General features: G+C 42.7%; 2 protein-coding genes and 1 long non-coding RNA gene across 4 annotated transcripts in view; 2 read left to right on the forward strand and 1 right to left on the reverse strand.

The window, feature by feature from the left end:
- Positions 1-768: 768 nt before the first annotated feature.
- On the reverse strand, positions 769-39,118 carry Crlf3 (cytokine receptor like factor 3). 2 transcript variants are annotated; one of them, XM_059271313.1, is made up of 8 exons: positions 38,923-39,118; positions 20,677-20,884; positions 17,013-17,100; positions 15,952-16,129; positions 11,604-11,826; positions 9,912-10,044; positions 3,200-3,312; positions 769-2,430 (listed from the first exon to the last, which is right to left on the reverse strand). In XM_059271313.1, exons 1-8 carry the CDS (start codon positions 39,049-39,051, stop codon positions 2,177-2,179), a joined length of 1,326 nt encoding a protein of 441 aa, XP_059127296.1. In that variant the 5' UTR covers positions 39,052-39,118; the 3' UTR covers positions 769-2,176. The 2 variants fall into 2 exon arrangements, with proteins under 2 accessions (XP_059127296.1, XP_059127297.1); XM_059271314.1 differs by lacking the exon at positions 3,200-3,312 and having other exon boundaries at positions 2,241-2,430.
- Positions 6,299-24,174, forward strand: LOC131917476 (uncharacterized). The gene is made up of 2 exons (XR_009380675.1): positions 6,299-6,437; positions 23,643-24,174. It is a non-coding gene; the product is annotated as an uncharacterized LOC131917476 (long non-coding RNA).
- Positions 39,119-47,759: 8,641 nt separating the features above from the next.
- Positions 47,760-71,745, forward strand: part of Atad5 (ATPase family AAA domain containing 5) — a 55,181-nt gene continuing 31,195 nt past the window's right edge. Inside the window, exons 1-6 of the mRNA XM_059271315.1 lie at positions 47,760-48,158; positions 55,041-56,935; positions 59,230-59,338; positions 61,456-61,617; positions 63,178-63,304; positions 65,618-65,699. Coding sequence (XP_059127298.1) covers positions 48,093-48,158; positions 55,041-56,935; positions 59,230-59,338; positions 61,456-61,617; positions 63,178-63,304; positions 65,618-65,699 — 2,441 coding nt within the window. The 5' untranslated portion in view covers positions 47,760-48,092. The remainder of the gene's footprint in view (positions 48,159-55,040; positions 56,936-59,229; positions 59,339-61,455; positions 61,618-63,177; positions 63,305-65,617; positions 65,700-71,745) is intronic.

Consider the following 71,745-nt stretch of genomic DNA (forward strand, 5'->3'; position numbering starts at 1 on the left):
CCAATAGCCACATAACAAGTCTGGTATTACAAATATAGGTGCACATCTGCATATATACACAGATACACACACACTTATAAATAAATCTTTAAAAAAGGAAAAAGATCAAGAAAACATCTACTTCAACTTGTTTGATTAAATACAAATTCTTTAACTAGTATTCAAGACTTGCAATCTGGCTGCAGCAGCTTTGTCCAGACTCTCGGCCACCTGCAGTCAGCCTCCAGACCCTCACCCAGGCCTCTCCTGTTGGCTCCAGACACTGCCACTCCTCTTCAAGAGCTGCTCTCCAAGCACCTCGGGAGGGAGTCTGTCCGTCTCCCTCCATCTGCCCCACTGTTGTGATCATCAGCTGGCACCTTCCCATTAGTACCCAGTGGGGTGGCGCACGCCTTTAATCCCAGCACTCGGGAGGCAGAGTCAGGCAGATCGCTGTGAGTCCGAGGCCAGCCTGGGCTACAGAGTGAGATCCAGGACAATCCATACACATTAACACACATTTCAGAATTCTGGAGATGAAGATGTCTGGAGAAAGTGACTCATCTCCATTCATTCAATCCACATTTATGGTGCATGTGGTCCACGCAAGAACTATGCAGGTGTGAGATGCACAGAACACAAGCATGTATAAACAGCCGTTTACAAGAGAAGAAAATGCCTGCAGCCACAATGAACCTTTGTAAAATTTTTTAATTAAAAGCATATTAAAATTGGATTCATTATACACACACACACACAAAAAAAAAAAACCCCACAAAACACACACCGTTAACTTTTGATTTTTTATTTTGTTTCAGAAGGCTGGATAAAGGCACCTACACTCTAGAACTTCTTATTAACATGAGAAAAGGCACTTACTTATACAAAACAAGGGAAGAAGGAAAGGTCATGATTGTCAAAAAGGGAACATAATTCCCCAAATAAATTATCTTACAAAAATATCACACTTGTATTTCCACTTTTTTACTACTGGTAAAAACAAAAGAAAAAATTCACATTAAAACTTCTCTGTATGCTGGTATAACAAGACCACATTTTTTACATATTAAGTCAAATAAATATTTTACACAAATTTAAGTTTTTAAAAAAATAGGTCAAGTATTTACCCTATATTTCTTTGGTCCATTAAAAGACCATTTCTCAACCTGATGTTACACTGGACTATCCGCTCTGCATGGGCCCATGTGCATCGCTGAGGCGGGGTGCACATGGGTGCATGCTGTGCACATAAAAACTGGCTAACACTGCTGTGTACTTCTGTAAGTGGCTTCACCTTGCAGAATATAGATCCTCCGTCCGATCCTTCTTTTTTTTGGGGGGGGGGGGGGTTGAGACAGGGTTTCTCTGTGTAGTTTTGGCACCTTTCCTGGATCTCGCTCTGTAGACCAGGCTGGCCTCGAACTCACAGAGATCCACCTGGCTCTGCCTCCCGAGTGCGGGATGAAAGGCGTGCACCACCACCGCCCGGCTCCCTCCATCCTACTTTGCCTCGCACTGCCAGGGAAGAGGGAGGACGCTAACACTGGCTGTCACAGCGCTTGCTCAGGCACTGTGAAAATGCAGAATCCACTAAGCTTTCCAGACCCAGAGACAACTGAACACAGTAACAGTCAGCACACTCAAGGGGTGGGGAAGAGAGGAGCTACAAGATGACAGTATTCCAGAGCCCTGGTCTCTAGCGGTCTTCTTCTGTTGTTTCTTACGGACTTCGAGCTTGAAGATTTAATCATGTGACATTTTTATGTTCTAACGACCAGCTTTAGGAAGAACAGTGGAAAAGTATGCACTTTTAAAGCTAGTTTGATATTTATGCTAAAAATAAAAATGAACTATGGTTTTGTCCACCTCATTCAGCTTACTTCTTACTGAAATATTACTTTTTTTGGGGGGGGGGGTTGAGACAGGGTTTCTCTGTGTAGCCCTGGCTGTCTTGGATCTTGCTCTGTAGACCAGGCTGGTCTTGAACTCACAGAGATCCACCTGCCTCTGCCTCCTGATGCTGGGATTAAAGGCGTGCACCACTACCACAGGCCCCTTACTGAACTATTACAATGCAAACCCAGCCATGCTCTCTATTTCTGGTGGTCCCAGAGGTAAGTTCACCTTTTTAAAGTCAGACAACACTAAACTAGGCTGAGGACAGAAACGCTCACACCAAAGCCGAGCCCCCACGATGCTAGAACACCAGCACCTTCCACCCCGGGTAGAAGAAGGAGCATCCGAAGTACAGAGAGCCACAGGCCTGGTCAAGCAGCCAGTCAAACACCACCTCCCTGTTACTGGAGCTGATGGTCACTCGGAGTTTCACGTTTCCGCCTTCACTGTTAGCAGTTCCGAGAGTCACAGCTTCAATGTCAAACGTGACAGTGGATCCAGAGGTAACTGCAGGCAACTGATTCGTCATTTCTTTTCCATTGACAAAAACTGCACCTGAAACGTTAAGAGACATTCACCTGTGAGCAATGACTGAGAGAATCAAAACTGACTCCTACTTCAGAAAAGGAAACACTCCAGAAAATCGGGTATTAATAATGAATTAAAATAGTTTAACCCCCATTCCCACAGCCAGAGGACAACTGTGGAGTTGGTTTTCTCTTTACACCTTTATGTGGGTCCAGGATCAAACTCAGGTTTTTGGATTTGCACGGCAAGTGCTATATCTACTGAGCCAACTCATGAGCCCTAACTAGTGTGTGTGTGTGTGGTGTGTATGTGTGTGGTGTGTGTATGTGTGGTGTGTGTGTGTGGTGTGTGTATGTGTGGTGTGTGTGGTGTGTATGTATGTCTGTGTGTGTGTGTGTGTGTGTGTGTGTGTGTGTGTGGTGTGTATGTGTGCTGTGTGTGTGTGTGTGGTGTGTGTATGTGTGCTGTGTGTGTGTGGTGTGTGTATGTGTGGTGTGTGTGGTGTGTATGTATGTCTCTGTGTGTGTGTGGTGTGTGTGTGTGTATATGTATGTGTGTGGTGTGTATGTATGTCTGTGTGTGTGTGTGTGGTGTGTGTGTGTGTGTTGTGTGTTTATATGTGTGTGTGTATGTGATATGTGTGTGGTGTGTGTGTGGTTTGTGTGTGTGTGTTCTCATAGCAGGGCAGGACTGTTGGCTGTTTCGCTCCATTGTGGGCTTGCATGGTGCCTTCTGTACCAGTAAGGGAGTCCTTGGGGAGGTGACTTTCATCGCGGTCACAGTCAGAGTGTCTCACCGTTTGTGCTGACGCACACAGCTTGATCCCGCTGCAGAGAGTCGTAGCCATTCTGCTTCTCTGCACACACTCCTATGCTGTCCCTCCTGTCGGGCTGTCCCACAGTCTCAACTCTACAATTGAGGTAAAAAGGTCATTTCATCTGTCTCTTGTTGAAATGTAACATGAGACTGGCAAGACAGTTCAGTGGTTAGGAGCTCTTGCAGGGAATGGGAGTTCAGTACCCAGCACCTACACCAGGTAACTCACAGCCACATGCAGCTCCAGTTTCAAAGGATCCAATACCTCCTAGTCTCTACAGGCTTTTGCACACACGTAACAGACACACACACAGACACACACACAGACACAGACACACACACTAAATCTTAAAAGCTAGTTCCAGGACAGCCAGGGTTACACAAAGAAACCCTGTCTCAACAACAACTAAGAAGTCAGGCAGTGAGTGATCTATGGTCACTTCCTGGCTTCTCTTCCCCACTGTAACAGTGTGTGGGGCGAGTTCCTCTGGGTGACATTCCCATGTCTGTAATAAGAGTCCACTTCTTCAGTCGCTGCTGTACCTCTAGGGAATCGCTGTAGCAAAACACTAAATTCCAGCCCAGTTCCACTCTCCCTGGGACTATGGAATGTCTCTCCACAGAGCACATGGAGGAACAGACAAGATTCAAAGATCCTAGTTAAAAACAAATTAACTTCATTTCTGTTTTGTGTTGAGATAAGGTCTTACATAGGTAGCCTAACTGACCTTGAACTCATGATCCTCCTGCCCCTGCCTCTCTGGTGCTGGGAGGAATTATCATGTGTGCTGTGCCTGACTCAAACACTAATTTTTAAAAAATAGTATTTTTTATTTATTCTTTGAGAACTTTATGCAAGAATAAAATATATTTAATCATAACCATCTTTCTTCCTGCCTCTAGCTCCTTCCAACACTATACTCCAACATGTTCCCCTCTCAACTTCCTATTTTTCTTTTGCTTTCAAATATCCCAGAGTCCAATGGGTGCTGCCTGTCACCTGGGTGTGGGACCACCCACTGGAGCAAGGGACACCCTAATATAGAAAATACCTTCTGTAGCAGCAGCTTCTCCACTGCGCTCTTGTAGGTAGTACTGAATCATGCTGGCAGTTTTGGTATTTTCTCTGGTTCTGGAGATCGAGCTCGGAGTCTTCTGTATGCTAACTGCCCACTGTCCCACTGAGTGTACCCCCAGTCCTAGACTACTTTTTGAATATAAGAAGCTAACACATATATCTGGTAATGGCAGAAAATGAGCTCTGAACAAAAAAAAAAAAAAAAAAATCTCCTTGCGATCTCCTTCATTCAGAAGGGATAATAATGTTAACACTAATAAAAAGAAAACAGGGTGAGGATGTAGCTCAGTGGCAGAGGCCTTGCCCTGAATATGTTAGGTCCTGGGTTTGATCCCCAGTACTGCAAAAAGAAAAAAGCCAGGCAAGGTTAGTGCAGTAACCGACAACCCCCGCCCCCACAAACATAGGGTCTCTCCGTGGAGCTGGAGCTGTCCTGGAACTCACTCTGTAGACCAGGCTAGCCTCGAACTCAGAGATTCTCTTGCCTCTGCCTCTCCAGTGCTGGGATTAAAGATGTGGTCGGTTGGTGCATTCTTGTGATCCCAGCGCTTAGGAGGAGAGTTTGAGGCCAGCCTGGGCTACATAAAAAACTATGTCTCAGAAAATCAAGGGCTTGTGAGAAGGTTCAGTGCGTGAAAATGCTTGCCTTAGAGTCTGACAGCTGAGTCTGATGCACAGAATTTACGTTGTGGGAGCAGAGAACCCACTCCTGAAAGTTGTACCTATAACCTTCACAGGCATGCCGCCATGGCATGAGTGCACCCACACACACACACACACACACACACACACACACACACACACACACACACACACACATCAAACATATGTACTTACATCCATACACACACTTGTGCACACACAGTAATAAATAAAACAAGCCAGGTATGGTGACACACACTTGTAATCCTAACACCAAACAGGATTGCTGAAAGTTTGAAGCCAGCCTGGGATACAGTGAGTTCCACTCAGACCAACCTCGGCTATAAAATAAGACCCTTACTGAGGGGTGTGGAGGATGGAGGATCTACTACAAGCAAACACTGAATCAAATTCACTCACCCCAAAGCTATTAGCCTCTGGATGTGGTAGTACTTGTCACAATACTAGCACTCTGGAGACAGAGGAGAGGGGACTGCTGCCAAGTTCAAGGCCAGCCTGGGCACATAATCGATTCTAAACTAGGGTACCATAGTGAGAACCTGTCTCAAAACACATATGAATGGCCTGGGGGGCATGGGTTAAAAACTGCAATGGATGTGAAAGGGCCCAACCCTCTGTGGTGGCATACTCATGGTCTCTGCAATAGGGAGTTAGGGAGGATCAGAAGTTTAAGGCCATTCTTGGCTATATAGTGAGCTTGAGGCCAGACTGGGATACATAAGACCCTGTCTCAAAAACAACAAAACAAACTAAAAAACAGGTGACAGAAAAGATAATAAGGGGCTGGAGAGACGGCTCAGGGGTTAAGAGCACATGCTACTCTTGCAAAGGACTGAGTACAATTTCTAGTGCCCACAAGAGGCAGCTCACAACTGCCTGTAACTCCAGCTTATAGGATCCAACATCTGTGGCCTCCAAGGGCACCTCCAGTCACATGGCATATGTACACACAGGCATACCTAATTCAAAAGTAGACAGATAACGCTGTTGCCAGGAGAAGGTAAAGAAGCAAAGAAAACAGGAACGTTCAGTAAGGAAACCGAGAGGCCTGGAGAAGGGCTGGCAGCAGACTCAGGCACCAAGGCAGTCAGACTCTAGAAACAACTCAGCATTCAGCCAGGGACAAGGTCTCACCGGCTTCAGACGCTCTACCAAGCACAACTAACCTATGGCCCATAGCCCACATGCAGCGGAGGACAGTTGTGAATTCAGCCCAATGAAAAATTGTACACTTCCTTAAAATATTTTTATTTAAATTTTGTTGTGATCTCCTCCTCCCCTCTGCCCTAACAGCAGTGCTCAGTTCCCAAGTCCACACTTTCTAGATGATAACACCAAGTCACAATGCCAAAAGGCTGGCCACACCCGCAAGCCCTCCAGAAACCACAGCAAAGACCAACTGGCTCAACAACAGAGCAGTGCCTGCCAGAGTACAGCGCCCTTCTAAAGAGAGGTCCTTAAGACGATCTTCATGAAGGTACACTCAACTGCCCCTCCCATCCACCTTCCAGTTTAACAAGGGGTTTAAAAAACTCTTAGTTCACACCCAAGGGGAAAAGGACAAAAATGCAGTCTGGCTAACTGAGCGAAATGGAGTTTCAGGTACTCACTCAGCCCAGAGGGCCCAGGGAAGCTTCTCTGCAAGAGGACAGAGAAGCAAAGTTTGACTGAGACCAGTAAGCAGTGGAGTCAGATCACTCTGGATCATTGCAATTACGAAATCCATCAATCAAATATTGCTCTGTATCCCCAGAGCGGGAATTTAAAACATCAGACAGCGTTAATATGAAGCATATGGAGAGGAAAGAGGTCCTGAACTGGAAAGGAGGGATGGGCAGCTCTGTGGAAGAACAGATGTACTACCTGCCTGAGGCCTGAGCTCAGCTATAGCACAAGCACCAACATCAGAGTGAGGAGGCAGCAGCAGCGGGAAGACTGGAGACGTCCACGTTAGTGAGACTCACACTCCCTTCCTCCCAAAAGACAAGGAGATGTGACCACACATGCCTGAGATCACCATTTCTCTGGGTGTGGTAATGCATGTCTACCCACATTCAGCAGGGTGAGGCAGGAATTCACAGATTCTGGAGACAGGTTCCCTGGATTTCAATTCCAGCTTTGGTACTTACGGCTGTGAGACACTGAATAATTATCTTCTCTGTGCCTCGATTTCCTCACTCCAAAAATGGTTAACTACACTTATTAGGTTATCCTAAGATGAAACGTGGCTTACTGTGTAGCTCACTTGGCAGAGAGCTTGCCTTGCATTCACAAAGCCCTGGGTTCAGTCCTCAGCATGAATAAGGCAGCAGAGTAGCACACAGCGCTTACCCCAGCTCTTGGGAAGTAGAAGCAATAGGATCAGAAGTTCAAGGTTATTCTCAGCTACATAGCCTAGGGTACATGAAACCATATGAAACATCTAGAAAGTGTGTACTTGGGTACACGAAACACACCTTGGCACAGGGTAAGTACCATTTGGATAGCAACTGCAATTATTTATTTATCATCATTCTTATCTGAGTTCTGTGGCCTGCATCTATCAAGTCTCAGAGGTCTGTTATGTTCATAAGTACCTAGTTTTCAGGAATTTCACTAATGAAAGTATTTTTTGTACACAAAGACATAATCACAGGAGTCTATTTCAGTACAGAAAATTCACTATGTGGGGCATAAGTAGATTTTGGGTTTCAGGTTCTGCCATAATGAGCTACAGAATACCCCTTCCTGCTCTTGACGGGCACAGTGTCAGAGGGTTGGTCCCCGGCTGGCACTGTCAGGAATGGGTGAAAATCCTGTCACCATATATGCTGGCATAGGCCCCAAAGAAACGGAGCCGACCTGTCACAGACTCAAACACCGGAAGAGGAGCCGGACAACCCCCTTCTCTCCGTGAGCCCATTATCTCAAGGGTTATTATGGAAATGGAAAGCTAGCACAGACTCACTTTTCTCCTCTCGGCATTTTTCTGGTGACTCAATCATTCTTTCTTTATGACTTAATGGGCGAGAGGAGGTGTCCGAAGCAAGACAAAGCATCAACAAGCATATCCTGACAGTGGAGGTCAGTTCAAATGACTTGGCTGGAGGGGACTCAGCAACACTGGCTCAGACAGACTTCCAGATGTTCTCCCTGCCTTACACCAGACACCAGAAACAGAAAAAAATCCCGTCATCTGAGCTGGTGAAATGGCTCAGGAAATAAAGACTCTGGTCACCAAGCTGGAGGACCTGATCTGAACCCCAGGACTTACATGTGGAAAGTGAGAACTGACTCTTGCACGTGTGTGTGCCCCAACACACACACTCACACACACACACACACAGTAATTAAAAGCATTTTTAAAGAAATAAGAATAGGTGCTGGGAGATGGCTCAGTGGTTAAGAGCACTGGTTGCTCTTCTAGAGGACTCAGGTTTAATTCCCAGCACCCACATGGCCCCTTACAACTATCTGGAACCCCAGTTCCAGGTTTTTGGGTTTGTTTTTTGTTAGTTTGTTTTTTGAGATAGAATTTCTTTGCATATCCTTGGCTGTCCTGGAACTCTGTAGACCAGGCTGGCCTTGATCTTAAGAGATCCGCCTGCCTCTGCCTCCCAAGTGCTGGGACCAAATGTGCCACCACTTCCTGGCAACAAATCTTAAGGAAGGAAGGAATGAGGGAAGGAGGGAGAGAAGGAGTAAATTAATGAAATAATCTTGAAAAACATTTGATAATCTTTAAACTTAGAGGAGAGTTTGCTACACTGAGCTAATCATGGGAAAAAGCAGGCACACACTCAATCACTCAACTCAGAACTGGGCTTTGCCAAAAATAAATAAACAAAACATTTGAGCTTTGGCTTTCTATGAAGAACCATTTAGCAGTATGACCACAGAACACAGTGCTCCGCTAACAAGAGGGAAGTGTTTCCCTACAGAGAAGCAGGCAGGAAAAGGACAATGACTGGCGGTGGGAGGGGCCTGCCTTCAGCTGTGTTTTAGTTATACACACGGTGTGTTCACAGGAGTAAGATTCTTCCAGAGACTTACTGACTAACGGACCTGCTCTGCTGCTAAGGCCGTTCTTGAGTTCCTGCATCTCTGAGTTCTGGTGTTACAGGTTTGCGTCACGATGCCCCATGCCTCTGATTTTCTTTTTTTTTTTTTTTTTTTTTTTTTTCTTTTCGAGACAGGGTTTCTCTGTGTAGCTTTGCGCCTTTCCTGGAACTTGCTTTGGAGACCAGGCTGGCCTCGAACTCACAAAGATCCGCCTGCCTCTGCCTCCCGAGTGCTGGGATTAAAGGCGTGCGCCACCACCGCCCGGCTGCCTCTGATTTTCAAAACACTTTTATGAGGTATTCTATTTACCCCTACTTACTAAGAGCAAAGAGACAAACATCAAGTCCCGAGCATTTTATATACACCATCCATTAGTCTTCCCAATTACCCCATGGACACAGACGCGAAAACTGAAACAGGAAAAACTGAAAGCCTTGTCAAAAACCCGGTGTGGTGGTGGTGCACTCCTTTACTGCCAGCATTTGGCAGACAGAGGTGTGGTGGTGCACTCCTTTACTGCCAGCATTTGGCAGACAGAGGTGTGGTGGTGCACTCCTTTACTGCCAGCATTTGGGAGACAGAGGCGGACAGATTTCACTGAGTTTGAGCCAGCCTGGTCTTTGAGTTCTGGCCAAGTGAGACCCGGTTTTAACCAAACCAAACCAAACCAAACCCTTGCCAAACTGTCACCCTCTGAAAGGGGGACACGTCAAATTCACACTCCTGCACACCCCCCAGTCCCTTACTCTGCTGGAGGCATAAGGGAGACACGTCAAATTCACACTCCTGCACACCCCCCAGTCCCTTACACTGCTGGAGGCATAAGGGAGACACGTCAAATTCACACTCCTGCACACCCCCCAGTCCCTTACACTGCTGGAGGCATGGCAGCCAGGCTCAGTCTACTTGCCTGAAGGTCAGTGTCTGTCCACAGAAGTAGGTCGGAGCACTGGAGTAAAGAACGCCCGAGGACTCAGCATCATTTCGCAGAGCTATATTCCTTCGACTACTCAGACTGTACCCTTCAAAGCCAGTTGTCCACTCTTTAAAAGGGAAGACATTAAAAACTATTACAATCTTTTCAAGAGTATACTGAATACAGACATATTAAACAGAATTGAGTTAAAAGTAATTACTTAGAGGGATCCTGACTGAGTTTAATAAGAGTTAGTAACAAGGTATTGGGGTTTAGAGCCACAAATTACAAAAAAGATTTTGGTAAATTCCTATACTTATTGAAAAAAATCAAATGATGATCATTTTTTATCTTAAAAAAAATCATGTTCAAATTTAATACTTTGAGGTTACCACAACCTGATTAAATAAATAATAGAGCATGTATTCACGTATAAGGATCTGAGTTCAATCGACAGCAGCATATTAAAAATGAATAAGCAGGGGCTGGAGAGATGGCTCAGAGGTTAAGAGCACTTACTGCTCTTCCAGAGGTCCTGAGTTCAATTCCCAGCAACCACATGATGGCTCACAACCATCTGTAATGAGATCTGGTGCCCTCTTCTGGCCTGCAGACATACATGCTGTATACTAAATAAATAAATCTTTAAAAAAAAAAAAATGAATAAGCAAAGCCTTTATTCCCAGAACTCTGGAGGCAGAGGCACGCCTCTGAGTTCGTGGCCAGCCTGGTCTATAACATGAGTTCTGGGACAGCCAAGGCTGCAAGAGACCCTGTCTCAACAACAACATAACAACAACAACATGAATAAACAAAACAGCTGGAGGGATGGCTCAGGGGTGAAGACCACTTTCAGAGGATCAAAGTTTGGTTCAGTCAGCTCATTGTTGCCTGTAACTCATGGCTCCCACGGGCACCAGAAAACATGTGAACACATACTCACACATGTACATAAATAAATAAATAATAAATCAAATCTTAAATTAAAAAAAAAAAAGGAAAACAAAACTATTAAGTGTATCTAGGTAACCAGGTATGTGGCACATGGCTCTAGTCCAGCTGCCTGGGAAGCTGAAATAGGACTTGATTTCAAGGTCATCCCGGTCAACACAACAAGACCCTAACTCTTCCAGGAAAAGGAGAAAAAGATTATGTCTTTTAAAACAGCAGTGGAGGACGCAGACCAATTTCAACTTTATAAGACTTTTATGAGGGTTTAGAAAAAATCAGAACCAGCTAGGCGGTGGTGGCACACACTTTTAATACCAGCAGTCAGGAGGCAGAGGCAGATGGATCTCTGAGTTCAAGGCCAACCTGGTTTACATAGTGAGCTCCATGACAGCCAGGGCTACACAGAGAAACCTTGTCTTGAGAGAGAAAAAAAAAGAAAGAAAGAAAGAAAGGAAGGAAGGAAGGAAGAAAGAAAAGGAAAGAGAGAGGAAGAAAGAAATCAGTGTCCTAGGCACTGCTTTCAATGTGTGGTTTTAGGTGATGCTCAAATTTAAATTCCAAAGACAAGAGCTGAAGAAAACAATTTACATGGAGTGATCTGAGTACAGGCAGGTTCCCGTTCTTCTCTCAATTCAAGCTTAGCCTTAGGAAAGTGGTTACGTGTGCACCCCTCTCAGCACAGGAGGTAAACTTCCCACACCCATTGAGCTTCAGGTGTGACAAGTAAGAGCATACCATGAGGCACCAGAGTGGAGTGACCTGTCTGGGGAACACTCCAAGGACTCCACTCCTGCCGGCCGTCTCCTCGGGCGCAGACTCTGAACTGATAATCAACATTGGGGTCTATGTGCAACACTATGAATTCAGTTTCAGAACCTACATACACGTCTTCAAAATGATTGGCAGTGGATTTACGGAACTGGAGCCTGTAATCTTGGGCTGTGAAGTCATCGTCCACCTGTGGAGAAAGATTTTTTAAGTTAGCTAAAAACCATGGAACAAATGGGGCAATATGGAACACTATGGGGAGGGAAGGGGAGGCAACATGTTTTCCTTTTGTTTTTCCTGAGATAGGGTCTCACTATATGTAGCCCAAGCTGGCCTTGAACTCATGGTAATCCTCCTGCTTCAGCTTCCTGAGAACTAAGATTATAGGTATGCAGTATCATATCCAGTTGCTTCTCCTTTTCTCCTTCTTCTGTTTCTTGCTGCTTGTTTGTCTGTTTTGGAAAGCACGTCTTACTCATCACCCAGACTGGCCTTGAGTTCACTCACCACCCTTCTGCCTTGCCATCCCAAATGCTATATTACCAGGCCTGGCTCCTTCCTTCCATTTGTGTGTGTATATATGTGTGTGTGTGTGTGTGTGTGTGTGTGTGTGTGTGTGTGTGTGTGTACACATATATGCATACCACAAAGCACATGTAAAGGTCAGAGAACAACTTGTGGGAATCAGTTCTTTCCTACTATGTGGGCTCCAGAAATTGAACTCAGCTTGTCAGACTTCAAAACAATTGCCTTTATCTGCTTAGCCATCTTACCAGCCTGCCTTTCTTTCTCTCTCTCTCTCTTTTTTTTTTTTTTTTTGTTTTTCGAGACAGGGTTTCTCTGTGTAGCTTTGCGCCTTTCCTGGAACTCACTTGGTAGCCCAGGCTGGCCTCGAACTCACAGAGATCCGCCTGGCTCTGCCTCCCGAGTGCTGGGATTAAAGGTGTGCGCCACCACCGCCCGGCTTCTTTTTTTTTTTATTGATTACCCACTCTGAAGCTAGGGGTGGTAACACTGCTTCTAATCACAGTACCTGGAAAAGTAAACAAAAGATTCAGTAGTTTGTGGGAGCCCGTTCTCGGGTTCCTCGTGGCTTTACCCAGCAGGTCCGCATAGAGGATGATTAGGACCATGGGCCTGAGTGCAGGTGTCTGAGATGGTCTGCACTTGGCTGTGCTGGGGGGGGGGGGGGGGAGGTCTTTTGCTCCACCCCTTGGCGTCTCTATAAAAACCCTGGGGCAGAGACAGTCGGGGCCCGTTGGAATAGGTTCCAGGCCCTCTCGAGGCTATCCTTTATTTTCTATCTGTTTATCTCCACAATCTAAATCCTTCTATCTAATATTTCCTGCTGCTCGCACTCAAAAAAACTCTGGGGAACTGTGGGGGTGGTGGGTAAACGCCCCACAGTAGTTAAAGTCCAACCTTAACTACATAGCAAGTTCAAGGCTAGCCTGGACTACATGAGATTCTGTCTCACAAATAGCTCAGCAGGAGGGTAGGTGACACAAAGCCTGGGAGATTCGAGTTCAATCCCCAAAACCCGCATTGTAGATGAGAGACAACTCCTGCATGAGGTCCTCCAACCTCCAGGCGCTTGACATGTTGTGCACGGGTACACACACACACACACACACACACACACACACACACAGTGCAATTAAAAAAGAAAAAGGGGCTGGAGAGATGGCTCAGCGGTTAGGAGCACGGAGTTTAGTTCCCAGCAATCACACAGTGGCTCACACCCATCTGTAGTGGGGTCTAACACTCTCTTCTGGCATAAAGGTGTACATGCAGATAGAGCACTTATTTGTTTACATAATAAATAAACCTTAAAAAATAAAAAAAAAGATGAGGAAAGAATAGCTCAACAGAGAGGCACATGGTTATAATCCCAGAACTTGGAAGGACAAGGCAGGGGGATCACACATCTGGGATTAGACTAGACCACACCAAACTATTTAGTTTATTATTTATTCTACGTGTAAGTACTAGGATTCATCAGGTGGTGGTGGTGCACACCTTGAATCCCAGCACTCAGGAGGCAGAGGCAGGTGGACCTCTGTGAGTTCCGAGGCCAGCCTACTCTACAGAGTGAGTTCCAGGACAGCCAGGACTGTTTTTTTGTTTTTTTGAGACAGGGTTTCTCTGTGTAGTTTTGGTGCCTGTCCCGGAATCTTGGTCTGTAGACCGGGCTGCCCTCGAACTCAAGAGATCCGCCTGCCTCTACCTCCTGAGTGCTGAGATTAAAGGTATGCACCACCGCCGCCCAGCTTGTTTTTGTTTTTCAATGTACATTGATGTTTTGTCTGCCTGCATGTCTGTATGAGGGTACCAGATCCCCTGGAACTGGAGTTACAGACAGTTATGAGCTGCCATGTGCGTGCTGGGAATTGAACATATATCCTCTGGAAGAACAGCCAGTGCTCTTAACCACTGAGCCATATCTCCGGCGCCCAGCCAGGGCTGCTACACAGAGAAATCTTGTCTCGAAAAACGGGGGAAAAAAAAAAGTACCAGGGCTCAAACCCAGTACCTTGAACAGGCAAGCACTCTACCACTGAGTCATAGTCTCAGCTCCACAGCACGTCCTAGGCCAACCTGGGCAATAAGGCAATCTCAAGCTTAAAATAAAATTTTGAAAAGGAAAAATGCAAAAAATATGAATAAAGAAATATGAATAGCCAAATATGGAAATACAATGTAAAACCATAATGAGGTAGTACGGCTGGAGAATTTCTCTCCAGCTCCCACCAAGTCCCGGCAGTCCAACAGCCCACTTATAAAATAAACATGCAGACGCTTTTATCATTTAAACTGTTTGGCCTAATAGATCAGGCTTCTGGCTATCTAGTTCTTACATCTTAAATTAATCCATTTCTATAAATCTATACCTTGCCACGTGGCTCGTGGCTTACCAGCATCTTCACATGCTGCTTGTCAAGGCGGTGGCTGGCAGTCTCTCCCTCCACCTTCCTGTTCTCTTAATTCTCCTCCCTGTTAGTCCCGCCTATACTTCCAGCTTGGCCACTGGCCAATCAGTGTTTTATTTATTGACCAATCAGAGCAATTTGACATACAGACCATCCCACAGCAAGGTAGCATTTGGGCAAAAACATAAGTCTAACAATCTTAAATACTGGTGAAAATGAAGAATAGTTCTCTCTTTTCAACATGTGGATCCCTGGGATCTCATCAGGCTTGGTGGCAAGTGCCTTTACCTACCAAATTATGTTGCTGGCCCTGAATAATATATCAACAGCCAAGATATGATGGCTAATCAGGACATGGTTTCTAAGTAAACTATATATATATATATATATATATATATATAAAAACAGAATTCTGGACAATACTAAATGTAAGGGAACTACAGAAACATTGGTTTCATCATTTTTTGTTTTGTTTTGAGACAGAGTTTCACTATGTAGTCCTGGCTGGCCTCAAACTCACAGAGATCCACCTGCGTCTACCTCGAGTGCTGGGGTTAAAAGTGTGCACCTCCATAACAAGCCTATACTTTTGAAATCTTATTTCAGAGTTATTCAATGTTAAACAAAAATACTAAGATGCTGAAAATGCACTATTACCATTTGGCTTTTGAAGAAATAAGAATGGGAGAAATCCTTAATTCGTTGAGTTACATTGGAAGTATGTGCTGTGCCGTGGCACTGATGTTTTAAGAAGTCCTTCCAAGGGCCTGATGATTGCTTGGTGGTAGAGCAGGTTTGACTGCCAGCACCACAAAACAAAATGAAATCTGAGCTTTTTATTTGATACTGGAAGAACTACCTCAATTCACAGTCCCTGTGATTTTAATTATAAAAAAAGCTCTGGTAGCTCACATCTTTAATTCCAGCATTTGGGAAGCAGAGGCAGGCAGATCTCTCTGAGTTCGAGGCCAGCCTGGTCTACAGAGCAAGTTCCAGGACAGCCAGGACTGTTACACAGAGAAATCTTGCTTAAAATAAAAAGTAAATAAAGGGGCTTGGAGAGATGGCTCAGTGGTTAAGAGCACTGACTGCTCTTCCAGAGGTCCTGAGTTCAATTTCCAGCAACCACATAGTGGCTCACAACCATCTATAATGAGATCTGGTGCCCTCTTCTGGCCTGCAGGGACACATGCAGGCAGAACACTGTATACATAATAAATAAATACATCTTAATAAAATAAAATAAAAATTAAAAAAAAGAAAGTGTTTCTTTGGCTGACAGTATGAGGATTCAGCCTTTAAAAAAAAAGTAAATAAATAAATATTAAAAGCTCCCCCATCACAAACCCATACTGTTGAGGCCATTTCTGCAATTTGGTACATACCTTACACCATCGCACTATGATGCCTCCAGGTTTCTCTATTAATTCTTCAATCTGCACTGGTGGGCGGGAAGCTACTGTTCCATGCTTAAAAACGTGGTCTTTCACTATGTTGAGAATGGAATCATCCAGCTGAGCCGACAAACAGGGCACATCAACTAGCAAAGGCACTTCTGGTAAGCTAAGGAAAAAAGTCCATTTGTTTAAGACATGTTGAACTCTGGAGATGACAATGCAAGGACTATCTCAGATGGTCATATGCTAGAAGAAGCCTAGAGACCTCAGCAAAGAAATCTCTAGAAGCTGGAGGCTTTTTTGAGGGGTTTTCATCTTTACATTACATAAAGATTCTCTTCCCAAATAAGTATAAGTAAGACAAAAAACTGTAAACTGTGTAGTGGCATGTGCCTATAATCCCATCACTCAAGAGGCTAAGAAAGGAGAATCATAAGCCAGAGGTCAGCCTGAGCTGCATACACAGTGACACCCTTCCTTAAAAAAAAAAAAAAAAAAATTGATAAAATCATAACTGTTGAGTTCATATCAAAAAATCTCATTTACTGAAATAAGATTTGGATTCAATAAGACATTTGGAATATCTTTTTTTTTTTTTTTTTTTTGTGCAGAGACCACGACAATCCTCTACATATTGCTCCAATTTCATTATGAGTGCTGCTTTGAAGGCAGGCAGGAGAATTTTTAGAATTTAACAATTCTATTAACTACTGGAATTGAAAAAGATCTATAGTAACACTATGTCAAATATTTCCCCTGCAGCCATTTGACAATAGCAGTAATGATAATGGGCAGTAAAATCTTGAAACACGGGATTCTCTATTTCCTGTAATCAGGATTTTTTTCCCCCAAGACAGGTTTCTCTGTGTTACAGCTCTGGTTATCCTGGAACTCACTCTGTAGCCCAGGCTGGCCTCAAACTCACAGAGATCTGCCTGCCTCTGCCTCTCCAGTGCTGGGATTAGAATTTTTAACGCGGACTTAGGAGGTGGTAGAGTGAAGGTCAGGAGGAAGGCAACTTTAAGTCTAAAAGGGACAATCTCTTTTACCTGTCCAACTGAATGTGTGCGGCCTTTTTGGTAAAGTTCCACAATTTATCATTCTGTTCTTCTATACCACCAAGAATGGCGATCTCACCTACAATTGAGGGTAAGAAAACTAGCTCAGTAAAAAAGTCACATTTTAAGGTCATTATTACACAGTAACCAATACAAAACATGCCTAGCTTTGTTGCAAGTTAATTCCTAAGTGACACACAATCAAACTCTCAAAATGACTTGGCAAGTCAGAGAGAACAGAGACCGAAGTTCTGTTCTCTAACTGCAACTCTAGCTCAACAACCAACTTTACACAGAGCAGAAGGCAAGGGACATTTCCTCATTCCTCTTATCAGTTCTTTAAGGTTTTTTTGTTTTGTTTTGTTTTTTACATTAATTTACTGGGGGAGATATGTGCACATGTGGAAGTCAGGGGACAGCTATTTTTGTTTTTGTTTTTTAGCATCATGTGAGTTTCAGGGACTTACCTCAGGCTGTCAGCCTTGGTACCAAGCTCCTTTACCCACTGAGCCACCTGGCCAGCACTTTTTTTTTTTTTTTTTGGTCACCTGAATCTCGCTATGTAGATCAGGCTGGCCTCAAACTCATAAGCTCCTTCTGCCTCAAACTCCTGAGTGCTGGGATTCCGGGGGTGAGCCACCACACTCCTGGTTCTTCTCTATCAGTACTAACAGGAACTAAGTATTATCCCAAGAGCAGCAAAAGGACACAGGATCTTAAACAGCCAAATGATGGCAGCTGAGGTGGTACATGCCTATTATCTTAGCACTCGTGAGGCTGAGGTTTGAGACAAGCCTGTGCTACATAATGAGATCCTGTCTCAAAAAAGAGTAGAATGGTGCAGTCAGATTCCCCTGAAAACACACTATACATTGGATCAGAAATTACTCCACAGGCTGGGCGGTGGTGGCGCAGGTCTTCGATGTCAGCCCTTGGGAGGCAGAGGCAGCCTGGTCTACAGAGTGAGTTCCAGGACAGCCAGAGCTGTAACAGAGAAACCCTGTCTTGAAAGGAAAATAATAATAATAATAATAATAATAACAAAAAAAATTACTCAATAGAACAATAAGAAGGAAATGCTTTATACAGGGCATGAAAATGACCAACCTCTATATACTTTGAAATGATGGCGGATAGTGTTACATTACCCAAGTGCACACTGGTTTCTAAAGGTTTTTTTTGTTTTGTTTTTAACTATGATTACGTTTATTTATTTATTTATTCATTTTGTGTGTGTGTGTTTGTATGTGTGTGGACATTCATACCATGTCACACATGTACAAGTCAGAGGACAACTTACAGGAGTTGGTCCTCTCCCTCCATCACATGGTTTCAAGATCAAACTCGTCATTAGGCTTGGCAACAAGTACCTTTACTCAACGACCCATCTCGCCAGCCCTAACTCAAGTTTTCTAAGAGAATATGACCTAAAAAAAACACCATAGGGCCAGGTGGTGGTGAAGCACGCCTTTAATCCCAGCACTCGGTAGGCAGAGCCAGGTAGATCTGTGAGTTTGAGGCCAGTCTGGTCTACAGAGCAAGATCCAGGACAGGCTCCAAAACTACACAGAGAAACCCTGTCTCAAAATCAAACAAACAAACAAAAATATATAGACATATTGAACGATGCCTCAAAAGTCTCTAACACTTGGGAGGTAGAGGCAGGATGATCAAAAGTGCAAGGTCATCCTTAGCTAATAGGAAGTTCAAAGCCAGACTTGGTTATGAGGCCCTGTCTTTAATAAAGATCCCTGAGCTGAAGAGATGGATCAGGGATTAAGAGCACTTGTTCTTACATAGAACCCAGGTATGTTTCCCAGCACCCACATGGTGGTTCACAACCATCTGTAACTCCACTTTCAGAGAATCTGGCCTCCACAGGCACAGAGCATGCATGTGGTACACATACACATAAATGCGGGCAAATACTTATAAAAAATAAAATGAATAAACTTAATTAAAAAAACACACACAGAGAGAGAAGTTTTTATCTCTTCTATAGGGGGAAGGGGGAAGTCTGAAATTAAAAATGTTTCTGAAGTATAAAAAAATTCAAGCATTAAGTGCTATGACAAACAAGTATGTGCCTGAAAGGACTATTTTCAAAATGAAAGCACAGCCCTCAATGCTATGGGTGTGCACACTGCAGCCCTGTGCTGACCTGCTTCTGGGTCTGTTTCCAAATTCAAAGCCTCAAGGGGAAGACATTCTGTGGTTCTGCTAAAAAGAATTTTCTCAAAAGCACTATTATGTCAGTAAAAAATAAACATGCCTCACTGAGGATTACAATTAGCTACACAGCAACTGTGAGGCCCGGGCCAATCCGTTACATAACTCTCACTTGAAACGATCTTTGACATTCACTCCGCTCCTGATGTTACTTCTGCTTAGAACCACAGCCGCCTCTTTCCCCTCTGCTTGATGAATTTCTTCAAGCCTCTTCGAACTCCCACAGAAGGCTGTCCTAAACTTCCCCAGACAGACTCCTTTGTTCTTCAGCAAGATTTTAGATCTTATTCAGCATGACTCCCACTGAATTACAACCCCCAAAGAACAGAACTGTTATCTTTTTATTTAATAGACCTAACGAACGGGCTGCCCCGGAAGTAAGAAGGCCAACCTCAAGGAAGGAGATAGAGATGAACCACCTAAGACTTAAACAACAAAACCTGCCTACAAACTGGACTCTAAAAATGGCTGAGCAGTGGTGGTGCACTCCTTTAATCCCAGCACTTGGGAGGCAAAAACAGGAGGATCTACGTGAATTGGAGGCCATCCTGGTCTACAGAGTGAGTTCCAAGACAGCCAGGGCTATGCAGTGAAACTCTGTCTCATCCCCCCACCCCCACCCCGACACGCCCCCGCCCAAAAAAAAGAACTAAAAATGAAGTTAGGTATTATGGCTTAGCCCAGCAAACCCAGTACCCACGCTGCTTCATCAGGAGGATTGCTGATAATTGATTCATGGCAGTCTGGACAATAATGAGATTCTGTCTCAAAAATATGAAACAAAACAGTAAAACAAAGTTGTGAAAATAAATGTGAATTTGCATGCTGAGTAGGTGACTGAAAATACAATGCATGAGCTGATAAGGTGGTTCAGTGGGTAGAGGCACTTGCCACCAAGCCTGCCCACATAAGCTCTATCCCTGGGATACATATGGTAGAAGCTGACCCCAACTTTGTTGGCTTTCCTCTGAGAATGTAATTTTTAAAATGTAATGCATAACCCCTTCCAAAAAATTGTGAATTAAATACCATAATCACAGAAGCTTCTGAAACAATCACTCTTTGTTTTATTTATTTATTTTTGGTTTCTCTGTGTAGCTTTGCGCCTTTCCTGGATCTCTCTCTGTAGACCAGGCTGGCCTTGAACTCACAAAGATCCGCCTGGCTCTGCCTCCCAAGTGCTGGGACTAAAGGCGTGCGCCACCACCACCCTACACTCTTTGTTTTATAAATGACCCCAATCAATACTTTGATTATACTTAGACTAGGGTCTTTCATAGCATATCTACGGTCCTGTATTATAAACTGGCTCAAGGCAGAAACATCCCAAGGGACCCTTCAGATGGCAAGAAGCCTGCTAGTATCCTAAGAAATCAGCCAGGCATCAGTCTGAATGTAAGGATTTAACAGGTTCCCTGATCCCCACCTTCTCGGACCAGGTCATCTGCGGTGTTAACTCCATGCTCTATGAGCTTCTGGCAGTCATCTAACGGTTTGATGGTCTCCTGTTCAATGGTGTCCACCTCTTGCAAAAGAGTCACCAATCGCTCATCCAACAGCTTCCCAAGGGTTCCTTTTAAGTCACTGAAATGTTGTTTGAGGACATCTCTTGTCTGTGAAGCACTCTCCTTTATCTAAAAAGAACATTAAAAACTTAAATTTAGGATCTTTAGGAAAAGTTAAAGAATAAGCACCATTCATAATTTCCTAATGTACCAAACAACTACCATGTTCCACTCACTGAAAAACCATGGCATGCTGCGACTGAACCTAGGGCCTCACACATGCTAGACAAGCACTCTACTGCTGAAGTATTATACATCCAGTGCTCCCTCCCCTTTCTTCTGTTAATTAAGACAGGGCCTTACTGTGTAACCCTAGGTTGGCCCCAAATTTATAATCTTCCTACCTCCCAAGTGCTAGGATTACAGGATGTATCATCAGCCTAGATCACATTTATTTAAAAAAAAAGGGGGGGGGTTGGATAAAACAGGGTCTTCAAGCCTGGAGCTTGCTCTGATCCTGCGATCATCTGGCCTCAGCTTAGTAGAAAATTTTAATGTAGCCAAGCATGATAGAACATGCCTGTAATACCAGCACTCAGGAGCCTGAGGCAAAGCCTCATAAATTTGAAGCCTGCTCAGATTATACAGCAAGACCCTGTCTTACGAAGAAATTTTTTGGTCACTGAACTATATACACTTAAGGTACACAGTGTTTTGACATACATATACACCATCAGCTGATACTTCTGTCAAGCTAATCAATGTAGGCATCTCTTGACATAGTGAATTATGCTTTGGTTTTGAGGGACAAAAAACTATGTAGTGCTGGCTGTCCTGGAACTCACTCTTTAGCCCAAGCTGATCTACTCCACATTTCTGTGAATTGGACCTTTTCCAGATTCCACATAAATAAGATCATATAACGCTTTCCTTCTGTGTCCCCGTTGCACTTGGCCTCTTGATGACAAGCACGTGTCACCGTATTCAACTCAGTTGTTACTGTTGCTGTCATTGTACTTTTATGAATTTGCTTTATTTTACTTTTGTGTCTGTGTCTTCATATGTGCACAAGTGCATGTGGGCACACAGAGTTGTCCTCCTAGATCACTGTCCCTCTTATTTTTGGGAGCAGGGTCTCTCACTGACATGGAGCTCAATGATTGGCTAGACTGACTAATTATTGAAACAAGTAGTAATTATGAAACTTTCTTTGCCAAGGTATTCCGTGTACTCCCCGATAATTCAGATTGCCAGGGTTCCATCCGAGACTTGCTGAGCCTGCAGCTTAGAGGAGGAGCAGGAGGGCCTTATGCTTACAATTCTCATTTGTCATAGGCACATCTGTGATACTGTCCACATTTTGAGATACACTGACCTCAGTCCACAGAGCCGAGATTAAGACTTTTTGTTCTAGGTTATGAAAGAAAGGTCTTTGTATCTCACATATATTCTCCTTCCTTTTTTTTTTTTTTTTTTTTTTTTTTTTTGGTGTGATTTGACACCGGATGGACTGGGAATTGAACCCGGGACCTCTGGAACGTCAGTCAGTGCTCTTAATCGCTGAACCACCTCTTTCCCTCATGTACATTCTCTCACTTAAATACAGTTAAATTAAAGCAAACACATAAACTGGGATATGTCCTGGTAATAGGGCACTTGGCTTGAAGTGCTAGGTCCTGGATTCAATCTCCAGCAATAAAAAAAAAGAAGTTCCTCAAACACATACTTTGCTTTACAAACAATAGTAGTTTCATATGACTATTATATAAACTACCCTAATTCTCTTGCCAATTTCTCTTGACTGGAGTGTTAGAAGTACGTACACACACACACACACACACACACACACACAAAATCTACCAAGAATGAAAACCTCCCCTGCAAAAAATTTCAAGCTGGGTGATGGCACATGCCTTTAATCCCAGGAGTGGGGAGGCAGAGGCAGTCAGATCTCTGTGAGTTCCAGGACAGCCTGGTCTAAAGAGTGAGTGCCAGGATAGCCAGAGCTACATAAAGAAACCCTATCTCAAAAAAAAGAAAGAAAGAAAGAGGGAGTGAGGGAGGGAGAGAAAGAAAAAACAAACAAAAAAACCACAGAAAGGATGTCTAATGATTTATTTTTTCCTTTTTGTTTTTTTTTCAAGACAGGGTTTCTCTGTGAAGCCCTAGCTGTCCTAGAACTCGCTCTGTATATCAGGCTGGCCTCAAACTCAGAGATGGGCCTACCTCTGCCTCCCAAGCGCTGGGATCAAAAGCATGTGTTACAATGCCTAGCTGCCTTACTATTTTTATATTGTTAGTAATGTACAGTATCAGGCTCTAGATGCTGCATTTTAATTTCTTTTTGTTGTTGTTTTAAACAAGATCTCATGGCTCAAAACTCTTAGAAAGTTCAAGATGACCTTGAACTTGATCATCCTCCTTCCACCTCTCCAATACCATGCCCAGCTCCATGCATGCTAGGCAAGCACTCTCTCAACTAAGCTAACTCCAAGCCCCAGAACTTACATTTTTGAAGGCCACAGTTGATTTATAAATGCAATACAGGTAGAATAAAGTCATCAAGTCAGAGCACTGTGCTACATTTCAGACCTCCCTCTAAGAAGAAACTCTGTACTTGAGCCCTGGACCAGCAAGGCCCTGCCTGGGTCTTTAGCAGATACAGCATATGCAGGAAGTACACTGGTTAGGTAAAGGCAATTTCCTCTTTAGAAAGAATTCAAAAGCTCCCTCAGACATTGCAAGCCCATGTTATGTTTGTTTTTGTTTCAGAGCCTTAGCGGAAAAAGGAAGTATGTAACTATTAGCAGTGAGGACTGTGGAAGGGAGAGTTCATCTAAACCCACCTCCTGTGTACTCATCCTGTCTGCTCTTCTTTTGTTCACAGAATACCAGCCACTGCCATTTCAAACCTGCTTTTCCTTAGATCATTTTCTTCTTCAAAAAGAGTTCACAAGTTAAAGTTCAATCAGCACTAATCCAACCAGAGAAGTAATCAAGTACATTTACTTGGCTTTATGAAGATTTTTAAAATTGAGGCTTCGCCTGCTAAGAGGATCTCCTTGTGTCTGAGGTGGTTCCAGTGGTCCAACATGTTCACTCTTATCTAACGGAAGGGTCACGGCTCCGAGTCTGCACTGTTTACACCGAGGAAAGGCAGCGGTAAATAAAACTCAACTTAGCAAGGCTTCACTGTCCTCACACCTGATGCCCGAGCCATGCTCTCTCTACTGAGGAGGTCTGTACTTACAGAGAAGATTTTAAGAAGTTCCAAGCATGATGGTATACTTCTGTAATCTAAATACCCAAGAGGCAGAGGCAAGAGCCTGAGGTCTATGGATTGAGTTCCACACTAGCCAGTGCTATACTGTGAAACAATGTTGATAAATAAATGGTTTCCAGGAAAACCAGTAAATTTAGTATTGTCTGAAGACATTTTCTGTTATACCACCTATTTTTTTATTCTAGATGTAACCTAAGCTGGCCTTGAACTTGCTACATAGTTGACTCAAGGATGACCTTGAACTGATCCCCCTGCCTCCACCCAAGTGGTAAGATTTTACATGCATTATGTGGTGCTGTGGGTCCTACCTAGGGTTTCATGAATGCTAGGCAAACACTCTACCAACTGAATTATACCTCCAGCTCCCACACCACACATTCCTTGTGCTTTCATAAATCATACAGTAGTTAACAACCATCAGCCTCAAATGCTACCTATCCATCTAGGACGGTGTTTCTCAACCTGTTGTTCGAGACTCCTGTGGGTCGAACGACCCTTTCACAGGGGTTGACTAAGACCATTGGAAAACACAGATATTTACATTACAATTCATAACAGTAGCAAAATTACAGGTATGAAGTAGCAACAAAAATAATTTTGTGATTGGGGGTCACCATAACATGAGGAACTATATTAAAGGGTCACAGCATTAGGAAGGTTAAGAACCACTGACCTAGGACAACAATATCTCTGTTTGCAACAACAAAGAAGAATATAAATGGCCAGCCACCATGCCTTTAATCTCAGCACTCAGGAGGTAGAGGCAGAATCTCTTGTGAACTCAAGGCCAGCTTAGTCCACAAGGCAAGTTCTAGATCAGTCAAGAGAGGGGAAAAAAACAACATAAATGGCAGGCAAGTCAAGGTCTTCGGAGAAACCGAAATGTATACAGTTCACATTCACTGGTCCCATTCTGAACTCCCACTGAAACCTCTCCAAGTGTGAGAGATCATTAAAACTTTTTTTTTGAGACATGCCCTCTCTACATAGCCCTGACTGTCCTGGAACTCACAGAGATCTGACTGCCTCTGCCTCCCCAGTGCTGGGATTTAAGGGGTGCTGTCACCACCACCCCTGCAAGATCATTAAAACTGACAAGGTATTCACTAAAGCTGGATTTAAACTTATAGTAACCTTTAAAAGTTAACAAGATGGTCGGGCGGTGGTGGCACACGCCTTTAATCCCAGCACCCAGGAGGCACAGGCAGGCGGGTCTCTGTGAGTTCGAGGCCAGCCTGGGCTACATAGATCCAGGAAAGGCTTCAAAGCTACACAGGGAAACCCTGTCTCAAAAAAAAAAAAAAAAAAGTTAACAAGATGATGAGCTCACAAAATACTACCTACTGACACAAAACAACACAACTGACATACTTTCTTCCAGAGTTTAGCTATAAAAAGGTTTAAAAAAAAAATGAGGCTGGAGAGATGGCTCAGTGGTTAAAAGCACTGGCTGCTTTTCCAGAGGACCCTGGTTCAATTCCCAGCACCTACATGGCAACTCACAACTATTTGTAATTCCAGTTCCAGAGGATTCAACACTCTAACACAGACATGCCTGCAGGCAAAACACCAATGCACATAAAATAAAAATAAGTCACTTAAAGAGGTCATAAAATGTATGTAAAACCTTAATTAAGACATCTCCCTAGCCAGTGGTGGTGGTGGTGGTGGTGGTGGTGCAGCACACCTTTAATCCCAGCACCCAGGAGGCAGAGGAAGGAGAAACCCTTTCTTAAAAAATAAAACAAAAAGACATCCCTAGCCAGACTTGATTATACACATTTATAATCCAGCACTTAGGAAGTAGCTATAGGAAGACAGAGAGTTCAAAGTCATCCACAGCAACATATTAAATTCAAGGTCATCCTGGGCTATAAGAGACTTAGTCTCAAAAGATTAAAAAAAAAGCTGCAACATATATTTGTTATGTCAGCATAATACCATTAATTTAGCAAAGTAACTGGAATCTAAACTATCATCTCTAAAACACCCATTTTTATGACTTTATAGAAGAATGTTTATCCTCCAGCTTTAATCTAAGAATTTATTTTCTCAATTGCTTTGTCAAATTAAAATTGAGACTACCTTTAAAAACCATTAGCTAACTGAGGACCATACGTGGGTCCACGGTGCTACTGCATCCATAGTCTGTGCTGAGGTCTGTGGCCCATGCTGCCACCAAGCGCCTCAAGGTCAGGTCAGCCACCTGAGTCCATGTTGGTGGCCAAGGGACATGCTACAGCCAGGGTCATGCAGATCTGAGTGGCCTGTGCTGCAACCTGATGCCACGGTGATGTCCGGACCCGAGCTGCAGCTGAGGGCCACGTCTGGGCCCTACTGCAACCAGGGTCTGTGTTGATGTCTGAGAGTCCTGTTAACACTGAAGGCCACATGGATGCCTGAGATCTGGGGCCATGTTAGGGTCTGAGGGCCATGCTGCTGCTGGGGCTGTGCCAATCTGAGTGGTCTGCACTGCCACCTGGGGCAATGGTGATATCCAGACCTGACTGCTGCCAAGGATCATGTCTGGGGCCATGGTCCCACTGCAGTCGGAGTCTATGCTGCCACCGAAGGTTGCATGGAAGCCCAGGGTCAGGACTCCAACCTATGGCCTTGGTGTCTGGGGGCCATGGGAACCATGAGTGATGGAATCAGAGGGCCAAGCAGGGCCTGCCCTGCCCCTTAATGGACCATGCAGCAGGAGAGCTGGCCCCAACCCTCATGGGAGAGCTAACCCCCCCCCACTCCCCCCCCCACTCCCCCCCCCCCACCCCCCGCACCCAAGCATTCAGGAGAGATAACCCGACCCCTCGCCAGGGGGCTGGGGGGGGGTTGCCCTGGTGGCCTGGACTAACCAGTTCAACTATCTATTACCCACAGCTGGGCCTGGGGTTGGCCAAGCCTAACATCTACCCCCATCTAGGACCTGCTGGAGCTTGTGAAGGGACTGGTCCTGTAGAATGATAATTACAGGATCTCCATCACTTAGGGAGGCCTCTAGATATTAGAGAGGAGTTTTGGTAAGGATCCAGTGATGATGGTGTACCAAAAACCAGAGGCCTTGTAGAGACAATGTGACTCACTGCAATGAACATTTGCAAGTAAAGCCGATTGGACAAAAGGGTATACTGTGTGACACACTGGCTCTTAATACCACCAGGACAAATGAAGAGGTGTTAGAGAAATGGGAAAGATGGAGGGTGGAAAGAGGCTTTTTGTTGTTTTGTTTTTGTTCCTTTGGTTTTCTTTTTGTTTTTGTTTGCTTGTTGTTGTTGTTGTTAATTTTCATGGCGGCGGGGGAGGGGGGGACTAAAAGGGGGAAGAGAGGATATGGAGGAACTGGGAGGTGAGTGGAATTTGGGTACACGATGTGAAATTCCCAAAGATTCAATAAAGAAATTATGTTAGATATAAACAACAACAAAAACCATTAGCTAACGAGAACACACAGGGGCTGCTGGCAGATAATTCCATCAATAAAGTATTTTATGCCACAAGCATGAGGACATGAGTTTGGATCCCAACACCGATGGAAAAGGTAGGCACAGAGGTGTCCATCTGTAACTCCAGCACTGGGTAGGGGTGGAGGTCGAGAGAATTACTGGGGCTAGCTGGCTAGCCGGTCCATCAGAATTAGTGATCTCCAGGTTCAGTGAGAGACTCCTGTCTCAAAGAGGGCAGAAAGCAGGCAGGCAGGCACTGACATCAAGCTCTGGCCCCCACGGCATCTGTTTACATATGCTCATGCACTCACACACACCCCACAACGACGATGACACACAGCAGGCATAGGAAAGTGCTCTACCACTGAGCTACATCTTCAGCTTTGTTTTTGTTTTAAGATTGGGTTTTAGATGTAGCCCTGGCTAGGCTGTCTGGAAATCGATATACAGACCAACTGGCCTTAAATGTAGCATTCCTGTAGGAACAACCTACCATGCCTAGCTTTGTTGTTCACTGTTGTTGGGGGGAAAGGAACATGCAAGCTTAAAAAAAAAAAACAAAAAAACTTGGGGCTGGAGAGATGGCTCAGTAGTTAAGATCAATGGCTGCTCTTCCAGAGGATCCAGGTTCAATTTCCAGCACCCACATGGCAGCTCACAACTGTCCTGACTCCAGTTCCAGGAGATCTGACACCCTCACACAGATGCACATAAAATAAAGTTCAATAAATAAAAAAATAAACAAATAAATAAAAATTTAAAAAAAAACAAAAAACTTTTTTGAAGCCCAGCAGTAGTGGCACATGCCTTTAATCTCAATACCCAGGAGACAGAGGCAGGTGGATCTTTATGAGTTGGAGGCAAGCCTGAACCAGGGAATCGAGTCGAGTTCCAGAACAGCCACAGCTACACAGAGAAATCCTGTCTTGAAATAAATAAGTAAATAAATACTTTTTTTCAAGGCAGGGTCTCTCTCTACATAGCCCTAGTTATCCTGAAACCCTCTATGTAGAGTTGGCCTCCAACTCACAGAGATCCACCTGCCTCTGTCTTCTGAATGCTGGGATGAAGGCATATGCCACCATGCCTGTCTCTGAAAAGTTTCAAAAAGAAAAAGTATATGACATGATTTGGTAGTTTGCTAAACTCCAGGCCTAGTACAGTCCTGCCCACCTAGAAGTCAGGCTGACAAGCAACACAGTCACCTGTTCATAGCACTTCCAGAAAACTAAGGCTATGCTACTTCTACCTCACTCTGAAGGTCTGACAACTGTTTTGGTACTTTTGGAGGTACTGATGCACCATGAAAGTGGCGTGGTTACCATGGTAGAGAAGATAAACGGATGAGAAGGGGGAAAGACAGAAGAGGGTGATGTGGGCAAGAAGGGATGGAAGGGGAAAAAGAAAGATTGAGCATTTGGACCTCTAATGGAGTTCTACTAATTAATACTAAGGCTCTGAAATTAGACCAAAAGAAAACCAAAAGAACCAAAACACTCTAACTTGGAAACTTGCTGTAACCTGACAGCAGTATCAAGATCTTTGCTGAGTAAAACCAGAACTGCCTAACTCAATCCCACTAAAATCCCAGAACTGTTTTTTGGATTTGTTTTTCTTTTGGGGGGCGGGGGTGGGGTGGTGGTGGTGGAAAGAAAGTGTCTTACTATGTAGCCTTGGCCTGGAACTCATTATGTAGCCCAGACTAGCCTCATATTCCTAGAAATCCTCCTTCCTCAGCCTTAGTGCTAGGATTATGACTATGCCACACTAGAGGACTAAAATCTTTGCTGCTGAAATTTTGCAGGTTATTGTGCAGCAGGAGATAACCAAACCACATGATGAGACAGATGTTTAACTCTTGATTAACTGCATTAATGAAGAGAATGTATATAATCAAGACTACAATCTAAGAAGGAGCTCTGGAAAACTACACCCATACTTATAAAGGCTTTCATTCACATGTTTATTGAGGTCTATTATGTGCCAGGAATTAGAGCTGTAAAAATGAATAAGGCATGATCTTGACCTCAAACAAACTCATTCTCCTGGGCACGGTGGCACATGCCCACAATCCCAGCATCCCAGAGCCTGAGGCAGGAATACCACACATTTCAAGCCAGCCTACCTCACAAACAAAAATGAATCCTCATTTTGGGAAAGAATATAGAGAGTTTCCCACACCAATAACTGTAATAAAATATATTAAGTTCTTATATAAATAGGACAGCCAAAAACTGCCACCAAGATTCAAAAAGGGCATTTTGTTGAGGAAGACCATAGCAGACATTTAAAAAAATAAACTGTCAGTAGAAGCCAAAGATGTCATCTTGAATAACAATATTTAGTAGTTTTTATTATTGTGGCTAATACTAATTAACTGAGAACATCCCATGTCCCGGGCATTGTGCTAAACATTTTAGATATCCCTTTAAATTTGTGTTTATTATTATTCTGTGTGTGTGATGGGAATGGGCACATGCGCCACTGTGTACATGAGAAGGTTGGAGGGTAACTTTGTGGACTAGGTTCTCTCCTTCCGCCTTTATGCAGGTTCCAGAGATCAAATTCATGTCCTCAGACATATGCAGCAAACACTTTACTTGCTGGGCCATTTCACTGGCCACAGTACTTCTTTACTTTTTCTTTTCTTTTTCTTCTTTTTTTGATTTTTTGAGACAGGGCCTCTCTACATAGCCCTGGTTGTCCTGGAACTCTCTCTATAGACCAGGCTGGTCTCAAACTCAGAGATCACCTGCCTCTGCCTCCTAAGGGCTGGGATTAAAGATTATGCCACCACACCCAGCTGTACTTCTTATTTTAATTCCCATTTTGTTCAGTTAAAGTAAGCACAATTTTTTTTATTTCATTTACATATAAGGAGACAGACGATCAGGAAAGTCAGATTTCACTAGATCTCAAAAAAAAAAAGGGTAAGTAAAATAACGATTAGACAGCCCTCAATAATAAAAAATTATCACTACACTTGATGAACTTTCTAGAAAGCAAATTAGCTTATCTTACCAGTTTGAAAATAAGTGCAGTTTTTCTCTATCAAAATTATATGTATGATGGGGGCTGCAGAGATGGCTCAGTGATTAAGAATACATGCTGCTTTTGGAGAAGACCTGGGCTCAGTTTCCAGCCCCCACATGGTGGATGGATAAAAGCTGTGGGTAACTCCAGTTCTAGAGGATTAGAGACCTTTTTCTGGCCTCCACAGGCACTTGCATGCACATGATGCACAGATATGCAGGCAAACACCTACACACATAAAATTTAAAAAAAAAAAAAAGAACCATAATATGGACTGGAGGGGTTGCTTAGCAACTACAAGTACTTGCTGCTCTCCTGAAGGGCCTGAGTTGAGTTCCTAGCACCTATATCCGGCAGCTCACAATTATTTGTAACTCCAGTTTCAATGGCTTCAACACTGTCTTCTGGCCTTGGTAGACACTGAGTGAATGTGGTGCAGACACTCATCTTGGCACACACACTTTCCTCAAAAATAAATAAATAAATAATTTTAGAAATGTATGTATACATAGGCTGGGCAGTAGTGGCAAATGCCTTTAATTTAGTACTTGGGAGACAGAGGCCGACAGATCTCTTGAGTTCAATGCCAGACTGGTCTACAGAGTGAGTTACAGGACAGCCAGGGCTGTCTCAAAAAACAACAAGAAGAAAAAGTATGTATATATTATAATCCATATGAAAAACAAGCTATAAGCAGTTTGCAGAGTGTCATATTTAAAGGCTGTGGGCTGGAGAGATAGCAAAGTGATTAAGAACACTTGCTGCTCTTGCAGAGGACCAACATTCAATTCCCAGAGCTCACATGAGGCAGGTCACAATCACCTGTGGATCCAATGCCCTGTTATGGCCTCCATGGGTACCTCCTGGCTGGCCTTAAACTCTCTATGTAGACCTGGATAGCCTTGAACTCACTGAGATCCCCTCAACTCTGCTTTCCAAGTCCCCGGATTAAAGGCATGTGCCACCATAACTGTCTTAAAATAAAATAATAAAATAAAGACCATTTTTGAATTGGTAATGCATCTCAGTTGGTAAAGCATTTGCATAGCATATAGAAAGCCTAGAAGTCCAAGTTCCATCCTCAGTGCTGCATAAAACCAGGCTTGCACATCTGTAATCCCAGCACTGGAAGGCAGACATAGGAGGATGAGAAGTTCAAGGTCATACACAGTGAGTATGATGTTACACTGGTTTACATGAGACCCTACCACAAAAAAACAAGTGTCAGGGGCCAGGCATGGTGGCTCATGCCTTTAATCACAGCACTCAGGAGGCAGAAGCAGAGGGAGACCGATCTCTTGTGAATCTGAAGCCAACCTGGTCTACTTAAAGAGGTCTAGGACAGCAGTGATACATAGTAAGACCCTTTCTCAAAAAAAAAAAAAAAAAAAAAAAAATTTGTGAAAACATAATTGAAAATTAATATAATTTTGAGTACAAATGTATCTTTTGTACACCAAGTTATATGTGGCTCACTCCCTCTCTATTCCAACTACTTAATTTTGCCTGCAGATTTCTGCTTATATTTTGACATACTTGTCAATACATTTCATCCTACAATCAACAAAAACTCCCTAAGTATTTATTTAATAGTTATCTATTTACCTCTGCATGCAAAAGTATATGGGAAAGCTATATATTGTGGTACTAGAGCTCAAACCCAGGACTTTGTACATGATGGGCAAGTACTCTGCCACGACGCTACATCCCAAACCTAGATTTTTTTTTTTTTTTTTTTTTTGGGCAGGGTTTCTCTGTATAACAGCTCTGGCTGTCTCAGAACTCACAGAGATCCACCTGCCTCTTGAGTACTGGAATTAAAGGTGTGTGCTATCACATCCAGTAACCTTTTTTTGTTGTTGTTGGTTTTTTGAGAAAATATTCTTTTTTTTTTTTTTTTTTTTTTTTTTGGTTTTTCGAGACAGGGTTTCTCTGTGTAGCTTTGCGCCTTTCCTGGAACTCGCTTTGGAGACCAGGCTAGCCTCGAACTCACTGAGATCCGCCTGGCTCTGCCTCCCGAGTGCTGGGACTAAAGGCGTGCGCCACCACCGCCCGGCGAGAAAATATTCTTAATAAAAGCTTACACTGCTAGCCAAAAGAAAAACATTAGATACAGCTACATACAGAGCAGTTTCTCACCTCTGTAGAATATGCATTGACAGATATATCAAAATGTTAACTAGGCTGTCTACAACTGTAATTATGGCTTATTTTCAAATGACTATCTGTTCTTAGCTTTCCCTGGATCTAGATTTAATGTTTTCTTAGGATACGATAACAGTATTACTGCTGCACCACATTACATCTAAACAGACTCCTATACTGTTTTCAAAATGGTAACAGAAGGGGAAGTGAGAGATAAAAGCAGCAATAATAGCTTTCTTTCCTTCACTGAGCTACTAAGACTTCCTGTCTTGGTTTTCTGAAATAACCTATGTTTTTCTTCATGAGTCTTTAGTTTGTTGTGTGTTTTCAACTCCTGTGGAAATAAAGATCTATACAGAACCTGGTCTTACAAAGAAAAAAATACAACAAGGATACTGGTTAAATCGTCAAAAAGTAGTCTAAAATCAACTCTCTAAACAACAAAACTGAGCTAAGCACAATACTGTGTGAGACACAGTTACTACGAGGCTCTTCCGAGCCAGGAGCACAACTCGGCAGAGACACGGCCTCAAAACAAAAGCAAGCAGGGTACCTGTGACACTGCCTGTTGTCCCAGCACTCTCGACACGGTGGTGACAGAGCTGAGGCCAGCCTGGGCTACACACTGGATTCTAGGCCCATCAGAGACACATGAGACCATACTTCAATGACCAACCAACCAAAGGAAAAAAAAAAACATAAAAGCAAGTTATAAATAAAAACACAGTATATATAAACTTATTCACTGACTGGCCACATTATAGATATTAAAAATGCTAGCCAAAGTGGTGGCATGGATTAATAATACAAACTATTCAGGAGGCAGATGTAGGAGAATGGACAGCAGGAGTTCAAAGCCTCCCTGAGGGCTATACTGTTACAAAAAGACAAGCTAATTAAGCATTGGCTTAAGATCATCAATTATTCATCTGGACATGTTGATGTAAGCCCTTAGTCCCAGAAGGGGTTGCAAAGGCAGGAGTATCTCTGTGAGTTCAAGGCCAGCCTAGCCTGGTCTACATTGTGAATTCCAGAACAGCCAGAGCAATACAGAAAGACTCTGTCTCAAAAAGAAAGAAATTAAAGTAAGATCATCAGTTATTCCCTTGCATTTTTTGCATAATTATCTAACATACAAATGTGTGATATTTCAAATACTATTTTGAGACAGGGTCTCACTAAGTCCCTCAGGCTAGGGTAGAACTTTCTATCCTCCTCCTCTAGCCTAAGTGCTAGGATTTCCAAAATGCACCACCATGCCCTAAACAACACTTTAATCTTGGAGAAAAAACACAGCAACTTAGGAAAATCCAGTTTAAACCCTAGAAATCAATGAAGGTCTACTGAAATGGTAACGTACTCTGAGTACATGTGCCCCAGTCTTTAATATGTACTCTTTTTTAAAAAATTTCTTTCATCTTACTTTATTTTATATATATATATATATATATATATATATATATATATATATATGTATGTATGTAGTAGGTATGTGTATGTGAGTGCAGGTACTACGGAATGAATGTAGGCTCTGTGAAGGCCAAGGCCATTGCATCCCCTGGAGCTAGAGTTACAAGTGGTTTAAGACACTTGACATGGATGCTGGGAACAGAACCTAGGTCCTCTGCAAGAGCAGGATACACTCTAAATCACTAAACTATCTCTCCAACCATTTAATGTGCTCTCTTATCCCACCTAGGGATTCAATGGGTCTGGTCTGAAGCCTAAGGTTCTGTATTCTTTTCAAGATGAAGTCGCTACTGCAAGCCATGGACCACAGTTAAAATAGCAAGTACTCAGGGGTCACTACTAGCCAGAGTTGGGTAGAGCCTTCACCAAACAGTACCTCTATTAGGATCTCAGCATATACTACTCTGAGGGAACAAAGCCTTGTTAATGCCTGGAGGCTGAAGAAATCACCCTACTAAAGACACAGGAAAGGCAAGATACGTCATTTTAGAGGGTATGAGGTAACCACACACAGAACTAAAACACTGGCACTTCTCACTGTAGGCGCTTTCTGGTATCTCACACTGACCCTCCCTCCCCATCAGTGAGTTTCTGAATCTGCAAAACTCAAGTGTTAGGCCTAAGACTATCGCACTGTCCTCAAGGTACTATGCTGTCAGGCTTGGGTGGATGGCTGGCATCCTTGATCTTTGATCTCTACTTACACGCAGAAACGATACTGTTCTAGAAATAGCACAAGTGATGAAAAATACAGTGGGAGTCAAGTCCTAAAATGAACACACAACGACACAGGCTCCTCTTGTTTATTTTGTTTTTAGGGGTGATAACCTACTTATCAGGCACCAGAGACGGGAATAAACTCATGAAGGTTTATTTCTCTGACCTCAGTATACAGGACTTAGAAGTTATTTCTGATACACAATAAATATTTACTGAGTGAATGAACAAGTGAGCACTTACAGGGAGTGGGGTTCCATTTCTCTGGTATTCACTCCTTAGTACCAAGGATTCCAGGGAGGTGTAGAGAACTATTCTTAATGATTTCCACATCAGAATAGGCTGCTGTGAACATCATCCGCTTTCCTGACAACCAAATGTATCTCTAGTTTGTAACTTACTTAAGCAGTAAGATTAGCTGGGTGGCAGGCTGGTCTGTAGTGGTGGCACTTCAGAGGTGGAGGCAGGAGTTAAGATAATCTTCAGCTAAAAAGCATGTTCAAAGTCAGCCTAGAAACATGAGAATTTGTCTCAAAAGAGCAAACAAACAAAAACCAAAACAGTAAGTGAGAGACAACCCTAGCATTCCTACACAGAACTTCCTTTTCTCTAAAAACAGAGGGTAGGGCCTAAACTTAACCACAGAGGAGAAACTGCTACATGTTTTTGACAGAACAATTTAAAAGATTTTTATCCTTCTTCCCCCAGACTTTCATATATGCCATTTCTTAACAATCGACAAAAATTATGAGAAAATTTTAAATGTTAAGAAACCAAAGAAAAAATAAAATGTATGCCAAGAATTTATGAAACAGTTAAACAAATCTTAAATGAAAAAGGTACCATGTGATCTAGTAATTGGTAGGTATGTTCTAAAAAAAAAAATTGAAAACATGTCCACACAAAAAACTGTACAGATATTCATAATTGTCAAAAAGTAGAATAAACCCCATTGTCTACCAACAGGTGAATGAATAAATAACACAAGATGTACTCATATCACAAATATTATTTAGCCATAAAAGGGCTTAAGTACTAAAAAATGCTACCACACAGATGAACCCTGAAAATATATTCTTTTTTTTTTTTTTTTTTTTTTTTTTGGCTTTTCTGAGACATGAGTTTCTCTGTGTAGCACTGGCCGTTCTGGACCTCACTCTGTAGACCAGGCTCCGGGATCTGCCTGCCTCTGCCTCCCACAGGCTGGGATTTAAAATATGCTACACAGAGAAACCTTGTCTCAAAAAAAAAAAAAAAAAGAAGAAGAAAAGAAAAGAAAAAACAACAACAACAAAAAGTCAAAAGCAAATAAAAAATATACCCAGTCCAGGATCCCTTCTTCTCCGCTCTTCTCATCCTTCCTAAAACAAACATTTTTTCCTCAAAAATCGTATTTGATATAATTAATCTGAAAATGACTGGAACTCTATAAATATTCTAACCACCAAACAAAGGCACCTGTTTATCTTGATAATATTTTTGTAACATAGAACTTTCTTTGTTTTTTTTTTTTTTTTTTTTTTTTGGTTTTTTCGAGACAGGGTTTCTCTGTGTAGCTTTGCGCCTTTTCCTGGGACTCACTTGGTAGTCCAGGCTGGCCTCGAACTCACAGAGATCCGCCTGGCTCTGCCTCCCGAGTGCTGGGATTAAAGGCGTGCGCCACCACCGCCCGGCTTAACATAGAACTTTCTTAAAACTTAACCTGACAGAAGCCGACTTCGACAAATCCGAGGACCAAGCACAGTGAGTAAGAAGCAGCTGTGGTAACTCACAACTGGAACAAACACGCTCCAGTTGATAAAGGAGACTGACACTACACTAGAACTTGGTGTCGTCAGAATGTGATGTCACCAGAAATCCAAACTGTGATGGATGTGCTCTTACTGTTTTATGTGTCAAGCATGAGACAGTGCCTTTCAAAAACAAAACGAAACCCATACTAAACCACACTAATTATAGGAATATGTTCTGTATTTAAATTACTGGATTCGAAATGTAACTGCTCAAGAGGTAGAGCAGTTTTCCAGCATGCCTAAAGCCCTGGGCTCCATGCCCAACACAATGGAAAATAAATAATAAATAAATGTAAAATGAGAGAACATAGGTTTAGATTTTTTTCAGTACTGTGGATCTATTAGACAAGTGTTCTATCACTGAGCCACATCCACACACCTAGGTTTAGAAACTGAGATGTTTAACTATCTAGGGTGCAGATCACACTAAAAAACACTCCACACTCACAAGAAATTAGTAAGTACTATGCCCGGGTGCTTACTTCATTCTTCTAGTGCCAACCCTAATGCTTCATAATTGCTGGGGCAGTTAAACAACAGCCATGCTCATGTATGAGATATTTGAACTGGCTCAAACGTTAGTCATTTATTAAGGGGTACTTTAGCCAAGAGTGGTGGAACACGCCTGTTATCTCAGTACTCCAGAGTCTGAGGCAGGAGGATTTCCAGTTTGCTGTCAGCCTGGGCTACATAATGAGTCCTAGGACAGCCTTGGCTACTTAGTAAGAGCTGTATTTATAACAACAACAACAACAATAAAAAGACAACAAACAGGGTGATGGCAGCCCCTGCCTTCAATCCTAGCACTTAGGAGGCAGAGGCAGGTGGATTTCCAAATTCGAGGCCAGCTTGGTCTACAGGACAAGTTACAGGGCAGCCAGGGCTACACAGAGAAACCCTGTCTCAAAACAAAAACAAAAATTAATTAATTAATTAATTAATTAAAGTTAGAGGGGGCAGAGTGGGAGGTGGATATGATAAAAATACACTGTCCGCATGAGATTCTCAGACTAAGCAATATTACATAAAAAGAGGTAATTTAAACTTTTTTTAATGAAAGCCCTAGATTTTGAACATTTCATTTCAAAATAGTAGAAGGAATAATGCAGATGCTTTCAAAAGAAAATCCAGATGTGTGCACTGGAAGACCTTGAAAGTGTTCACCAAATCAGGCTTAATCATATGTCATATCCAGATCCTGATCCCAGTTTTTGGCTAAAATAATGATGCCTGGCCTACACCAGCTCTACAGAGATTCAAAAATACATAAACCCCAAAGCGTATGGAGAATTCTTAGATGACGACATTCAAAGACACTGTTAGCACACTATTTCACCATTTTCAGGTTCTACACAGCAGCATGGGAGTTACCAGTGTGACGATACGCATTTGCAGCAAATTAGGCCTAGAGAAATTCTAATGGAATTCCATTTACTCAAAAAGCATTAACTAAGCACTTAATAGCAACCTGAGGATTATCTGCCTTATCTAGCATTGGCAGAGGGTTATATCTTTTTCTGTATACGTTTGAGAGTGGAGAGGAGCCATGTGGCTTTCCTGTATCTTTGCTGGCCCTTTCCTCGTGGAGAGATAACTGCACCACTTGAAAGTATATTTAGCTTCTCCGTTTAGCAGTCCTTTCTTTAAATCTGTTTTCCCACTTCCCTTCACTTTTGTACGCCCTCCCTGAAACATCTTGTTTTCCTCCTCCTGCCCTTCAACATCCTTCACCTAAAGTCCTAGCCCATCTAGAGATTACTCTAAATAATTTTTCAAGGCATCTGCGATCATGTGAGATGTTCAAGTATTAACCCCATTCATTCGGCATTCATGTTACTGCTGCTCAACCTCTCGGTTTCTCCTTACTTCTTCCCTCTCCGTGTCTACTACGTGTCCTCCTTTTCTGTCCCTAAGTCACCGCCCTGGGGCTTTCTAAACTGAGTATCTATCTAGCACAGGTTTCCCCTCACTATATGCTCTTCCTCTCGACTCTCTTCGGTCACAACTCTGGGATCCTTCGGATTTTGCTCCCGTGGCTCAACCTCCGACGCCACCCTATTCCCACCAAGTGCCCCGCACGGCGGCTTAGGAGCGCTCCCCGCACCCTTCCTCGGTCCCCCAAACTTGTCTTCCCTTCAAGACCTCCGCAGCATCCACCTCACCATGACCCGTCTCCAACAGGTCGGCGTCCCGCCTTCCCGGAGCTCAGAGCCTCGGGGTGCCCCCGCCGCGCGCGCCCACCCTCCGGCCCGCGCCCTCCAAGGCCCGCAGCGGCCCTCCGACCTGCCTCTGCGCCTCCCGCAGCCCCTGCAGCCGCTGGCCCAGCTCCCGCCGGTAGCTCTGCGCCGCCTCCACGTTCTCGCGGGCTTCTTGCAGCAGCACCTCCGGCTCCGGCTCCATCGCGCCCCTCATCCGGCCGCGCGGCCCGCCGGGTTCCCGACTGTGCCGGGCTCCGGCGAGCGGCCCCGCGCGGCCTCGAGCAACGGAAGCGCCGCCCCGCCCCGCCCCGCCCCGCCCCGCCCTGCCCTGCCCTGCCCTGCCCGTCACGCCCCGCCCCCCGCCGCTTGATTGACAGGCGACGGGGAGGGACGCTCGCTCTAATGGCGTCCTGATCACAGCGAGTGGGACCTGTGGCGCTGCTTGTCTAGCGACTCCTCCGGTGGTGTCTGTGCTGCGCCGGCCCAGGCGCTTCCTCAGGAAACAAGTGGAGGCATTAGTAGAAACACATGAACACGTCGCTAAGTGCTTCCCTCTTCTAATCTCACGGCGCTACGTTATCTGTCCTGCACAGAGGAGGAAGTGGAGGGACACGGGGAAATCTACTCTCCCTCCCAAGCTCAGTGCATGATCCCCAGAGCCGAAGCTACAGCTCTAGCCATTAAATCATCAATGGACTACCTACCTAGTAAATGCCAGCTGAGTCAGGCATTTGGGGAGGATACTGTGACCCAGGCGCCACCACCTAGATACTTTAAGGAGGGAGCTAAGGAGAGAGGCCAAAGAGATGACCAGTACAGGGATCCTGGCAGAAGTCCAAGGCGGGTGTTGGCACGCTTTTTCTGGAAGGTCCACTAATAAATATCCACTTGGCATGTGCTAAATTGTGTGTTTCAATGTGTTAAGTAAATGGGTGTGGCCATGTGCAGTAAAAACTTGTCCCTGAGGAGCGACATGACCCTGTAGTCCCAGCTACTGGAGAGGCTGGGGAGTGAGGATTGCTTGGAATGGCCATCTAGGGGCCAAATTGGACAACAAGGCTGTAAAAATAAACCTTTGAACCCTGAAATTTAGATATGGAGTAATTTTCACATGTCACAACATGGTCTTTGTATTTCTTTTTCTCTATTTATAAAAGCAAAAGTGATCTGTTGAAAAACCCATACAAAAACTGGCTGGATTTGAGTCCTAGACCACAGCTAGGTGACCCATAACTCAAGGTGTCAAATGTGTAAATTGTCCTTACCAGGACTAGATACCGTCCAGGATTGTCTCAGGATTATGCAATGAATCTGTATTAGAGGCTGGATCTCAGATGTTCTGGGCCAGATTACTGCTCTTCCTACTGCTGGACACAGGGATATTCGCCTGTAATTCCTGCTCTTGGGGTGGATCAGGAGCTCAAGATAATTCTCTGGTTGCTACATAGTGAGTCTGTGAGCAGCCTGAGAGAGTTATACAAAACCCTGTCAAAAGGGAGGAAGAGGAGGAAGAGAGGAAAAAAGAGTAAATAAAAGAACACTCGAAGGTAAGGAAAATAGCTGCTGCTGCTGCTGCTGCTGCTGCTGGTGGTTGTGGTGGTGGCGGTGGTGGCAGTGGCACACGCCTTTAATCCCAGCACTGGGGAGGCAGAGGCAGGCAGATCTCTGAGTTCGAGGCCAGCTTCCTCTACAGAGCAAGTTCCACAACAGGCAGAGCTACGCAGAGAAACCCTGTTCCAAATAAATAAATAAATAAAATGAATAAGAAAGTAAATAGAAGGGAAGCTTTTTTGAAAGAAAAACAAGAAGAGTGGTCAGGGGAGCTGGTTTTATCCTAACGATAAGGTAGCCTGGTTCTTAGATAGTTGGTATCTGCTAATGAATTAAAGCATTGACTAAGAAAGCAGAAAAGCAGTAGGACGAAGTAGGAAAGAGCAGTGCTGTCCCAGATAGGACAAAATGGAAAGAACAAACTCGGAGATAAAAACAAAGGAGACTCTTTAACAACAAACAGATGAGTGTTGCTGGGAAGATAGGACTGCGCGCTGTAGGACAAGGTAAAGATTAAAGAAAAGGAACTGGAGAGACGCCTCCGTGGTTAATCAGCATTAGCTGATTTGACTCCCAGCACCCATGTGGCACCTCACAACCATCTGTAACTCCAGTTACAGAGGATCTGATGCCCTCTTCTTGCCTCCACAGGTATATATACATACATATATGTGTGTGTGTGTGTGTGTGTGTGTGTGTGTGTGTGTGTGTGTGTGCGCGCGCGCAGACAAAACACTCATACACATAAAATAAAAACAAAAAACAGATCTTTTAAAAAGTCCATTAAAGGCCGGGCGGTGGTGGCACACGCCTTTAGTCCCAGCACTCAGGAGGCAGAGCCAGGCAGATCTCTGTGAGTTCGAGGCCAGCCTGGTCTCCAAAGCGAGTTCCAGGAAAGGCGCAAAGCTACACAGAGAAACCCTGTCTCGAAAAACCAAAAAAAAAAAAAAAAAAAAAAAATTCCATTAAAGAAGACCAGGAAAGACTGGAGAGATGACACAGTGGTTAAGAGCACTGACTGATCTTCCAGAGAACCCAATTCAATTCCCAGCACCCAAATGGTAGCCCATTACTGTATATAACTCAGGTCCTGGGAATCTGATGTCTCTTCTGGCTTTTGTGGGCACTAGGTACACATGTAGTGCACAACATACATGCAGGGAAAACACTCATACACATAAAATAAAATTTAAAAACATTAAAAAAAGAAAAAGAGCAAGGGCCTACCAGGCAGTGGTGGTGCACGCCCTTATTCCCAGCACTCAGGACACAGGCAGATCTCTGAGTTATAGGCCAGCCTGGTCTACAGATCTAGTTCTACAACAGCCAAAAAGCTTAAGTGGAAAAAAAAAAAAAAAAAAAAAGCAAAGGCCTAAGAGTTCAGGATAAGGAGTGGTGCCTTAGCCAGGCATGTTGACATGCCTGTAATTCCAGTATTCAGAATACCAAAGTAGAAGGATCAGTTGAGGCCAGCCTGGGCTGCATAGAATTTAAGGCTAGTCTGTCTGAACCACCTAGTAAATTCCTGTTTCAAACAGCCAAGAGTTATGCCGCTAATGTAGCTCAGTGATAGAGGCTTTACTAGTGTCTTAATTACTGTTCTATTACTGTAAAAAGACATCGTGACTAAGGCAACTTTTATTACATTTAATTGAGGGCTTGCTTAATGTTTCAGAGGGTTATTCCATGAACATCTTGGCAGGGAAATGGTGCAGGAGGCAGATATGGCACTGGAGCAGTATCTCAGAGCTCATAGCTGATCCATAAATTGCAGGCAGAGAGTGAGACTGGGCCTGGAGTGGGCTTTTAAAATTTCAAAGCCCACCACCAGTGACACACCTCCTCTAACAAGGCCCCACACCTCCTAATCCTTCCCAAACAGTTCCACTAACACTGAAACTCAATGCTGAATGGGGTGAAACACTGAAATATATGAGCTTATTGGGGCCATTCTCATTCAGATCATCACATCTAGCGTGTCCAAGGCTCTAGATTCAATATCTAGCACCAGCAAAAACAAACATAGAGAAGGGAGTAGGTGAGGCATGTGCACTGTCATTTATAAACCAATATTTTAGGAAAATAAATGATAAGTGGGGTATGAATCCATCTTATCTAGCTTAAGATAATAAAGAGCTTGGCATACACTAACTTTCCAAAAATGTTTATTCAGTGAAATGAATATATATGATAGATGATTAAGAGTAGGATAAATAAGAAAAAAACACATGACATTAATATAATTATGATAATTATGAGGCAGGCTTGAATTAAGATGGTGGCCAGTAGAGAGGGTTGACAGGAAAAAGATGAGAGAAATACCGCCCCCCCCCCCCAGCACTCGGGAGGAAGAGCCAGGTGGACCTCTGTGAGTACGAGGCTAGCCTGGTCTACAGAGTGAGTTCCAGGACAGGCACCAAAACTACACAGAGAAGCTCTGTCTCAAAAGACAAAAAAACAAAAACAAAACAAAACAAAACAAAACAAAAAAAAGATGGGAGAAGTTAGTCAGATGGATCAAGGGAATATGTTTGTGTTTGAGATTTCTTTTCTTTCTTTCTTTTTTTCTTTCTTTCTTTCTTTCTTTCTTTCTTTCTTTCTTTCTTTCTTTCCTTGATTTTATTTGTTTGTTTATTTATTCTCTGTACGCCATGTGTGGAAATCAGAGGAAAACTTACAGAAGTCAGTTTTTTGCTTTCTACCATGTGGGTCCAGGGAATCAAAAATAGGCTATCAGTCTTGGTAGCAAGCACCTTTACCCACTCATGGCCCCTGCTTTTGTTCGTTTGTTTTTGAAACAAGATCCCTTTGTCTCTCTCCGTCTCTCCATAACTTTGTCCTGAAACTCACTGTGTAGACCAGGCTGGCCACAGACTCACAGAGATTGGCCCATCTCTGCATGGCATGTGCCACCACACCACACCACACCCCACTATTCGTTTGTTTATTTGTTTTTGTTTTTCCAGACAGGATTTCTCTGTGTAGCTCTGGCTGTCCTGGAACTCACTCTGTAGACCAGGCTAGTCTTGAACTCACAGAGATCGGCCTGCCTCTGCCTCCTGAGTGCTGGGATTAAAAGTATGCGCCATCACTCCCTGAAGCCCTGCTCTTTTTAACCCTACAGCATAAATTCCTGAAGAGTGAGTGGTCTTGTCCCTAGAAGTAAGAAAGGAAGAGAGTTCAGAGGCAGTAAGGACAGATGTCAGCTGGCCATGTGACAGGGCTTAGATTACGAGGATCCAGAGGCATCGATGGAATCAGTCTTCCCAAGGAAGTGGGACAAGCAGGGGAATGTATTGACACCAAAATGACAAGAGAAAGAGATTCTGAAGAAAAGGGGGACTGTGAGAGGGGAGGAAGGGCACTGTGAGTTTAAATACCTCTAAGCACTGGGCACAGTTCAGTGAGGACAGCACAAGCCTGGCATGTGTAAGGCCCTCGGGTTGGTTAACTCCCAGCACTGCAGAAAAACAACCAGAAAGAGGAACTCCAGAGGTGGCTCAGCAGTTAAAAGTGCATCCTGCTCTTGCAGAGGAACTGAGTTTGGTTCCCAGTGCCCATGTATGGTGGCTCCCCATTCTCTCATTTCTCCGGGGAAATCTGATGCCCTTAGCCTTCTCAGGAATTTTCACTCATGTTCGAATATCACACACAGATGCACATTCTACACATAATTAAGAATAGTAACCATAAATTTAAAAAAAAGTTGGTTATGGTGGCACACACCTTTAATTGCAGCACTCAAGAGTCAAAGGCCAGTGGATTTCCGTGAGTTCATGGCCAGCTGATATCTATCTATCTATCTCTATCTATCTATCTATCTATCTATCTATCTATCTATCTATCTATCTATCTATCATCTATCTCTATCTATCTATCTATCTATCTATCTATCTATCTATCTATCTATCTATCTATCTATCTATATGTAGTTCCACGGCAGCAAGGACTACATAGACCCTGTTTCAAAAACAACAAACAAACAAACAAAAAGACCACCACCAAAAGGAAACATCTCTAAGCTATAGCTTCTCTCTCTCTCTCTCTCTCTCTCTCTCTCTCTCTCTCTCTCTCTCTCTCTCTTTCTCTTTCAAGCAGCCCTGGCTATCCTGGAACTCACTCTGTAGACCAGGCTGGCCTGGGACCCACGGAGAGCCACCTGCCTCTGCCTCCTGGCTACTTTCTCTTTTGAATTGACCACCAGGAAAGGAAAATGTAAAAGTGCATACTTGTAAAGGCTGGATCATATGGCTGGCTATGCAGAAGCTCACACTCATACCCAAATGTTTAAAGAGCAAAGGAATCAAAAACAGCAATGAGCCCTCTACTTGCTTTCCCAGTCGAGCGTGGCAACACATACATAAGCAAAAATGCGTGGCATGATGCATCAGGTACAGTGGAAGCTCTGAAACCTTACATTTAAACCACACAATTGTGACTGAGGTGGAGGAAGTAGATGTGCAGAGATTTTCGAGAAAGTTTCTTAGAGAAAGCAACCCCTAAGCTGGATCTTGTGGTTCTTTCAGGGTTGGCTACCTGTGCTTTTCTTCTTTCCTTTCCAAAAATCTATCAAATAATAGAAAGGAATTTAAAGTTAGAATTATGAATAGGAGAAACACTGGAGAATGAGAGTGCGCAAAAGGACTATGAGAGAGGTCCGGAAACGGTGGGAAATTGGGAAGCAGGTGGAAGAGGCGGCGTAACTGCTCATGTCAACAGAAGGAAGTTGCATCCTAATCTACAGAGAGGAACCACTCACAAGTGGGCCAACTACCATCTGAAGATGCCTGAGAAACTCAGGCTGGAAGAACCCAGATATATATATTTGAGATAGCGTCTCATGGAGCCTTGGCTAGCTTCAAACTAGCTATACAATGAAGGATAATCTTGAACTTCTGATCTTTCACCTGTACTTACTAAGTGCTGTGACTACAGGTGTGTGCCACCACACCCAACTAGCCCCAGATAATGCTTACCACTTTAAAATAAATAAATATATATATGTATTTATTTATTTTTATGTGTATGAATGCACCACCATTCTTGACTCCAAAATTAAAGATTCTGAGATTTATCTTTGTTGTTCATATATTACCAGTTATCTTTATTATTATTAGACAGAATTTCACTATGTACCTCTGGCTGATCTGGAAGTTTTGATTTAGCCCAGGCTAGCTTACAACTCATACTACCTCAGGTTCCCAAGTGGTGAGATTACAGGCATGTGCTATTGTGCTTACCTTTTGGGGGTTTAGTTTTGTTTCAATGTTATTATTTTTAGGGGGCTGGAGAAATGGCTCAATGGTTAAGAGCACTGGCTGCTCTTGCAGCGGACCTGGGTTCAAGTCCCAGCTCATAGTTATCTCTAACTTCAGCTCCAAAGGATCTGATGTCCTCTTCTGACCCTCATGGGGACCAGGTGCACACATGTTGAATATTCATACAATAAAAAAACAAATAGTTTTTTTTAAAGATATTATTTTTAAATATTTTATTTATTTATTTGTTTGTTTGTTTGTTTATTATTTGTGTGTGGGGGTGAGTGTGTCTTTGTGTCTTAGCATCTTCGTCTGTCAGTTTCTGTTTATTCCTTTGAGGGAGTTTCTCCTTAAACCTGCACTCAGGGCTTCTCAGGCTGGAGGCCAGGTCCAGGGATCCGCATGTCTCTGCTGGTCTCAGAGCTGGGGTCACATAGAATGCCATACCCAGAATGCCCAGTTTGCTATATGGGTGCTGGATGGCAATTCCAGTTTTCGTGATTGTGCAGCAAACATTAAGACTGTGCCATTTCTTCAATACCGTGCTTGACGTTTTACTTATGTGCTTTTATTTTTAAGTTTTAAGTTTATTTATTTTTCTTTTTTTAACCCCCCCCCCCCCCGCCCCCGACAGAGATTCTCTGTAGCTTTGGAGCCTGTCCTGGAACTTGCTCTGTAGACCACGCTGGCCTCGAATTTACAGAGATCCACCTACCTCTTTCTCCCAAGTGCTGGGATTAAAGGCGTGCGCCACCACTGCCCGGCTTATTGATTTAGTCTTACTTTTTGGCAGTGCTCAGGATTGATCCCACCACCTCGTGAATGGTAGGTATTTTTCCAATAAACTACCTCCCTAGCCCTTGTTACATTTTATTGCTGAGAAGGATTCCACTGTATGGCTATGACAGGGTTATGTCACAGAGTGTTTACTAACCTATCTGACGAAAGGGTGAAAGGAGAAAGAAGAACTATTGTGGGTGATGTTATAGAGCAGTTAAATCTTTAACCACAGTAGCAGGGTTTTACAAATGCTCTTTATGATGGTTAAATCATGGGTAGTTCAGTAACACCGCACATGCTTTTCATACCTGAGGGCTGGAGAGATGACTCAGCTGTAAAGAGCTCTTGTTGCTCTTGCAGAGGACCTGGGTTTGGTTTCCAGCACACACACGGTGGCTCATAACTATCTGTAACCCCAGTTCCAGGGGATTTAATGTCCTCTCCTGGTCTCCACAGGTACCAGGCACACAGATGGTATATATATATATACATGTAGGCAAAACACTCATACACACAAAATAAAATAATTTATTTTGGTTTTTTGAGACAGGTTTTCTCTATGTAGCCCTGGTTGTCCTGGAACTCACTCTGTAGACCAGGCTGGACTCGAACTCAGAAATCTGCCTTCCTCTCCCTCCCTAGTGCTGGGATTAAAGGTGTGAGTTCACCACCACCACCACCACCACCACCTGGCTCTTCTACCTCTTCTTAACTCCTATTTATTTATTTATTTATTTATTTATTTATTTGACAGGGAACTTTCTATGTAGACCACAACCACCTGGTTCTTCTACCTCTTCTTTCTAATTTCTTCCTTCCTTCCTTCCTTCCTTCCTTTCCTTCTTCTTCCATCCCTTCCTTCCTTCTTTCTTTCCTTCCTTCCTTCCTTCCTTCCTTCCTTCCTTCCTTCCTTCCTTTCCTTCTTTCTTTACCTATCTATTTATTTATTTATTTATTTGATAGAATCTCTTGGCTAAACTGGAACTCTATGTAGACCAGGCTGTGCTGGAATTAAAGGCGTGCGCCACGACTTCCCGGCTTCAAAAATATAATTTTAAAGTCTAAGTCTTAATTCGGCCACCGAATGACTAGATAACCTTAGACAAATCACGTCCTCAATAGTCATACTTGTCTATAACACCGAATCGTGTATCCCCGAAATTTCCACTAGGATTCCGGGGTAGAACTGGTTCCGTCACCTGCTGATTCGCCAAACGAAGTAGTTTGGTCTTCGTGGCTCACCGTAGACGCAGCCTCCCGAAGCAGTCATAGGCTCCGCCCCCTGCGTTCTGGACGGCGCGAAAACCCAATTGACAAGAACTCCCGCCGAAGCCCCGAGGCCTGACCGGCGTTCGGTGTGCGGCGCCCACTGCGGCCCGGGGCTCGAACGCTGAGCCTGGAGCGTCTACCTCGGGGGCACCGTGCACTGTTCCGCCGCCCCCGTGGGCCCGCGCTCGCGCTTTCTCGACGTCTCTGTCCAAGCCTGGCTTGACGGCCCTGGGCCCGGCCTCCCACTCGCGTCCGGCCCGTGGGCTCTGGGGGACCCGTGACGGACCCCGCGGTCCCGTAGCTTGCTCCTACTGGATCGGCCGCCTCTATGGCCTCCAGCCAGGCTGGGCCGGACCGCTGGAGGTCCTAGGATCCGGGGCTCTGGGAGGCAGGGATCATGGTGGGGGTCCTGACCATGGCGGCGGCTGCAGCTCCCCCTCCAGTAAAGGACTACGAGATTGAGGTGAGGTCGAGGATCTGTCAAGTTCCTTTCTGCCTGTGTTGGGGAATTTTGGCGTGGAGGTGGTGGGAGTCCTGTTTGCTTCTGGGACGGGACAGGAGTGATGTGTTGATCCACAGCTATAGTTTTGTGCGGGATGGTTGCCTCGGTGTGTCATGGTAAGCCCTCCTTGGAATTTTAAGAAGATTTCGGGTTCACTGTGAGCCAGGATTTAAAAACCACAGGTCTCGGGTCCTGAAACATTGGTAGAATGACATGTCACCGAGGATCTCACGTTCAAGTTCTTTGTTCGTGATGTGGAATCATAGAAAGGCGAAAAAGATAAAGCTTTAAGTTCAGTTAGTCTGTACAAACACCTGTCCTAGGAATTCCATTTAGAATGTCACTTAAGAATCAAAGTGAGGTGCTTAAAGTCGGACTCTCGTGGCTGCAGAGCTTAATGTAATGTAGTTAAGAGTCTCTGTGGCACGTTAGGTGTTATGTATTTACCATGTTTCAGAGAATACACTAAGCTGGGGATAGTGCTTAATGAAGGAAGCCTTGGGTTCCAGAAAGAAAAAAAAATACACTAAGCAACCATAATGATATTCTATGCCGTTAAGTAGTGGCTAGGATCTTATAGTATACTTATGGCTGATATCTATATGTAGATACAGAAATACCCAAGCTGAATTCGGATCTACTGATCCTCTTGTAACCATTTTCCAAGTGCTGGGATTACAGGCTTGTGCCTCTCCATAGCTGCTATGGTGGTTATTTTTAAAAATTATTTATTTATTTTTATTTTATATGCATTGGTGTATTGCCAACATGTGTGTCTATATGAAGGTGTCAGATCCCCTCGAGCTGGATTTACAGACAATGGTGAGCTGCCATGTAGGTGCTGGGAATTGAACCCAGGTACTCTGTGAGAGCAGCCAGTGCTCTTAACCACTGAGCCATCTCTCCAGCCCCTCCTATTTTTTTTATACACCATATCTCAGACTGGCATTCTAATTAAAGTGTTCTGGTGCCTTTGAAGTGAGCTAAGATGTGTGTTCACTTAAATTCTCTTTTTCGTTGTTGTTTTTTGTTTTGTTTTTGTTTTTCATGACAGGGTTTCTCTGTGTAGTTCTGGCTGTCCTGGAACTCACTCTGTAGACCAGACTGGCCTGGAACTCACAGAGATCCTCATGCCTCTGCCTCCTGAATGCTGGGATTGAAGGCTTGTATCACCACCACTGGCTTGTTTTTATTTCTTGTTACATTTATGAGTTTGCATTCGTTTTTTGGTGGTGTAGAGACCACAGAACAACTTGTAGGAGTCAGTTCTCTTCTTCTACTCTGTGAGGCCCAGGACCTGAACTCACATTGTCAGCTTGGCAGCAAGCACCTTTGTCTACTGAATCATCTCACTGTTTTGGTTTTTAGACAAGATCCCATGCAGCTCAGGCAGGTATAGCCACACCCAGCTTATATTTCTTTGTAGCATATTTAATAATTTTTAATTCTAATTTTCCTAAGAACTTGGTTTTAGAAATCTTTCTCACGTGAATATTTTTAAAATGATTTATTTTTATTTTATGTGCATTGATGTTTTGCCCGTATTTATTTCTGTGTGAGGGAGTCAAATCCCCTGGTGCTGGAGTTACAGACAGCTGTGAGCTGCTATGTGGGTGCTGGGAATTGAACCTAGGTCCTCTGGTAGAGCAGTTAGTACTCTTAACCTCTGAGCCATCTCTCCAGCGCCATCATATGAGTATTTTTACTTTCTACTACTCTTCAGTCATTATTGTGCCCTGATTATGGCACAAGAAATTTCATTCCAGATCCTGTGTTTACAGGATCCATCAGCCATGCTTCTTCCCAGGGGAAGTTGCTAGTTTGTGTGTGTTCACTGCTCCAGAGTCACAGTTCTGTTGGGGTAGATCCTACTCACATAGTCACATAAAGCCATGCGAAGAAACAAGAAAGGAAAATGAAAAAAGAGAGAGAGAGAGAGAGAGAGAGAGAGAGAGAGAGAGAGAGAGTAAAATGAAGTGTCCTATCATTTTTCTCTTTAATTAGTTCAAAAAAATTCTAACTCTTAATTTTTAGAATCAAGTAACTGTTTTCTGCTGCAGAATATGTACATTATTTGCTAAATCAAGTGAATTATTTAGCTTGTTTCAGGTGTAAAGGACTTTGGGCATTGAATTATTTGATTTTGGGATGGTCATGTTTATCAATCTTTGGTTTATGGTTTCTGCTTTTGGTACCCTTCTTATAAAGTCTATTTTATAATAATGATATTTACTCTTTAATATGGTAAGGGATTTTTTTACGTATCTTTGCATAATAACCCTATGATAAGGTGAAAGATGGTTGAGTTCCAGGACAGAGCTACAGTGAGACTTTGTCTCAGAACAACAAATAATAATAATAAATAAAACAAAATAAAATAAAGATGTGGGCCACCATACCTGATCTGTGGGAAAATCTTACATCTGGGCCTAGTGGCGCACACCTTTAATACTAGCACTCTGGGGCAGATGCCAGTGGATCTCTGTGAGTCTGAGGCGTGCCTGGTCTACATATCAGTTTCTAGGACAACCAGGGATATGTAGAGAGACACTGTCTCAAAGAACAAAACAAAACAATTGAAAAACAGGCTAAATTAATTTTGTTTGTTTGAGGCAGGGTCTTGCTGAGTAGCCCAGACAGGCCGATCTCAAATTCACCATCCACCTGCCTCAGCCTGCTTGTACTGGGATCAGAGGCATGCATCACCGCACCCAGTTCATTAAGTTACATTTAAAAATAAAAAGTAATTTACTTAAGGTTTCCATACTAGTAGATGTCAGGACTGATACTTAAACTTCGATCTGACTTGAGTGTCTGTTGTGTGGTGCCTCTGACACCATCTCAAAGCTTTATAGAAAATAATAATAGATCTTTTCTAATTCACTTATTATTTTAACCTATATAGTTTTGCTTGTATTTTACCTCATTTATCTAAATGCTCAGAATTTGTCCCACTATCATCTCTTACTCTTTTGCCTGTTAATTTGAATGTTATTTTTATCACTTAAATTATTTTTAAAAATTATTTTGCTACATTTGTTTATTGTATGTGCAGGGGTCAGCATATGTGTGAAGGTCAGAGGGCAACTTGTGGGAAGAAGTGCTCCCTTTTTACCATGATCCTGGGGATCAAACTAGGTCATTGGGCTTGGCAGCATGTCCCTTTGCCTGCTGGGCCGTGTCAAGGGTCCCCTGTATGAATTCTTACGCAGCTTTGTCTGGTTCCGCTTTTCGGACACACCTACTTGTGCAGCATCAGTACTATGCTCTTAACCACGATAGCTTTGTTAATTCATTTGAATTTTCTCAAAATAAAAAATCTCCTCCTTATTGTCTTTAAAATAATGTTTCTGTTATTTTGGCAGATATATTTTATCAAATGAACTGAGAAGATAAAGATTGATAGTAGGATAGAAATATAGCTTAGAAATAAGTTTATTTAGTGTTGTGAGGCTTGGGGTTGGGTAAAGCAAAAGACAGAAAAAAGTTGAGGGCTGGAGCAGTAGCTCTGTTGGCAGAGCGCGTGTCCCAACAGGGAGTAGGGTGTGTATAGAAACTAATGGAGTTGGGTTTTTTTGTTTTTTTGAGACAGTCTCATTATAGAGACCAGGCTGGCCTCAGCCTCAGAGACATCTGCCTGCCTCTGTCTCCTGAATGCTGGGATTAAAGGCATGTGTGACCATGCCCAGCCAGTAGTAATTCCTTTGTAACCAGTATAGTAGTATGCATTTTCAGTTATGCAATTTACTGATGCATTTTCTAGCTAACTCAATTTCATCATTTTGTTTTTATTTACATATGTCTTAGTCACAGGGTTGTTTTTTCTTTCTTTCTTTTTTTTTTTTTTTTTTTTTTTTTTTTGCTATCAAGAGATACAGTGGCCAAGGCAGCTTTTATTAAAAAACAAAACAAAACAAAACATTTAATTGTGGCTTGTTTACAGTTTCAGAGGTTTAGTCCATTATCATTGCAGGGAGCATGGCAATACTCATGGTGCTTGGAGCAGTAGCATGAGAATTACATCCTGATCTGCAGGCCGGGAGAGAGAGAGAGAGAGAGAGAGAGAGAGAGAGAGAGAGAGAGAGAGAGAGAGAGAGAGAGAGACTGGGCCAGGCATGGGCTTTTGAAACCTCAAAGCCCACCCCCAGTGATACACTTTCTCCAAATAATTCATATATGAGCCTATAGGGCCATTCTTATTCCAACCACCACAACATATTTGCTTAATTTAGTGGATTTCTAGGTCAGGTTTAAGGGTCTTTATAAGTAGTTTATATTATTTAGACTTGTTTCTTTGAGTTCTCATTCCTGTAGCCCAGGCTAGCCTGAAACTCTGTGTAACCTAGGAGGGCTTTCTGTTCACTGTAGTCCTCCTGCCTCAGTTTCCAAGGCACTGGGACTATAGGTATGAGTCACCATGCCTAGCTTTTGTTTATACTTAAAACCTACAATACACAAGGAAACAAAATGAGAAATACTGTCCTTCTAAAGACAGGCTTAGTCATTCTTATCTAATAAATCCAGAACAGTAAGATATCTCCTTACTCCAGTAGCAAAGTTGATTCAGGCCATTTACATGTAGTCAAGAAAACAAATACCGGTCACAGAAAATCAGACCAGTTAATTTGCCCCATGCTACCCTACAGGTTTCACAATTGAAATCATCTGTACTCTAAGATAAACCCATGAAACCTTTAGAAGATACATATATGGCCAAAAATGGGATCACTATTGTTAGTGAGCCAGCAGCTGGATGAGTCCAGTCACACTCAAGATGCATCAAAAGTCTGTTTGCTCTAGGGATACAGAGAGCAGTGTTAAATCTATGTGTTGATCCATGTTCAAGTAGAGTCTAGAAGCTGGTTGTTTTTTTCTATTTTTGACATTGGTTTTTTTGTTTATTTGGTTTTGTTTTTTCAAAAAGTATCTTCTGTAGATGTGACTGTCTTCATACTCAATAAATTCACCTTGAGCTTCTGCTGCTCCTGCCTCTATCTCCTCAGAGCTGTGATTGTAGGCACGTGCCACCATGCCTGGTTTTACTTAGTGGTGGGAACCAAATCCAGGGTTTTGTGCATGCCTAGGCAGTTATTCTCCCCAGCCTTAGTGATGACAATAAAAACTACATTTTTATTGGTAGTATCACCTGGTTCGTGATTGTCTACCTTGAGCAGTATGCTCTCTTCCTAGCAGCCAGTGCCTTGCCCAGTCTTCGTCAGCCATACATGGACGCATTGTAATCTCTGTTTAGCTCGCCTGGGTGTAGGTATCATTGCTGACTGCAAGTGACTAACACAAATATGACTGTCCCTAGTGTCATAAGCACCTTGATTCTGTGAGGGTAATTGCTACTGCAGGAGGTAGGTAAAGACTCGTAGTAGACTTTTAAAACAGTAGACTGTGGCAAGTATTCTTTTGGTGGTCCCGGGCTTCTTAAATAAATAACTATTTCTTAGAGATACTTAGAATGGTGTGTTTATTTTAAACCAAAAAAGTAAAGCAGAATGGATTGTTTGTTTGTAGGGGCCCTACCCTTTGTTCATTATAGATTCTGTGAGATAGATGGTGCTTTCTAAGGTTATAGAGGGTAGACAGGGCATGGTGGTTCACATCGTTAGTCTCAGGGTTTGGGAGGCAGAGGCAGAGGCAGGCAGATTTCTTAATGGGCTACATAGTGAGTTGCAGGGCAGCTGGGGCTATATAGAAATATACTGTCTCAAAAAAATAAAAATAAATAAAGTAAAATAAATAGGAGAGTAGGCATTTGTGCTTTCTTATGAGTTTAGTTTTGTTTCAAAATAAATTTTTTGTTTGTTTTGTTTTGTTTGAGCTAGAATCTCACTATATTCCCTGGCCTGGAGCTTGCTATGTAGACCAGGCTGGCCTCAAACTCAGAGATCTGCCAGTCTCAGATTCCCAAGTGCTGATCAGTATAAACTTTGTTGTTGTTTTTGGTTCATTTGTTTTTGAGGCAGGGTCTGGCTACCTGTCCAGTAGCCCTGACTGGCCTGGAACTCTCTCTGTTGACCAAGCTGGCCTCCAACTCACAGAGATCTTCTGCCTCTGGCTCCTGAATGCTGGGATTAGAGGCATGAACCACCACACCTAGCAATACAAAACTATTGAAGTATAGTATATATACATATGGTATAAAGTATACAAATTGGGAATATAACTTGATACAACGTTAAAATTTGATTGTAGGTTTAACATTAAAGGTCATTTTCTTTTCTTTTTTTTTTTTGGTTTTTCGAGACAGGGTTTCTCTGTGTAGCTTTGTGCCTTTCCTGGAACTCACTTGGTAGCCCAGGCTGGCCTCGAACTCACAGAGATCCGCCTGCCTCTGCCTCCCGAGTGCTGGGATTAAAGGTGTGCGTCACCACCGCCCGGCGTCATTTTCTTTCTAATGTGTCACTTTTCACCTAAAGCAGCCTTCCTGAGCTGGGGAGATGGCTCAGTGGTAAGAATGCTTCCATGTACAAGTGTAGTGACCTGAGTTCAAATCCCCAGCAAGTCAGGTATGGCTGTACAGGCCTATAACTCCAGTGTTATGTGGAAGCAAAGTCAGGAGGATTGCTGGGACCTGGCAGCCACCAGCCTAGCTCCAGGTATAATGAGAGACCCTGTCCTAAGGAATAGGCTGAAAGTGATAGGGAAGGACCCCTGACATCTTTCTCCAGCCTCTGCATGCATCCTTGTACACACATGTGTGTATGTGTCACACACACTTCACATGTATACGCACAAATAAAGTAGTCCTAGCTGTTAAATCTGTGTTTACAGTTGCTATTTCATATTATTTTACTTGAAATAAATGTGTTTCCCCCCTTTTTAAATTGCTAGCCATGCAAAAAGCGGAGAAAAGATGATGACAGCTCTTCCTGTGAAACCATCACCAAGTATTTGTCACCAGTAGCAAAGACTGGAGACAGAGTTTTCTCTCCACCAAAACCCAGTAAGATTCTTCATTATTTTAGAAAGACTTCACCCACAAATGAGAAGTCGACAAAAGAGTGTAAGATAAAGCCATCTCCATCATCGCTTTTTGGCAACAGCAAAGACTGTAAAACACCTCTGGTAGTGCTCTCAAATGTGGAAGTTAAGAAGAAAGGAAAGAGAATTAATTTATCTCATCAACTGAATGATATAAAAATTGAGTCATCGGTGGGAATTAGTGGTGATCGTAAGGAGGAATGCGGTTTAAGTGATTTTGTGGAAAGCAGCACTGATGTTTTCCTTTACAAAAAACATGTAGAGGTTCTTACAGAAAGCCTTCAAGACAGCAGAAACAAGCCAAATACAATGACCCCCCCCAAAAAGTCCCGGAAAGTAAATCCTAAACAAGACACCACAAAAAATGATGGCAAAATGTTGAGAAAAAGGAAGCACAGCAAGCTACTAGATCTGTCTGAAAGTTTACCCTTGGCAGACGAAATAAGTCTGCTTAAGAAAGGTGGCAAAGACAGTAAACAGACGAAACCTTTCGTGGCCGATGAAGACGAGAGGACTGCAAATCATGTGGACCCCAGGGCTTGTGCAACCAAAGTAGCTGATTTAAACAAGAGTACAGTAACGGTCTCTTATGAGGAATTTTTAAAAAGTCACAAGGCAGCTCGAGTGGAAGAGATACCTGACCCTGCAGTGCCAGCTTGTGTTCCTTCTGGACCTGGTGAAGCAGTCAAAAGTGGTTCTGAAGGTGAATTAGAAAGCTGTGAGTTATCTCCACACATACACCTTAAGACAGTTACTGTTCTTGCACAAGTTCACCCCACTCCCCCCAAAAAGAAAGGGAAAATACCCCCAATGTTCTTGAAACAGAAACAGCTTGATCTGGAGAGTAGTCTTTCTGATCCAGAAAATGAGCAGACAGTTCAGAAAAGGAAATCGAATGTTGTGATCCAGGAGGGCCAGTTAGAACTGGCTGTGCTGGAAGCCGGGAGCTCTGAGGCTTCAGTACCAAAGTGCAGCGTGGAAGAGAGACAGCAGTTCATGAGAGCATTCAGGCAGCCGCCGTCAGAGATGCTCAAAACTGGACTCAAGAAACCTTTGGAGAAGCAGAAAGACCCAAGTGAAAAATCTGTAAATGAAGACAGTGATAACAGTTCTGAAAAAATCATAGAAAATCCTAATATCCAAATAGTTTCAAATCATGGTAGTTCACAGACACACACTGATAAAGCAAGCTTTCCTAAGGAGAAAAGTAAAAAGTCAAAGAAAAAGGATAGGAAGACGATAGGCACTAGGACCACTCCAGGTGGAAACAGAGAAGAAACCATGCAAAAGGAAAAAACATCCTTTTCCCCAAAAAATAAACCAAAACAAAATAGCCTTCGAAGGAGTTTAAGACAGAAGTCAGAAGTTTCCAAAAGCAAATCATTACTTAACAGTGAAAGTCTTGTTTGTGAGGATACAGCACACAACTCTCTAGAAATGTCTCCATGTGACAGAAATAAATCAAGAAAACACAGCACACCAATCAGAGATATGGTCACACATTCCAAAGCTGAGCCTGAAAACAGGCTGCAGAACATTTCCACACCCAAGCCAACCAGGAGATCTCTAAGAGGTAGCAACACGCCTGCCACAGTCACCCTTAGAGGTACTGAGTCTGAGGATGCCCAGGACACTACTAGTCCAGTGAAGCCTTCCACTCCAAAAGCAGCCAGCATATCAGAAAAACACAGCCTGTACACAGCAGAATTAATAACAGTACCCTCTGATTCGGAGAGCCCTATTAGGTAAAATTTTGTTTTTCTTTTCAAGTTGAAACATTCTACATGTATTATTAATTGGGAAGGGAAATTCTTCAAGCATTGTAGAGTTTATTTTCTAGAATGCAGTTTATTTATAAATAGATTTTTAATGTGTATACAACTCTGAGGATTGAACCTCATAGCTTATTAAGTAAGTGGTCTACTACTGAGCTACATCCATGCTCTTTTCATTTTGAAACAAGGTATCCTAGGTTGTCCAGGCTGGTCTTGATTTTCAGCCAGACCTTAAACATGCTCTTCCTCTCTGTACTCTCCGAAGTAGCTGGGATGACAGACCTGTGCCACCAAACCTGGCTTTTGTTTTGTTTATTTTGAGATAGGGTCTTATTCAGTAGCTCAGACTGGTCTGGAACTCAGTATGTAGCCTAGAATGCTTTCAAACTTGTGGCAGTCCTCCTGCCTCAGTTTCCTGAGTGCTGGGATTTCTAGTGTGAGCTACTGCACACAGTTTATTAACTAATTATTTATTCAGACATATTCTTGCTCTATACAAAGTTAGTCTAGGACTCAGAATCCTCTTCCAAGTGCTAGGATTTCTGGTGTGTATGTACCACTACACCTGGCTAATACAGCTAATTTAAAGTCTGTTTCAGAAGAGTTACAGAAACACTTCAGATGAGTTTAAATTCTTTTTTCCCTTTGGTTTTTCAAGACAAGAGTTTTTCTGTGTAGCCTTGACTGTCCTAGAACTCACTCTGTAGACTGAGATGGCCTTGAACTCTGCCTCCCAGTTGCTGGGATTAAAGGCACATGCCACCACCGCCCAGCTAGTTCTAAACTCTTATTTGTCACAGTTGAGTAATAGTACTCAAATATGAAATTAAAAATAAATCATAAGTCCAGGCGGTGGTGGCACACACTTTTAATCCCAGCACGGATTTTCGTGAGTTTGAGGCCAGCCTGGTCTACAGAGCAAGATCCAGGACAGGCACCAAAACTACACAGAGAAACCCTGTCTCAAAAAAACAAAACAAAACAAAAATATCATAAGAGTGTTTTTTATTGTTGATTTTTGTTGTTGTTTTGAATCAGGATTCTTTATGTAGGCTTGGCTGTCCTCGAACTCTGTAGACCAGTCTGACCTCCAACTCAAGGAGATTCCCTTTCCTCTGTGTCTGTGGTGCTGAGACTAAAGACGTGCACCACCACACTAGCTGGGTGTTGTTCCTTAGGTACTGACCGGTACATGTTGGAGCATATTCTTGCATACTGGGCCTGTCTAATATTACAGTGATCCAGGGACTAGTTTTAATTTTCCTCAAGTATTATTTTTCTCTTTTTGTTTCTGTTTTTGCTGTGCTGAGTGGGGCTTAAACTCAGGGCCTTGCTCATGCTAGGCAGCTAGACTTATCTTCCCTTCCTTCCTTCCTTCCTTCCTTCCTTCCTTCCTTCCTTCCTTCCTTTTCCCTCTTCTGTCCCTCTTTCTTTGTTTTTTGTTTTTTGAGACAAGGTCTCCCTTGGATGGCCTAGAATTTGCTATATAGACCAGGCTAGTCTTGAATTCATGAGTGATCCTCCCACTTCTGGTTCCCAGGTGCTTGAATTATGGGTATCACCACACCTGGTAAGGCTTATTATTTTGGGGTTGGGGGAGGTGACAGGGTTTCCCTGTGTAGCTCTGGCTATCCTGGAACTCGCTCTTTAGACCAGGCTGGCTGGAACTCAGATTTCCACCTGCTTCTGCCTCCCAAATTTTGGGATTAAAGGTGTGTGCCACCACCTCTGGGCAATGCTTATTGTTTTTATTTTTTGCAAGCAAGCAAGATTTTATTGAAAAGTAGACTCTCCACAGCATGGAGGGGTCCTGAAAATGTGTTGATTAGGCTTATTATTTCTTTTCTTTTCTTTGGTTTTATTTATTTATTTATTTTTTCCAAGACAGGTTTTCTCTGTGTTCCTGGCTGTCCTGGAACTTGCTTTGTAGACAAGGATGGCCTCGATTTCATAGAGATCTGTCTGCCTCTGCCTCCCAAATGCTGGGATTAAAGGCATGCACCACCACCTCTGGCTAGACTTATTAAATGAAGTAATAAATGATAAACCTTGGGGCTGGCAATGTAGCTAAGTGGTAGAATGGTTGCTCAGTATGTACATGGTTCTATCCCCAGCACCAAAAATAAAGTAAAAAGCTTGACTTATTGAATCAAACTGATGACAATTATTTTTTCTTTTTAAGTTGGAATACTAACTGGTTTGTTTTTATATTTAAGATCCTGTACATTATTATGAAAATATTTATAAATGTCATTCTTTTCCAGAATGAAATTCACTAGAATTAGTACTCCCAAAAAATCTAAGAAAAAATCCAAGAAAATGTCTAAGAAATCTGAAACAACTGAGGGAGATCTCACTTCTCAGAAGAGAAAGGTAATAAAAGTACTGAAGTCCTGAAAGTGATACTGTTTCCTTAAAAGACCGGCAATAGTTACTGGAAGTCATGTCAAAGAGGATTCCTATGTGTTATAAGTCCATTAATTACAACCTATGCCATTTATTCTCTGTTTCTCTAGCTAGTTTATTAAGATGTTAAAATATCTCACTGTGGGTTCAAGCCTGCTGCCCTGAGTCTGATGATAGACACACACACACACACACACACACACACACACACACACACACAAATAGCGTATACTATGTGATTGTATTAGCTTTGTCTGGGGGGGTCAAGGGGACAGTGCTGGGATATGTAAGACATCCTAGGTTAAGTGTTCTACCACTAAACTTTATTCTCCGCCCTCTTATTTTTTTACTTTATGAGACATAGTCTTCATAACTTGCTTAGCTGGCCTTGAGATCAGTACTCATAGGAAAACAGGCAGTCATTGAATGTGTGATTGGCCTGCCTCAGTTTCTCTATGTGTTTTTTAAACGTTTTTCTTTATTTTTATTTTCTGTGTATGGGTGTTTTGCCTGCTTGTACGTCTGCACCATATGTGTGCAGTACCTGAAGAAACCAGAAGAGGGCTTCAGATTGCCTGGGACTGGAGTTACAGATGGTTGTGAGTCACGTGGGTGCTGGAAATTGAACCCTGGTCTCTGGGAGAGCAGCCAGTGCTCTTAACTGCTGAGATACCTGTACTCTTATCCACTGAGCCACCACTCCAGCCCCTCCCTGTGTGTTCTTAACCCCTTTTATGAAAAAGGTTTCCCTATGTAGACCAGACTGGCTTCAAACTCACAGATATCCACATCCACCTGCATCTGCCTAGAGGGCTGAGATTATAGGTGTGTGCCACCATACATGGCCCCTAGTGTTCTTTTTTCTTTGTATTTTTTCCAGACAGGATTTCTTTGTGCAGCCTTAGCTGTCCTGGAACTCACTCTATAGACCAAGTTGATCTCAAACTCACAGAGATCGGACTGCCTCTGTGCTGGGATTAAAGGCGTGTGCCTCTACTCCCACCTCTCAGCTCTATTCTTAACTCTTTCTTTCCTATCATATCTAATTAGATTCTATAAAATCAATGTCCATGTATTATATATTTTTCCTTTATATTATCTAATGAGAGCCTTGCATACAGCATGTGCAGTAACTATTTGTATTTGAAACATAATTCACCTTAGTTCATTGACTAAAATCAAAGAATAGAGCTGGGTGGTGGTGGTGCAGACCTTTAATTCCAGCACTTGGGAGGCAGAGGCAGGTGAATCTCTGTGAGTTTGAGGCTAGCCTGGGCTACAGAGTGAGTTCCACAAAAGAAGCCAGAGCTACACAGAGAAACCCTGTCTCAAAACCGCGCCCCCCCCCAAAAAAGAATAGATTGTCATCAAGGTAGTAGGAAAATCAACCACCAATTCTAATGTAAATTGTAGACCCTCTTCTGAATTTTTGTTTTGTTTTGTTTTTGTTTTTTTTCTTTTTTGGTTTTTCGAGACAGGGTTTCTCTATGTAGCTCTGCGCCTTTCCTGGAACTCATTTGGTAGCCCAGGCTACCTGGCTCTAATTATAGATTAAAAAAAATCAGGCCAGGTGGTGGTGGTACATGCCTTTAATCCCAGCACTTGGGAGGCAGAGCCAGGCGGATCCCTGTGAGTTCAAGGCCAGCCTGATCAACAGAGCAGATCCAGGACAGGCACCAAAACGACACAGAGAAATCCTGTCTCGAAAAACCAAAAAGAAAAAAATCAGACTAATTATTACTAAATAAATTTGTATTTGGGCTCCTTGGTAAAATTTGAATAATCATTTCCTGATTATTAATGTGATTGATATAAATATTTTTTTTATTATATATTTCTGTTTTTTTTCTGTTATCAAATATGAAATTTTTGTTTGTTTATTTGTTTTTTTCGAGACAGGGTTTCTCTGTGTAGCTTTGCGCCTTTCCTGGATCTTGCTCTGTAGACCAGGCTGGCCTCAAACTCACAAAGATCTGCCTGCCTCTGCCTCCCGTGTGCTGGGATTAAAGGCGTGTGCCACCACCGCCCGGCCAAATTTGAAATTCTTGCTGTGATCTGAATTAATAGTTCAAATTTTTGTCTAGGCAAACAGTACTTCAAAAAATGTATCAAAAGCTAAACAACTGATTGAGAAAGCAAAAGCTTTCCGAGTCAGTGGATCAAAGGCTGAGGAAACAGTGGTGCCCTTGAGGCGTTCCTCTAGGCACCAGACACTTCCTGAAAGGGAGAAGTCACCAGAGACAGATGTAAGTATTCCAGTATCTGTTGATACAGTTGTTATTGTTTCGTTATTAGGAGTGGGAGGAGGAAACCTTTATAGAGGTGTAAGGTCATATTCAATAGCCTGGTCATGGTGGACGTTCTGCTTTAAAAGTCTTTGGTTTACGGGATATAGTCTAGTCTCAGGTTACTCAAGGTATCTTGTAAGAACTGATTCTTCCCATTCCTCAAGCAGTTCTTTACCACAGTCACACTGAATTTCATTTCTCCACAATAGCTCCCTTTCACTGTTTATTTTCTTGCTTTGAAATTCACATTCCAAGTACTGTCTTCTACCTGAGAATTCTCTACTCGACTTTTACTATCCTGCTAAAAGCCACTGCCTCCTATTTTTTTAAAATAGTTTTATTTAGATGTAATTCACATGCTGTACAGTTGGCCATTTAAGTGTATAATTCAAAACTGAAGGTGTTATGGTGCATGCCTGTCATTGTAGCACTAGGGAGGTAAAATAGGGGATCAGAAGTTTGGGGTGATTCTCAGGCTATGTGATAAGTTTGAAGGCACCTGTCTCAAAAAAAAAAAGTATGCAGTTCACTGTCTTTGAGTACTTTCAGAGTTGCAGTTCTACTATAACCAATTTTAGAAATTTTTCTGTTTTTTGAAACATGGTATTTCTATGTAGCCCAGGGTCCCTCAAATTCACCATCCTTTTGCCTCCGCTGGGATAGTATGTGCCACCATGCGAGTTTAGAATGTTTCTACCTCCAAAGAGGACACCATTCCCCTTTGCTGCTGCTTTCCAGTCCTCCCATCTCCCTGTGACAACTACTCATCCTCTTTCTAGTTCTTTAGATTTTCTCTTCTGGATAGTTCATAAAATATTGTATGATATCATATGGGGGACCACTGTCTACTGAGCTACGTCCCCAGCCTTCTATGACATCAAGTGTCCGGTTTTCCAGTGTATCCATGCTTTATATGCTATCTACCCATTAGTTATTTAGTAGCCACTTCAGTTATCTGATCAACCGAGGCAGGATTAACAGTGCTTGTGTTCAAGCATCCTTATTTTGCTTGATAATGGCTTCATAGTATAAGAATAGTAATGCTGGCAATTTGGGTACACAAAGGAGAAGTAGTGGGAAAGGTGAAATTCCTTCACTTAGGAAGGAAAGAAGTTGGGCGTGGTGGTGCATACTTTTAACCTGAGCACTCCAGGCAGAGGCAGTTTGAGGTTAGCCTGGTCTGCAGAGCAAGTTCCTGGACAGCCAGAGATAGACTGTGAGATGTCCTGTCTCAAAGAGAGAGAGAGAGAGAGATGCTGAAACTGCAAAAATCTGTAGTAAGAATCCTTTATCTGTGAAATTATGAAGAAAAAGGAAATTCCTTCAGTTTTATTGTCAGACCTTAATCTGTAAAAGTTGTTGTCAAAGTGTGTGTTACCAGGTATGTATGTATGTGAAAACAACCTAGCTCAGAACTGTCTGAGGCTTAGGTATTCCCTGGGGTTATTGGAATCGCTTATGGACAAGGGAAATACACTGTATTAAAGTGTTGTTTTTTTCTTCCTTATTTTGTCTTAGGATTCTGTAATACTAATAGATTCAAGTCCAACTTCTGTAAAGCAACCAGAGAAAAATCAGAAGAAACTTAAGAATTTGAATGATGTACTAGGAAAAAAACTTAACAAGCCTTCTAAAAATGTCCCTGGTAATTGGATTTAATATGGTTTGATGAATAGTAGAGTGTTTGGGGGCAATTAATTCTGAGATTTCTGGTGCAAAGTTAATGTCATATCCCATAAAATAGGAAATTTAGGTGTTTTGTTTGTTTCTTTTCTTTTCTTTGAGACAGGTTGTCAGAGATCTGTCTGCCTCTGCCTATGAAGTGGTGGCATTAAAGGCATGTCTAGCTTTGTTTTGTTTTGTGAGTCAGGATTTCCTATCACCAGACTAGTTACTTACTATGTAGTTGAGGCCGGCCTTGAACTCCTCATCTTCCTGTGTCCACCTTCAAGTGCTGGGATTATAGTGTATGCCACCTTGCCTGCCTAATTATTTCCATTTTGATAAGTAAAGTTTTGAGGTAGAGCCCTTGCCTAGTAAGCGCAAGGCCCTGGGTTCGGTCCTCAGCTCCGGGGGGTGGGGTGGGGAGTAGGGGATGGGGGGAGAGTGGGCAGATTTTTTTTTTTTGAGCAAGTGTTTCAAAGAAAAATTGAGAATCTTATTTTTTAAACTTTGTTTTGGCACATATATCAAATTTTTCTGTGTTCATTAAAACATTTCCTTATAGCTGGGTGTGGTGGCACACTCTTTTCATCCCAGTACTTGGGAAGCAGAGGCAGGTGGATCTTTGTGAGTTTGAAGCCAGCCTGGTCTACGGAGTGAGTTCTAGAACAGCCAGAACTACACAGAGAGACCCTGTCTTGAAAAAACAAACCAAACCAAAAAAAAATTTCCTCACTATTATTATCATGTTTTGTCTTTTTTTTTTAAAAATATTTATTTATTTATTATGTATACAGTATTTTGCCTGCATGTATCCCTGCAGACCAGAAGAGGGCGCCAGTTCTCATTACAGATGGTTGTGAGCCTCCATGTGGTTGCTGGGAATTGAACTCAGGACCTTTGGAAGAGCAAGTTGGAAGAGCAAGCAGTGCTCTTAACCTCTGAGCCATCTCTCCAGCCCAGTGTTTTGTCTTTTTAAGACAGAGTTCCTCTGTGTAGCCCTGGCTATCCTGGAACTAGCTCTGTAGACCAGGCTGGCCTGGAACTCAAAAGAGATCTGCCTGCCTGTGCCTCCCAATGCTAGGATTAAGGACGTGCACCACCACTGCCTGGTACATTTCTTTTTTTTTTTTTTATTGATTGATTTGTGTGTTCCCATGTGAGGATGTAAGACAATTTCAGGTGTGAGTCCTCACCTTCTACTGTGGCTTATACATGAGCTTCAGGGATACAGCCTGGTTTGTCACTCTCTACCTACTGAGCCATCTGTACAGCCCTCAATTTTTTTTAGTAAGATTTATTTATTTTTTTAACTATTTATTTTTAAAGGTTTATTTATGTATTATATGTTTGAGTGCTGTATCTGCATGTACAACTTTATGGCAGAAGAAGACATCAGATTCCACTATAGATGGTTGTGAGCCACCATGTGGTCGCTGGGAATTGAACTCAGGACCTCTGGAAGAGCAGCCAGTGCTCTCAACCTCTGAGCCATCTCTACAGCCCCAACTATTTATTTATTGAAACATGGTCTCTCTTCATATCCTACCTGGCCTGGAACTCATTGTGTAGAACAGGCTGGCCTTGAACTCAAATCAGCCTGCCTTTGCCTTCCAAGAGCTGGGATTAAAGGTGTGCACCACCTTGCCCAGCTTTATATTTATTTTTTAATTTTTTTGTTTTTTGAGACAGGGTTTTCTGTGTAGCTTTGTGCCTTCACTGGAACTCACTCTGTAGCCCAGGCTGGCCATAATGGACCCCGGCACACCACCACTGCCCGGCTTTATTTTTGTCATGTGTGATTGTATCTGTGTATGTGTGCTACTTGTGTGTGGTGGCGAAGAGGCCTGAAGAGAGCTTCTTTCCCTGGAGCTGGAATTACAGAAGTGAGTCTTCCAGTGTGGGTGTTGGTTACCAAACTCAGGTCCTCTGGAAGAGCTCTGTGTACTCTTAACTGCTAAGCCCTCTCTCTAGCCCCTGTTTTGTTTGTTTTTAACATTAAAACATTTAAAATGTTGAGGTATTTCCCTAGACATACTAAACAAAATTTTAAGATGTACATTATAGGATTCTGTAGTTAAAAATGAAAGATTCCCAGGGGGTTCCAATATCATCAAGTTGATGAAACATTATTATACAGCATTTTTATAATTAAAAAGGGTTTTTTTGTTTTTTTCCTTTTTTTAATTTTAATTTTTATTTATATATTTTTTTAATTAAAAAGTTTTTAAAGGTAACTGAAGGTCAGTGGGGATGCTAAACATTTAATACTAACCCAAGTATTGATTTTTCTAAGGAAAAATGAAAATTGCTCCTTTATTTCTTGCCAAAAAGACTAAGAGAACAGCCATTCCTGTCCTTGATTTGGATGAAAGCAGGTCAGTCCAATACAAATATATAAATATTTTATGGAATACAAGTTTTATTTATTTGTTTATTTTAATTATATGTCAATGACTATTTGAAATCTCTTTATTTTACATGTGCATATATGTGTGGTGTATATATATATATATATATATATATATATATAGCATATTTTTGGGTATCTGTGCTCACACGTGTGTGTGTGTGTGTGTGTGTGTGTGTGTGTGTGTGTGTGCCTGTGTGCAGTTATTCATGTGTGTGTAAATGGAGGTCAGGAGTCTTCCTCCATTACCCAGCTTTTCTGTGGGTGTTGGGCATTGCAGCTCCAGTCTCCACACTGACATGGCAAGTGCTTTACCCACCTGAATCTTTTCCCCAGCCCTCTGGTGAAGTTTTAAAACATGCTATTGATGATGCTTGCACTACTGTTGAAGGTCTTAGGGTTTTGTCAAGGCTTTGGGGCTATTTCACATAAAATAGCAGAAGAATTAAAAACAAACCCCAAAGTGTCAAACTTTGTTCATGACCCTCATTCAATAAAATGTCTACAATGTATCAGGCACTATTTTTGGCACTAGGAATGTAAAGGGAAACACAGTGCCTGTCCTTGTGAAGCTTATAGTCTCCAGAGGGAATACAGCCTATAAACATCAACTGGCTTAACAAATGAAAAGTTGACATTTGCTAAGGAAGGGCACAAAATATTATTAGTTTATATTAGAGAGTTTTTTTTCTGGTCATTTCACTGACAAAATGATACCTGACCTCTGAAGGAAAAACAGCAGCTCTTCAAGGGGAGGGGGAGTGTTCTAGTCAGAGGGAACTCTCTGCACAGTACCTGAGGCTGTAAGGAATGTGCTAAGTACCAATGATAGGAAGAATGCTAGTGTGACTTGAGCACCAGAGCAGGAGCGAAATGTGAGATTAACTCGAGAAATAGGGACCAGCCAGTAGGAGACCATAGATGCCATGCTAAAGAATTTGCTAACAATGACACAAATACACACAAAGAGATTTAGGCATGAGTACACCTGTAAACAGATATGGATTGTGAATGTTTAATGTGCCTACTAGATGAGTCTTATGATTGCACAAAGAGCAGGATACAGGTTGGGGGGTACCTTGTCTAACATACAGGGAGCCCCAGGTTTAATTCCTAGCACTGCATAAATTGGGTGTGAAGATACACACTATAATCCCAGCCCTTGGGAGACTGGGGCAGAGGTTCAGGGCTATCTTCAGCTACATAGGGAACTTGAGGCCAGCCCAGGATACATCAGACCCTGTTTTTTGTTTATTTGTCTAAAAGAGTAGAATGAAAAAGAAGTTGAAGGAGATGTAGGAGTACAGGTGTGAGGTGGTGGAGATGAAAGCTAGGGTGGTGGAAATGATATATGAATCGATTTTGGAAGATAAATTTGTATGAGGTTGTGTGTATATGTGTGTTTTCCCCAGTACTAGAAATTGAACAGAGGACCTTGGACTAGGCAAGCACTCTGCCATTGAACCACATCCCAGCCATCTATTTGCTTGAGACAGGGTCTTGCTAAGTTACCTTGGCAGGCCCTTTATCCTCAGCCTCATGAATATAGGCATATGCCACCATAGCTGGTGAAATTTTTCATGATTACTAGGTTTGGGGTTAGGCCTGGGTGCATCTTTTACTCCAGAAAAGTTATATATATATATATTGATTTTCTCTATTAATGCCACCACCTTCATGACAAGAGATTATTATTTAGATTACTTATTCTTACTCTTCTTTTTTTTTTTTTAAAGATTTATTTATTATGTATACAGTGTTCTGCCTGCATGTATGCCTGAAGGCCAGAAGAGGGTACCAGATCTCATTACAGATGGTTGTGAGCCACCATGTGGTTGCTGGGAATTGAACTCAGGACCTCTGGAAGAGTGTCAGTGCTCTTAACCTCTGAACCATCTCTCCAGCTTCTTACTCTTAAAGATTTACATATTGTCTTAGTCACTATCTAATGCTGTAAAGAGACACATTATGAAAGAAAGCATTTAATTGGGGGCTTCCTTACAGTTTTAGAGGGTGTACCAGGCTTTTTCTTTTGGGGCCACCAACCAGCTCCCAAAACATGACATGGAGACTTCTTTTTAGTTATGAATGCTTGGCCTAGCTTAGGTTTTTTCTGACTAGCTCTTTTAACTTAATCTGTTTCTCTTCATCTACCTTTTGCCTCGGGCTTTTTACTTTTCTTTCCTTCCGTCTATCTTACTTTCACTGCTTTTTCAGTCTGTCTGTCTGGCAGCTGCCTGGCTTCTTGCCTTAGGCTTGTCGCTCTCTTTTTCCTCATTCTCCTCTTCCTTCTCCAGCCTAGATTTCTCCTCCTATTTATTCTCTCTTCCCTCCAGCCCTGCCTATCCTTTCTCTTGCCCAGCTATTGGCTGTTCAGCTCTTTATTAAACTAATGGGGTGCCTTAAGCAGGCAAGGTGAAACAAACGCAACACGTCTTTACATAATTAAACAAATGCAGCATAAACAAAAGTAACATGCCTTTACACAGTTAAAATATTGTTCTGCAGCACAAACAAATGAAGCACACCTTTGCCCAGTTAAAATACTATTCCACAACAAGAGGGTGCGTCCATTATCATCATGGCAGGAGCATGGCTGCATGGGACAAGTGCTGGAGCAGTAGCTGAGAGCCACATCATGATCTGTAGGCAGAGAGAAAGAGAGATGCTCTGAGTTTTGCATGGGCTTTTGAAACCTCAGCGCCCACCTCCAGTAACACACCTCCTCAAACAAGGCCACACCTCCTAATCCTTTCAAATAGTGCCACACCCTGCTGACTAATCATTCAAATATAGGAGCCTGTGGGGGCCAGTCTTATTCAAACCATTACACATATTCAAACTATTTTATCTATTTTTATTTATGTGTATGTGTCTGTACCTGCTTGTCTGTATGTACAACATGCATACCAGTGCCTGAGGAGGTCTGAAGAGGGCATCAGATCTCTGAAGCTGGAGTTACCGGTGGTTGTGAGCCGCTCAGCACTCAGTGTAGGTGCTGGGAACTGAGCTTGTGTCTTCTGCAAGAGCAGCAAGTTCTCTTGACCACTGAGCCACCTCTCCAGCCCATTAATACTCTTATTTCTGTTAACTGTATTAGTTTTGTGTCTTGTCATATGTTAGTTTTTTCCAGAACTGCACATAAATTTTAAATGTATATATATTTTTTGTGTCTGACTGCTTTTGCTTAGTACACACACAGACACAGAGTTATGGACACATTCCCACCTCCTTCCCTCCCTCTTTAAGAGATGCCATGTTGTCCAGTCTGGCTTCAAATTTCTGGGTTCAAGCAAAGCATGCCTCAGCTTTCTGGGACTGTAGGAGGTGCATGGCACCGTGGTTGGCCCTTCTTCTTCTTCTTCTCCTTCTTCTTCTTCTTCTTCTTCTTCTTCTTCTTCTTCTTCTTCTTCTTCTTCTTCTTCTTCCTATTATTATTATTATTATTATTATTATTATTATTATTATTATTATTATTATTATGCGTGCCCAGTACCACATAGGGCAATACATACCCAGGGTAAGTAAACAGTTTGAGTTGTAACAAATGTGCACATTTGTAATCACCATTGCAATAAAGATAGAGAACGTTCTCATGAATCTCAAAAAAGTTCCCTTGGCCTCTTTGCAGCTATCCCTGCCCTCACTACATAGCCCGGGCAGTTCTGGGACTGACAGTCCTTCCACCTCTGCTGTTTGCCAGCACAATAAGTCTTTCAGGGGAGGGCACACATGTTTAAGTCAGGGCACAACTTTGTGGAGTAGGTCCTTTCCTACCTTTATGTGGGTTCCAGGCACTGAATTCAGGTCACCAGGCTTGCATGGCAAGTACTTTACCTGCTGAGCCATCTTGCCAGATGTGATTTTTTTTGTTTGTTTGTTTTATTGAGATTTTTCATGTACTACAGGCTGGCCTTGAACTTACTATATAGTCAAAGATGACCTTGAACTCCTAATTCTCCTGCTTCCTTCCAAGTGCTAGAGTTACAGACATGTACCACCATACACAGCCATAATAAAGCTGTCTTTATAAATTATCTAGATTCACTGGATAGTAGTGGTGCACGCCTTTAATCCCAGCACTCTGGAGGCAGAGGCAGGCGGATCTCTGTGCTCGAGGCCAATCTGGTCTACAGAGTGAGTTCCAGGACAGACAGGGCTACACAGAGAAACCAACTATCCAGCTCTGAGGTTGACTCTTTAAATAAATAAAATAACCATTATTTTTATTTATGTATATGTGTGTGTGTCTGTGTGATTATATACCTTATGGGTGTGGGTGTCCTCAGAGGCTAGCCGAGGAGCTCAGAGCTCTTGGAATTTGAGTTATAGGCAGTTGTGAGCTTCCTGATACGGATACTGAGAACCAAATTCAGGTCCTCTAGAAGAGCAACAAGTGCTCTTAACTGCTAAGCTGTCTCTCCTGCCCCAGTCAATTCTTCTCATTTGGCTTAAGACTCATCTTCCCCTCACTTTTTACTCAAAGAAGAAAGGAGCACAGATGTAGAATTTTTTTTTTTAGCCTTGTAAAACTTACCAGCCCTAATTTGTATAGAAAGTTTTAGTCCTTTTATATAAGGAAGGCTAGGAAGGATGCGTAACCTGTGATATACCACCGCATTCTTTCTACCTTCCACCACTCCAACTTCCTAGTCTCCTCCACCCTCACACTTCTCTCCATATCAGTTTAAGATTACTGTGATTCATAACCTCAGAAGAAGCCAAGTAAAGGTGAAGATCCTCAGTTTTCTGTTACTGGAAACAGTACTGCTGTATGGTTGTTATTATTTGAGGTCTCTATGTAGCCTGCCTGATCTGGAACTTAAAACAGTTCACCTGCCTCAGCCTCCTGAATGCTAGGATTACAGGTGTGTACCACTACACCCAGCTTCTGTTTCTTTTCGTTAGTGGTGCTGGAGATTGAACGTAGGCCCTTGTATATGCTAGGGAAAGGTTCTCCCAGCGAGCTGTTGTGTTAAGTTCTGAATGTGACACTAACTTTGTTTTTCTGGTATAATATACATGCTTATTTAATAACAACAACCCTCGTGCTGGGGGTGTAATTCACAGGTAGAGTGCCTGAGTCATAGTACAACCCCGAGTTGGCTTTCTAGCCCCACACCAAACAACAGGGACAACGAAGAAAACTCCCATCTGAGGAGAGTCCCAGTTAGTTAGCATTTTGATTGGTGTCTTTTAAAACGGGGTTGTTTTTTTTAAAATCTATACATATTGGTCTTATTTAATTTTCTAACATGACTAGATAAGCAAAAGAGAATTTTACCAGCTAATTTATTGGGTGTGCTTAATTTTGAAATTTTTTTTAGATTTCATTTGTATGTGTGTGCATATGCACAAGACTGCCTGTCTGTCTGTGCTGGTGCATGCATACGCTGGCATGGGTGCGAAGGTGAGAGGAAATTGTGAGTTGATTCTTTTCTCTATGTGAGTTCCAAGGATGGAACTCAAGTTGTCATGCTTGTGTGGCAAGTGCTTTTACCAATGAGCCATCTCACTAGCTTGAAGATAAAATTTTAAAATGTTTGTTTTCTAGAAAATTTGTTCTTTAAATTTTTGCATTTATTTATTTACTTATTTGTGTGTATGGTGTGTGTGGAGGGCAGAGATTTGGGTTTTTTCCTACTATCATGTTGGTCCTGGAGATTGATTTGAATCATCAGTCTTCGTAACAAGTGCCTTTACCTGCTGACCCTCACACTGGCCCTACATAGTTTATTCTTCACCTCACTTTATGTATGTGTGTATGTATCTATCTATCTATTTATTTATTTAATTTGAGGCAGCGTCTTGTTCTGTAGCTCTGGCTCTCCTGGAACTTACTATGTAGACTTGTCTGGTATTGAACTCACAAGAGATCCTCCTCCCTTGGCCTCCTGAATGCTGGGATTCAAGGCATGTACCACTACACCTGACTATTTTTAAAATTATTTATATTACATCTATTTATTTACTTACATTTGTATAAACACACATGCCACAGCATGCATGTGGAG

This window comes from Peromyscus eremicus, chromosome 8a (genome assembly GCF_949786415.1).
Source record: "Peromyscus eremicus chromosome 8a, PerEre_H2_v1, whole genome shotgun sequence".
Taxonomy (NCBI): Eukaryota; Metazoa; Chordata; class Mammalia; order Rodentia; family Cricetidae; genus Peromyscus; species Peromyscus eremicus.

Excerpts from the sequence above, each read along its gene's own strand:
- Crlf3 (XM_059271313.1), bottom strand. The coding sequence starts at position 39,051 with ATGAGGGGCGCGATGGAGCCGGAGCCGGAGGTGCTGCTGCAAGAAGCC. Across the intron at positions 11,827-15,951 it reads TCATAGTGCGATGGTGTAAG|GTGGACGATGACTTCACAGC; the intron begins GTATGTACCAAA and ends CTTTCTCCACAG. Across the intron at positions 2,431-3,199 it reads TGTGTGCGTCAGCACAAACG|GTGCAGTTTTTGTCAATGGA; the intron begins GTGAGACACTCT and ends TTAACGTTTCAG.